The following is a 72,089-nucleotide window of genomic DNA, read 5'->3' as shown; positions in this document are numbered from 1 at the left end:
ATAAAAAATTTGCCAATACAAATTCACAAATGTCAAATACATAAATTTCATAAGTAAAAATTAAATTAGGCTTATGAATTGAGTAACACAATCAACTGAACAAGGCTTGTGAACAAGCTTCAGCTTAGCAAATTTACATATGGATGCCTTCAGTTTTCTACCTCTATACTACCCCTAATTGAGTGTATGCTACGAGTTACTATGTTACCGTCGAATAAGACATAAAATGCATATTAACAATTTTCATGAGTTATTTCTATGGTTATCATTCCCTCTTGATGATTTGGGTAGCTAATTAGCTCGATAACTGGTGCTAATTGAGATGCTTGACCGTTTGGACTAAGATCGCCATACTCTCTAGGAGGCATTTCAAAAGCTCCCAAGCAATCACAGGAGGGTTCAATGTGGGTTGAATAGCTTGATGGACTTGGTGTGTACTTACTGTTTGGTGAGGCTTCACTTGCACCTATAACTTGAACACTATCAACGCCAGATCCGTCTTGCAGTGCTATGTTTCTAAAAGTATGTGTAATGCCCCAATTTAATTGATTGCGTGATGCGTGTGAGTGTGCGATGAGTCCTACATCAGGTATTTACTAGGTAGATCTGGGTTTTATTAACAACTACAAGAAACCTCAATTGTGACTAGTCCTTTTGAGATATAGGGCAGATGTGACTAGCATTTTTCTTTGGGTCGCTACATATGGTATTAGAGCTGGCCCGGTAACCCCGTGTGGGCTCAGAAACACTACCGACAAAGTGGGCCCTAACGAGGACGTTAGGGATTTAAGTGAGGGAGATTGTGATGCCCCAATTTAATTGATTGTGTGATGTGTGTAGGTGTGTGATTAGTCCTACATCAGGTATTTACTGGGTAGATCTGGGCTTTATTAACAATTATAAGGAGTCTCAATTGTAACTAGTCAACCCAAGGAAAAACGCTAGCCACATCTGCGTCATCTCTCAAAAGGACTAGTCACAATTGAGGCTCTTTGTAGTTGTTAATAAAGCTCATATCTACCTAGTAAATACTCGATGTGGGACTCATCACACACCGACACACATCACACAATCAATCAAATTGGGGCATCACAATCTCTCAAACTTAAATCCCTAATGTCCTCGTTAGGGCCCACTTTGTGGGGTAGTGTCTCTGAGCCCACACTGGGTTACTAGGCCAGCTCTGATACCATATGTAACGATTTAAGGAATAGCGCTAGCCACATTTGCGCTATACCTCAAAAGGACTAGTCACAATTGAGGTTCCTTGTAGTTGTTAATAAAACCCAGATCTACCAAGTAAATACCCGATGTGGGACTCATCACACAACCGCACACATCACACAATCAATCAAATTAAGGCATCACAGTATGAGATTTAAGCACTGTTTTTAGAATCGGACTGGATCGGACCGGGAGGTCAGACCATGAAAACCAAAAACCAAGATAAAAACCGGTTTTTTAAGCATAAAGAACTATATTTTTAGTTAATTTCGTGAATCCCTAAAACCGGGGTTGGACCGCACGAACCGGTCAAGAACTGTGCGATCCAACCCCTTAGCTTTTTTTTTTTTTTGAAAATCATTAAATTTCCCTCACATATATAGATATATTAGTCAATTTTGCTAGTTTTATAAATTTAATATCTATATTTAGGCTTTAATTAATTATTAAATTAATTATGACATCATCATGATTCGACCCCCGTTCAACCTCAGTTCGACCTCAAAAACCTTAAACCTCTCCCTTTTACGGTTCAATAAATGGTCTGGGTTTCAAAACCTTGGATTTGAGGTCTTTTTGTCAAAGATTCGTAAGGTGTGATGAATTCTTCTCTTGAGCCTTTTGAATGAAAGTGGATCAAGATTTGTTGTCTTTCCTCGTAAAGGAACATTCTTCTGGAGTATCATATATTATAAGTTTATTTTCATCAAACTTCATTTCTTTTAAGATTCCCAAAACAAAGGCCAAAATAGGCAAATGCCTTTTTCACACAAAAAATCCAACATTTTGCTCATTTTCCCAAACTAATTAGGAAAATGTCCCTATTTTAAAACTTGATTTTATAAAAATCGAGTTATAGCAAACTGAAAAATTAAAATTTTTTTTTGGAACTCGAGTTCATGGAACTTGAGTACTTCACATGGTACTCAAGTTCATGGAACTCGAGTTCCACAAAAAAAAAAAAAAAAAAAAGATTCCCAGGAGACGCGTTTTGATTAATAGGCTAGCTTAGGGCCATTAATGTGATAGGGGCACGTGGCATGTTTTTAGTTGTTAATCACTCGGACCAAAGCATCCCTATATATACGTTGCTCGCCCTTTCATTTTTTTACCTTTCGTAACCAATTTTCTAATCAAAGAGCTACCGCCCTCTTCAGCAAACTGTTGTACCGTCTAACTGTTGTGATCGTTTGCTGCAATTTATTTGTCTCCTTACTTTACATCGTTCACTTGTAAGTATCCTTCACCTTACGCTTGATTTCCTTTTTTTTTTTTTTTTAAATGTCGCATGCTTGTCGCCTGTATAGACTTGTGGAGTCTTAGGGTTTTACCCGTCACGTGTAGGTGACAGATGTCTAGTGAGGCGTTGAGTGAACAATCGTGTGTCCGTGAAGAAGCGGGCTACGATGAGGTGTTTCTGTCAGGTTAGGGTGACCTTGGCACCTCTTATGATGAGAGGGATCCATCGGCTAACTCATCTTCCACAGAGGATGACTTGGATGTGGATGGGTGGGAGGTAAACTCAAATATGATGATGTAGACCTTCGTGATCCACCCATTCAATCTGTCATAGGTCCTGATGGTTTTAGGGAGTTCATTATGCTTCCGTTGCGGACGATAAATGATTTCAACTCTTCCGTCAAACAACAACACTTTCACACTTTTAGAAAGAAGTACCAGATTCCCGTCAACATCCCAATGCGTCTACCCCTTAAGCATGAAAAGTGTTATTACAAGGGTGCTGAAGACATAGGGGTGTATGAGCAGATGCTGAAAGCGGGACTTAGATTCCCATTAAGCGCTCTTCACTATTGTCTTCTCCAATATCTTGGATTGGCCGTCACTCAAGTCTCTCTGAACGCCTAGAAAGTCTTCCTAGGTGTGGAAGTTTTGTATGGGGTGATGTCCAACGGGGCATGTAGAATGATGGTGAAAGAGTTTTTCCATTGTTACCATCCATCCGAGATCACCCAATCAAGGGTCATGTACAGTTTCATGCCAAGGAGTCCGTTGCTTAGGCTAGTATGCGACACTCTTGACTCAAATAGAAATTGGAAGAGTCGTTACTTTTTTATCCAAGGGGACGATTGGATGTGTCACCCTGGTGACTAGGAGTATATACCTGTGGACCAAACTTGGGGTATAATACCCCCGTCTGGTATGTATCCGTCTGTCTTAGGTCTTTATTTCCTTCTGCTCATTCTAACCGTCTCTTTTTTTCAACTTGGGATCGCCCAGAAGTCACCCTTGAAGAGTAGAGCTTCTTGGAAAGGATCTTCACGACCACCAAGCTTTCAGAAAGGTCATGGACAAAGTTGGTTACCTTAGACACCCTTCATTGGTACTGTGACGGTCTTGAACCAACTAAGGCTACTCGGCGTTACGACAGACGAGTCCGCCAACATAAGTCCGTTGCCCAATACTTCTTTTTAGCGTTTTAGTCACTTATCTTTTATCCATCCATCTTTACACAGAAATGGAAAAGGAAAAAAAAGGGCCTTTATCAAGTAGCAGGCTACTGCTAAGAAGAAGCTGAAGGGGAGCCTTCCTCCTAAGTCGGGCCAGGCTAACCTGTCCATCAAAAGGAAGCCGTCCTAAAAGGTGGATTGTCCTCCCAAAAAGCCCAAGGTGGTGATAAGGTCAACCGTTGGTAAGACCCCTCCCATTAGCAAGTTGCCCTTTAAGCCTGGTCTGGGGAAGGGGAAAGGCTTGTTGAAGGGCCAGGTTCTTGTCATCGAGGAGCGTCCCATCCTTCTTCGAGAAGATCCAAGTTATGCCCTTAAGCAGCTCTCATCCATTATCAAGGACGATAACTATTAAGATTTGGGCAATCACACTACAAAGGCCATGGGGGAGATGGGCCTCTTCTGCTTGGCACAGGTACGCCTATCCGTCACTTGTATTTTTTTTTGTCCTGATGTCGTCTTGTTCTAAACTTCGTCCTTGATTCTTGTAGGGGTCCTTATGATGAAAAGTCTGATGGACCGCTGTGTATCCCAAAGACGGTGATGGGTCGTCTGAGAGAAAAGTTGGGTACTAAGGATACGGAGGTACAAGAGCTACTGGCTTGGAAGAATGTCCAAGTTAGGAAGCTTAACTTGACCAAATAGCTCTTAAAGGAGTCGGAAGCACAAGTTGAAGCACTGAATAAAACTTTGAAGGACAAAGAGGGTGAGATTGCGGAGGTAAAGGGTCAGCTCCGTTAGGCTAAGAAGGACGCAATAAGAAAATATCATGACTCCGACAACCTCCTAAGGGAGCTCGATGGCTCCTTTGCTGATGGTTTTGACAATTGCTTTCGTTAAGTCAAAATCTATTTTCCAAATCTAGACCTTTCCCACATCTCTATTAACGCCCAAGCCTAGACTCCAGCCCAGCCCGTCTTCTCCGAAGGAACTGATGAACTTTTTGCTGGCGAAACTAACCCTGATCTTCAAGGTGACAGAGATGCTACCCCTGCTGACCTAGAAAAATTCGTTGGGGATTGTACCTGTAAACTTGAAGGGGACCAAATGGTGGAGAAGAATGAAGAACCTCCTACCAGCTAGCAACATAAATATATATATATATATATATATATATATATATATATATATATATATATATATATATATATATATTAGCTTCTTGAGAAAACGGTATCTATTCCTTTCATTACCCATTGGCTCTAGGTTTGATGTAAACATTTGCCTTTCATTGGCTTTTTATCTATTGTTCCTTGTTTTGTTTATTGTTGAATATACTTTGCATATATTTATTTGTTAATCGTGATTTTTTCGTCCTTTATTAATGGACCCGTTTACTTGTGGACCTGATATTGGATCCGTCCACTATGAGGTTTTATATTGTCCTATGGGATACGCCATCCTTTTAGTTGGACTTGACATTATTAGCTCAACTTTTGGGATGAGCCCATTCAGTATTGAACCTGTCCACCTTTGGGCTTTACACTTAAATGGATTCGCCATTCTTGAATCACCCCCATTGGGGTGAACCCGTCCTCACAGGGACCTAATCAGCTCACCCCTTAGGATGAGGCTGTCTACCTGTAGACTTACTATTTTTGATCACCCCTTAGGATGGAGCTGTCTACTTGTGGAAGTACAATTTTTGATCACCCCTTAGGATGAAATCGTCCACTTATGGACAATTTTTTAATCACCCCTTAGGATGAAGTCATCCACTTATGGACATAATTCTGGTTCACCCTTTAGGATGAAGCTGTCCACTTATGGACGTACAATTTTTGATCACCCCTTAGGATGAAGCTGTCCACTTATGGACAACTTTTGATCTCCCCTAGGATGAGTCCGTCCACTTTGGACTTGGTAATTTCAAGTCACCCCTTTGGGATGAGTTCTTCCACTTTGAACTTAATAATTTTAGGTCACCCTTTTAAGATGTGTTCGTCTTCTTTGGACTTTATAATATCAGGCCATCCCTTTTGGGATGAGTCCATCCACTTTGGACTTAATAATGATTATGTAGAAATGTAGATAGCATACACACAACGTTTTGAATAACTCCTATTATTGTGATAAATACGTGTATAGAAATTGTTCTTTGGAAAATGAAAAAACTGCCCTTCAGGCTTAAAAGAAACTGTAGATAATAAAAATTTAACTAAAAAGCAATAAACTGGAAATGAGGGGTATTGTTGTCCATGTTGTTGTCTATTGGTAGTACTTCTTCAGGTGCTCTGCGTTCCAAGGGTGGTGCAACTTTTTCCCGTCCAGTGTCTTCAGGTGGTAAGTTCCTTTCCTATGCCATGATGCGATCCTATACGGTCCTTCCCAATTTGGCTCTAGCTTCCCTTGGGAGGTGTCTTTTGTGGCGCCTGTTACCCTTCTTAGGACAAGATTTCCAACTTGGAAGTCCCTATGCCTGACCTTAGAGTTGTAGTGCTTGGCCATGAGGTCCTAGTACCGCGCTAACCTTTGCTCAGTTGTTGCTTTGACCTCGTCCACCAGACTAAGCTGTAGGCACATAACTTCATCATTCCTATCCTCGTCATAGTTTCTCACTCTGTAACTTGTGAGCCGTACCTCCGCCGGGATGACTGCTTCACTTCTATATGCTAGTCGAAATGGCGTCTCTCCTATAGGCATCCTTGCCATGGTCCTGTATGCCTATAAGACGCTTGGCAATTCTTCTAGCCATATACCCTTTGCCCACTCGAGCCGAGTCTTGATGATTTTAAGCAAAGATCGGTTCGTGACCTCAACTTGCCCATTGGCCTGAGGGTGGATGGGTGAGGAGTAGTGGTTCTTGATCCCCAATTGTGAGTAAAAGTCCTTGAACAAGTCATTGTCGAACTGCTTCCCTTTATCTGAGATCAAAACTCTAGGGATTTCATATCTGCAGATGATGTTCCTCTAGACAAAGCTTCGTACGTTGTTCTATGTGATGGTGGCCAAGGTTTCAACTTTTACCCATTTGGTGAAGTAGTCTATGCCTACTATTAAGAACTTCAACTGTCTTATTGCTATTGGGAACGAGCCCATGATATCCAATCCCCATTGAGCAAAAGGCCATTATTGGGATGAGCTCTTCTGTTGGTTTTCTGATGATGTTGCTGAACCTTTGACATTTGTTGTAGGCTCTTACATAAACTTGGGCATTCTTCTGCATAGTGGGCCAGTAGTATCCAGCTCGAATTAGTTTGTGTACCAACAACCGTGACCCTAAGTGGTTCCCGCAGATCCCTTCATGGACTTCTCTTATGACATAGTTTGCTTCTTCAGGGCTTAAGTACCCTCAAAATTAAGTGTTAGACATTACTTAAGATTGTTCAAGTCAAGATCCAAGAACTGTCAAGTTGCAGAAAGAAGAAGCAAGCTACTTTGAAGCTCAACTGGTCAAAAGATAGGTTCGACCGATCAAAAGTTATGTTCAGCAGATTTTAAATCAGGTCCAAGTCCGCGAAAACGTTTAGAGTTTCAATCCAACATTACTAAGTATAAAAGAAAATTCCTAAATACATTTTAGAAGTTCTTGAAAGTTTTGTGAGTTACTCCTGTGAGATCTGTGAGGTTTTTGTAACCTTCTAACTCTACAAGTATCTACTTGAACGTGATCTACAATTAAGAATTGGTGGAAACAAGTTGCTGCATAAAGATCTACTACTAATGGTGAACTGAAACCTTTGAATGGGATCACAAAGTCACAAACGTGAGAGTTTGTGTTCAACAAATTCAAGATTAAAGAGTTCATGGAATTGAAGCTGCATGTGATCGTGTTAGTAAGTTCTACAAGAGGTAGTTTTAGATTTTAGAGAGAAAATCTATTATAAACTTTTATTTTGTCATAGTGAATTTGTTTACCCTAAGGATAGTTAGGTTAAATCATTTTCAGGTTTTTTACCTTAAAACAGTTTGTTTCATTGGTTTTTCTGAACCATCATATTACTATCTTCTTTACTTTTCCGCACTAAATAATATTATTGCATGAATTTAACCTAAATCTGAAAAATCAACCTAAGTAACTACTTGGATAATTCATGTGATTAAAAAAAATCTGATTTATAGGTGTCTAAACTATAAACTGAACAAAAAAAAAATCTAAAATATATATTTAATTATTTATTTCTAAATATATACCAATCAAATCGTAAACCAAATGCCAAATCGACCTTGCCGGTCTCACAAATTTTCATCTGACCTCTGAACCTTACTTCATCGATCGACCACGTACACAACCACTACCGATTAGTTAGGGCTGATTTCGGGCCATTCATTGGTCAGCATTTTGAACACTAAAAAATATGATAACTACGATTCAGAAGTCCAATTCTGGCAATTTCATTTGCTCCTCCACACACTTTAATTCACATAGGGACAATAAGATTTTAAATTCCCAATTTAATGTTTGTCTTGAAGAATCAACATGACCGTGGTTGTTGCCTAGCTAGTACCGGTAGCACGTGTTGCTATCGGTAGGTCAAACGTCCGAAATTTCTAGACGGAAGATCACTAGATAAGCACGACTTATAATTGTCAATGTCCACTTACAACTGACATTGTAAAATGTAAATTCATCAGATTCATAAAAATAATAATGAACACCAACGTGTTTATTTCACTTACAATAACAATATATATAGCTGGTGAAAATGTAATAAATTTCAAGTTGATTATGTCCTTCATCAATCTTGTTACTTTAGGTTGTTTATTGAATTCCCCCCACAATTTCAAAAGAAAGGGTCATCGGTCAGCTCTCCCTCCTCCTGAACCTGCTTATTAAATTGGCATTTCAATTATTCCATAATTTGTAAACACAAACATGAAACATGTCTAATTAACCCGTAGATTGGGAAGGTAACTCTGATGAAAGAAAAATAATAATAGCTGATTCAAAGTTTGAAACTAAAATTCAATTGATTTCATTGAAAACTTTACGTTATTATAGTTTTCTATATTTCCTTGTATTTTGGTAACATTAGAAAATATAGGTCAAAAGAAACCAGTTTTAGTCAGTGTAAAACCTATTAAAACTATAACTTGTTTTAGAAGTTGTTTTCAGCTTTTTTTTTTTTTTTTTTTTTTTCAAAACGCAAGTATATCTCACAAGTTTCAACTTACTTTTAAGGTTATTACCAAATATAAGAAAATAAAATAGTTTCTTCAAAAAATATTTTTTGAAAAATAACTTTTTTTTTTCCAGATAACTTCAATCGTGAAACAAATGGTAAGCCTAAGAATTTATTTCGTTAGGATGAAAGGGGAAGTAAGGAAATTGACGAAATAAAATAGTAGTATGATTATCATTTTTCGCCATTCGGTAGGTAAGAACTCAGAGCAAATAAAGGGGGGTCTCCAAACATACAGAGAAGAAAACTAGTTTTTGCACACAAAAAGGAAAAAGAAAAATAGCAAAGAATTTTACAATCCCATAAAAGAGCATGGTTGAAGTGATGATGATGAAAGAGTCAAGGTCATTGCAGCTCGGCTCAGATTTGAACTATTTTATTATGCAGCTCGACTCCATGATAAAATAGAATAAAAAGGATGAGATGAAAATTATTCCCCATACTATCTAAGGAAGGTAGCTCTCTCTCTCTCTCTCTCTCTTTGGGAAGTAGGGAAGAGAGTCATGAAAGAATAGAATAAGATATGAAATGAGAAACCGAGTATATAGTCTCCACCATGTATAAAATACCTAGCGTTAAAAACTGAAAATTTTATAGTAAACCTTTGAAGTTTGAAGTTAATTTTTTTAGATGAGGTTGCTTGCCAACTGCAACGTGAAATCTTGTGGTCATCCTCTCAGCGAGCATTGACCATAATCCACACTTTTACGAGAAAGAAATGAAAAATAAAATAAAATAACAAGTCTTTGATCAAATGGCATTTGCTATATCTTAGTATTTTGGACTGTATTTTTTTTTTTAAATGATTTTATAGATTGGTAATAGTGGGGGATAGGTGGGGAATCCAAGTACTCCTTTTTAAAGTAAAAAATAATATTAGTATGCAAATTAAAAATTACGTTTAGAGTCCTACCTGGTTTAGCCAATTGGCTAAACCACCAATTGGCTTAACCACCAATTTTAATGAATTGATGCGCAATTCAATACGGGTAGTTAATTAGTCAATATTCTGTAACAATGTTTGCATGGATAAATACATTCGAAAAAACAGCACACAAAAAGCCAAAAAAAAGCACACAAAGACAACATACGTTCACCATCATGGAGTGAAAACTCTACAAAGTAAAAAACTCCAAGGGTAACCTCAAACTCGCACATGACATCAAGCACATGTATTCAAACCATGTACTCTTTCTAGCACCTGCATGCTCTCAACTTAGGAAGTATGAACATTTCATTCAAGGTGCAAGTACATATGTCGTATTCGTGTCATACTCATGTTATACTAGTATTATATACCAACCGTCTCATATTACAATTTTTTAGAAATCACTTATATTGCCATTTTGCACCCATGTCCATGCTTCCTAGCTCTCATCTAGGGGCTTCTAACTTATCTGCTATCTGCACAAGGTGATACACCACTTGCAAATCGACCTCTTGACTATTCCAAGACTCCTTGAAGATATGATGTAGTAAATGTGGTTTCAACAGCAACATCCAACACGCATATAATGATCAAGTATTTGGAACATGTTAAGGTCAAATATTTGTGGGTTGGCAAATCCATGTCAAAACTCATTTTTGATGTATTTATAATTTTTTTCTATCTAGTCATCCGGTTTTTCAGCTTGACTCTTGCTGGTACCTAGTCGTATGTCACGGGAAATTCATCATATATAGGAGGATTTGGGCCTTTTTTTGGTATCTTGGTCTTCTAGATGGAATTTCATCTAGCTTCTGAGGTTTACTTGAATTTGTGCGATTGGCTTAATCAGTAAGCTAATGTGACTGAAATTCTCCCATTTCGGCCTCCTGTCCAAATTAGCGTACCTCTTTAATAAAGGAATAAAGGAATTTGGATAATTTAGCTTCTACTGATCCTGCATCAAACAACATTTTTAAGATTTTGGTCATCCGCCCAGGCATTGTGGTTTGCATTGATTAGCTCCCTCACATCAGACTCATCAGTACATAGCCTATTTGTTGAGGTAGTATTACTTGTACCGGATACGTGATAGATTTTCTCCTATTTGTTAAGTTATTAATATTTGGTGTAGCTTGAATCTTTTCCACTCACGGGTTGGACCAAATTTCAATTTAATTGTCATCACAACAAAATTCTTTTTGGCCACCTCTCAGGACAATCACTATTTCAAGTTTTTCTACGCACACAAAAAAAAAACTAAGAGCTAAAAACTAAAACCAAAAACAAAACAAAAACAAACAAACAAATAAGATATGTGATGGCATTATCTCTCATGCCTCTCTGATTTTGGCACTATATATATATATATATATATATATATAAACTGAGAGAAAATTTAATTAATTAAATTCCAAATTAGATTTTAATTGTAGGTTGATTTTGTGTCATCATATATCCACTTAAGTTGTTTAATCTTTATGTTTAATGGGGGCAAAATTTTGAAAGTTCAATATTAATGAACTATAAAATAAATAAATAAAACAATCGTATATCTACTCAACAAAAATCAGCGCACATTCTATTTTATTAAAAATTAGAATAAAAATAATAATAAATAGTATTAAATTTAGGCAAAACTTTTAATATATATGCATCTAATTGCATTTATTTTTTTAATAATTTGGTTAATTATATATATTTTTGTGATAAAAAATGTACTTATTACAGGCTAGTTGCCTATTTATGCATGTAACACACGCAATAATTTCTAACTTTGAGTATCACATGAACCACTGCAATAAGCAAAACTTTAACGATGTATTAGTTTGGGCTTTTTCAATGAGTACATACCGAGCTACTAATATTGCACAAAAAACGCTTTTTCTTTGGTTCTGTATTAAAGCGTTTCTATGTTTTGTTACCACAAAACCATTGTCCAGATGTTTGTAAATTAAGCTATTACATCAATTTTAGGTCATTTTCTAAGATTATTGACGTACGGTTCCCCAACATAATATTAAGCTGAGTCTCTTATATATGTATCTTGGGATGCTCATTTGATATTTTCTTCTATTTTATATTGCACAAATGTGTGGAGCCCAACGTAATGATGCTCGAATTAAATCTGAAGCCATATTGATCGTAAAGGCCAAAACGTCAACTAGTGTTGTCAGGATGCAACTTGAATTATATTTTAGTGAAGTTTCTCGGTAACCATTGTCATCGCAGCAATATTAGTTTTGAATATGATATTAATCAATTATTCGTTGCTCATCAAAGTCTCCTTTTCACACTTTCATCAAACAAAAAATCTCCTTTCTTATGCTATATTCCTAAGTACAATGCCCTATAAATAACACTACTTCTGACTTAAGATGACCATGCATCTTAAAGGTACGAAGATATTCAAACATAATCATGAAGATGCCTACCAGAATTGCTTTTACTCTTTTTATCTTCATTATTCTTTCTGAAAGAAATTTGTTGGCCAAGGCACAAAACACGTCGACTATCCCAGTTAATGTGGGTGTCATTCTTAACTTCGATACATGGAATGGGAAGATGGGGTTCAGTTGCATAAACATGGCCCTTTCAGACTTCTATGCCTCCAATCCTCACTACAGAACTAGGGTGGTTCTTAACTCCAGGGACTCCAAAAGTGATGTTGTTGGAGCAGCTGCTGCAGGTTCTCTCTCTCTCTCTCTCTCTCTCTCTCTCTCTCTCATAGATTTAGTTTCCTTTTTTCTTTTTGGTCTCTTCACTCGGTCTTTAATATTTTTTTCTTGGGAAATGCTTGTTACATACAAATTAAAGTACACACTTTTTTAAACAAAAATTATGATTTAAAGTTACAATTTTCAAGTTACTTCAAGACATGATTTTTGTGCAAAAGTATTATGTCTAAGGGGCTGTATAACTTTTATTTTTATAATTTTAACTTATTAAAGTATTGTAGGAATGGGATAAAGTTTACTAAAAATAAATAAAGGTGAAAGTTAGTTGAAATAATACAGTAAGAACCATAAATAGTACCAAAAAGTGTAATAAAGCCTAAGAATAGCAGCAAAAATAAACTAAATAATAAAATAAACTATTCAAATAGAACTATAACTATGAATTAATGGGATTAATGTTTATGAATATAATATAAATCCTTAAGACTTATTCACCAAAAACTCATAACAATAGGCATAGAGACTTTCTTAATTGGATAAAGTTTTAAAATATATATATATATATATATATATATATATATATATATATATATTCCTATTACAATAGAAATACTATCTTTTTTCTTTTCTTTTTTTTTCCTTTTATGATGAAGTACTGCTTGAAAGTATGATATTGAAGTTGACCTGAATATTGACTTGGTGTCAACTACGCTATGACCTCCAGGCTGTGACAACAACTAAAAAAATAACTATTATATTACAACAGTACAATTTAGTTTTATAATGGACTTAGAATCAAATGACATAAAAAAGAAAGATTTATCTAGGGAGAGAAGTTAAAAACTAAATGAGATAGGGACAAGTTGGACAAATACATATTGTGAATTTGTGACACCCATCTCCTTCTCTTATTCAAAAAATAAAACAAAATAAAAGCTTCACAGCCAAATTTTAATATATTTACCATTGTTACCGTGCCTTTTGAGCGGAGCTAATAGTATGTTTTTGTATTATAATCTTATTCACTCTCTTTTGTATGTGTATGCTTGTTAAAAAATAAATAAAATAAAAATCAATTCAGTTGCATGTTGCTGAATTTTAAAAGATGAAACAAAATCAGGAGCGCTACTTGCTTCTGCTATTTTTCTTCTCTTTTTTTTCTTTTTTCTTTTTTTGAATTATACCATTTTTATTTTGTTTCCTTGGAATTTGAATTCAGTTTTTCAAAACATAAATTAGATGTAGCATGAAGCTAGGGTTCACAATTAAAATCATAGCCTTTCAGTTTTTCAAAAAAAAAAAAGAATGAGAGAGAAGAAGAAGAAGATCAAAGCATTTATAGCTATTTTCTTTCCATAGTTAATATTAGGTTAAATTACAAATTATACCTACAATCTTTAACTTGTTTTCAATTTGGTCTTTCAAGTTTTTTTTTTTCATTTCAGATTTTTAAATCAATATGTTTCTAATTTGGTATATCCGTCTAATTCAGTTCAATGTCATTAGCTTTAATATTATCACTTACCAAAATTTTAAAATATCTGAAAATAATTGTTTTTATTTTTATTCCAAAATTTATAACATAATATATAGAAGAAAACAATAGAATAAAATAGTCAAATCATACAAGTCCCAAATAGAACTAAGGTACGCTAGTTCAAATTAGGATCAGGTGAAGTATCTAGAGTGGTGTACATAATGCAATTACTGACATCCCTACTTACAAATTTGTTTTTACCACTCTCATTTTTTTACTTTTCCTCACTTTTTTTCTTCATGGTTGAGATTAAAAGTTGTTTTTTTCTACAGTTAATCTTAGTCATTGAGAGCTATTATATTTTGTGCAATACCCTAAGTGTTGGACCTAATTAATCCTAATTTTCTCTCAATTAATTTCTTTTCCTTTTATTTTCTTTCTTGTATTGTTTATGTTAAGGAATGATCGTAGAGGATATGATTAAAGTTTATCCACATCAGTTTTTTTCTTTGTTGACTTTTTCAATAATTTGCAATAAAACCTATAAAATCAACTAAAATTTCCCTTTTTATTTTATTTAAGAAAATTGACTACTTGATCCACCTAGAAAATTATAACTTAGAGCATTTGCAGCAGCTCATGCAAAAATTCATAATTATTTTAGTATAAGAAACTTTTTTTCTATTTTATATACTCATTTTTCAAAACACACATCAAATTTTCTATTTTACTCCACATTTAATCAAAATATCAATTTTTCTTTTTTTTTATTTTCTTTTTCTTTTTTTCTTCACACATAACAACCATCTTCCACTCGCTTCTTTCATTATTATGATACATAAAGAAAGAATAAAAAACTAAATGCAAAATATATAGTATCAATGTAAATTTATACAATTATTATAACAACTATGTATTTTTACTCAATTTTGCATAACCTGATGTGGGTAAATTTTGAACTTACTTGGTTAAAATGTGGTCATTTTCTATTATACAAGAAACGATGTGAGTGCTCTTATTGTAATTGCCACCACCCTTCAAGATGTTTTTTTTTAGTAAATATATTATCATTTTCTACTTACTAAAAAACTAGTCTTAAATATATTTAATGAAGGGTTTAACATATGAAAAAAAAGTGCTTAAGTTGACCATTGACGCAATAGTTAAACCGTGTTCATGAGTGTGCGTTGTGCTCTGGTGACATCGTTTACAAAATTCATAATGTGTTGGTATCATTTGTCATAATCCGGGTATATTAATAATATATTCATGCTTGGAGTTTCTATTTCTGTTTGTTTTGATATTGATGTTATCTAGAAAATGAGTAATTTTTCAAAGAGAGATACTACGTCCACAATATTTTTACAATATTTTCACAACAAATCATAGGTGGTTAGTTGTTATTGGTTCAAATTTGAACCTAACACTAAGATTACTTTTTTGCCCCAACAATAACAACCATTAACAACCTACCACATAGGATTTGTTGTAAAAATGTTGTGAAAATGTTGTGGACATATCATTTCTCTTTTTGAAAAAGTATAATCTATAAAACTATCTCATTTTTATATGTTTGGTAACAACCTTAAACAAGTTAGAAAACTATCTTCTAATTTCCCATATATAACGTGACATGAGAAAAAAAGTTTTTTTTTTTTTTCAAAACTATTTAGTAGAAAATAATTTCTAAAAATAAATCATAATTTTTTGTTTGACTAAAGATAGTTTTTTTTTTTTATAATTTTTTCTGATGCTATCTAACACTAAAAAACATGAAAAACTACCTTCACACAAAATTTTCCATCGAAATGGAGTTGTTTATATACGTCTTGGATTGACCTAGAATTTTGTATGATATTGTTGGATCAACACAAGACTACAAAAATCAAAATCATACAATATATTATCCTTTTTCTACTTATTCTTTTTAAATATATTTAACTGAGGGTTTCATATTTAAAACTTAAAAATTAAAATAAATTTTTTTTTTTTAAATGAGTAAGTTGACCATTGACACAATGGTTAATTAACAAGATTCCGTGTGCGTTGTACTTCCGTGTCGTCGTTCACAAGATTCATAATGTGTTGATATCATTTATCATAATCCGAGTATATATTAACAATATTAGTACGTACTATACTCACGTTTGGAGTATCTCTTAATTGTTTATATACGTCTTAGATTGACCCAGTGCTTTGTATGATATTAGAGTCAACAGACTCGATCCACACATGACTAAAAAAATCATCACACAATTTATAATGTTTTAGAAGGTCACGTTAATCATATTATCTCCTTTTAATTGCTAAAACTTTCCATTGTTTAATACTAAATTTTACCTTCATTTTACAATTTAATTGCTAAAACTTTCCATTGTTTATTACTAAATTTTACCTTCATTTTTTAAACTTCTGATAATTTTGAGTGTATATGTAAATGGATAATAAATCAATTTCTCTGTTTTTGGAACACAGCTCTAGACCTCCCTAAAAATATAGAAGTGCAAGCCATCATAGGGCCACAAAACTCGATGCAAGCCAACTTTGTGATTGATCGCGGTGATAAAGCTCGGGTGCCCATTATATCATTCTCAGCAACAAGCCCTTCTCTTTCTTCCCCTGGGAGTTCATACTTTTTTCGAGTCACTCAAAATGATTCATCGCAAGTGAATGCTATAAGTGCAATTGATCAAAAATATAAATGGAGAGAGGCCGTGCCAATCTATGTAGACAATGCATATGGGAAAGGAATCATACCCTTCTTGGTTGATGCCTTGCAAAATGTTGATGCCCGTGTCCCCTATCGGAGTGTCATTTCACCATTAGCCACAGATGACCAAATTGGTGAAGAACTTTACAAGTTGATGACAATGCAAACTAGAGTCTTCATAGTGCACATGTCATCCAAGCTCAGTTATCGGTTTTTCAACAAAGCAAAAGAGATTGGAATGATGAGTGAAGGTTATGTTTGGATAACAACCAATGGGATAACTGACTCTCTATGTTCATTAAAACGATCCGTCCTTAACTCAATGCACGGGGTTTTGGGTGTAAAAACTTATTTTCAAGAAACAAAAGAACTTGAAAATTTTACAATTCGATGGGAAAGGAAGTTCCAAGAAGACAACCGAGCCATTTCAAATGCTGAACTGACTGTTATAGGACTATGGGCATACGATGCTGCTTCAGCACTAGCCATGGCAATCGAGAAGGTTGGGACTACAAATTTTTACTTTCAGAAGACAAATGCTTCAAGCAACTTGACTGAACTTGAAGCTATTGGGATCTCTCAAAATGGTCCAAAACTTCATGAAGCATTAATGGGTATCAAATTTAAAGGCCTAGCAGGTGATTTCAATTTTGTTAACGGGCAATCACAATCTTCAACTTTTAAGATAATTAATGTGAATGGTAATGGGGAAAGATTGGTTGCATTTTGGACTCCAGAAAATGGGCTCTCAAGGAAATTGAATTCTGGGAACACAAGCACATATTTTTCTTCCAAGGAAAATGTAGGACCTATTATATGGCCAGGTGATTCAAGTTCCGTTCCAAAAGGTTGGGTGATTCCAACAAATGGGAAAAAGTTGAAAATAGGAGTTCCAGTGAAGAATGGATTTACTGAATTTGTTAAGGTGACATATGATCCTAGTTGCAACAGAACACAGGTAACAGGCTACTGCGTAGACGTCTTCAACGCTGTCATGAAAACATTACCATATGCTGTTAGCTATGAGTTCATTCCCTTTGCAAATTCAAGTGGTGGAAGCGCTGGGAGTTATAATGATTTGGTCTACCAAGTTTTCCTTAGGGTCGGTAAAAACCTTCACCTTACTAATTTTTAACAACTAAGATTACATATGGTATTTAACTATTTATAGGAATGTTTAATTGCTTATACTATATATTCAATAAGAATTAAACTGAAACTCTCTTACTTTGTAACCAAAAAAGGGAGTGTGTATTCCATGCTATACATAATATACAACAACCTCCTATATAGATTTCTTTCTTTCTTTTGTACCTCCTAATTTCAATTTTCACATTCTCTATCTAACCAAAGCATTCCTAACATTGAAAATGATATTTGTAACATTTTACTTGGACAGAATTTCGATGCTGTGGTAGGAGATATAACAATCACAGCAAACAGGTCTAATTTTGTCGACTTTTCATTGCCATACACTGAATCTGGAGTATCATTGGTAGTGCCAATCATGGACAATGGGACTAGAAATGCATGGGTTTTCCTGAAGCCTTTAAGCAGGGACCTTTGGATAACAAGTGGATGTTTCTTTGTGTTCATTGGCTTTGTAGTTTGGGTTCTTGAACACCGAATAAATGACGATTTCCGTGGGCCTCTCGCACATCAAATTGGAACAAGCTTGTGGTACTCTTTCTCAACCATGGTTTTTGCACAACGTAAGTTCCTACCCTTCACAATTGTCTCATCATACATACCTCTAGAATCTTATTTCACAAAAACAATCACCACCATAACAATACACAAAAATAAATGTATAACTTAGTCCTAGTGCTCTCAGGACTTATTTATAGTCTTGTCTTCTATCTTACACACACACACAACTAGCTATGCCATCACTTTGGATAATAATTATTATTATTATACACTCAGTATTACACACTTAACTTGCATACACTATCAAAACAAGATTTCAATTAAAATTGTGAAATCTTGTATATTGTTTTTTCAAAACAAGATTTCACCGTTCACAATTTTAACAGAATTTATGTTTTTTTTTTTAAACAAAATTTCTAATGAAGTATGTACAAAGTGCACTATAGCATATGCATAATTAGCTTTTCCTTATTTAATTATAGGTACTAGTTGACTATGCTTTCTTAATACTCTTCGTACACTAACACTCTTAATCAAGGAAGTCAATACCGTACCGGAGGCTGTACCGGTTTGGCCACCGGTACGATATATTTCGGATACCGGTCAATACCGGTGTACCGTTTCGGGTTTACCGCTATTTTATATATATATATATATATATATATATATATATATATATATATATATATATATATATATACATACATACATACACACACCAAAATCTCTAGAACCATGTTTATAAACATATAATATTTCACTTATATTATAGTAAATATAAAAGTTTATTATAAAACATTACCTCAATTCAGAACAAATTATTTATAGTTTTAGACTTTAGTATCAAATAAAAGAAAAAAAAACACAATATAAAAAATAGAAAGCTTAGTTGTTCATTGCATACTAAGAAAACAAATAATACTAAGAAGTTAATATAAATAAGTTACCATTATGCCTTTACAAAAATTCAAAAATTACAAAACTAAAAAATTTATAAAAAAAAAAAGTTTTTTTTTTTGTACCGGCCGGTACGCCCGGTACCGGCCGGTATTGCCCGAAATTGACCGGTATGGCCGGTACGCGGCCGGTACAGCCGGTATTTTTTCCGGTACAATATAGAAGTGTACCGGTACCGGTGCACTGGCCGGTACGGTATGTACCGGCCGGTACGGCCGGTACCGGTACGGTATCGGCCACACTGCTCTTAATAGGATTAATGCAACCCTTTGTTATTCTTCTAATTGATATGTTTCCCAAACCAATAAAAAAAAACTCTTAAAATTATCAAAACATGGAATGGACTTAACAATTTGTAACCAATATTTACTACAAGCATAATTTTCTTCCACCTATCCTATTCTTCTTAACAATGTGGGGTTCCAAAATAAATAAGAAAACACTCAAAATGATTGCATCATGGACTGGAGTTCACCATTTGTGACCTATTTAGTACAAATAGGATTTTCGCCAAAAAAAAGAGAAAGGTTCCTCTAACTTACTTCGAGATTCAAATGAGTATTCACGAATACATTTAATTACATAAATTATTTATAATCTTGTGACATGTGTAGATAATTTATTAAATTAACTACAAAAGTACATGTGTACAATGTATGGTCATTTAAATTAGTCTCCTTTAACTCATGTGTGTTTGACATTTGATTATAAGCTAACTTATTGCTTCTTTTGTGTATTGCTTGTAGGTCTCTCACTACTTTTTATCTCAGATTTATTTCAAATAATTTAATTTTCAGTTTTTTGATGATAAACTAGCTTTTAACTTTTGTTTCACATTATGCAAATAAATTACCAGAAATAAGTAATTCTCAAACGGATGCTCAAAACTTAAATTTGGAGAAAACTAGAGAAAAACTTTTGTCCTTGTAATTACTAAAGATTCATTATTCTCCATTATTATGAGTCAAAAAAGTGATAATATACTTAGAGTTGCATATCTTAAACATTAATTACTTTGTTATTTATGATGCAATTAGGTTCTTCTTCTTTTTTTTAAATCTTTCGATTTATATTACAGGGGAAATAGTGGTAAGCAATTTGGCAAGGTTTGTAGTGATCATATGGGTTTTTGTGGTGCTCATACTCACTCAAAGTTACACTGCAAGTTTGACATCACTCTTAACAGTTCAACAGTTGCAACCAACTGTTACTGATATCAATCAGCTTATTAGGAATGGGGAGTATGTCGGCTACCAAGGAGGATCTTTTGTTTTGGCAATTTTAAAGAAAATGAATTTTGATGAAACTAAACTTAAGGTCTATGATACTCCTGAAGAATGTGATATACTATTGTCAAAAGGAAGTGCAAATGGTGGTATAGCTGGTGCTATTTTTGAAATTCCTTACATGAAGCTTTTTTTAGGACAATATTGCTCCAAGTATACCATGGTTGAATCAATATACAAAATTGATGGATTTGGCTTTGTAAGCTCTCTCTCTCTCTCTCTCTCTCTCTCTCTCGTATGTGTGCACTTAAGTAAGTGTATAGTTTCTCATTTTTTTTTTTTTAATGACTTGCAGGTCTTTCCAGTAGGTTCCCCTCTAGTATCTGATGTGTCAAGGGCAGTTTTAAATGTGACAGAAGGAGAGAAAATGAAAAATATTGAGAATGCATGGCTAGGGAAACAAAACAATTGTATAGACTCCAAGAACAAGGTTTCTTCTGCGAGTCTTAGCCTAGCTAGCTTTTGGGGCCTATTTCTCATTGCCGGGGTTACTTCCTTATCGGCTCTCATAATTTCCATGTCTATGTTCCTTTACAAGGAAAGGGAACAAATCTGGATCTCCTATCATTCAGAAGGCTCGATATGGAGAAGAATTCATGACACCTTAAGAATCTTTGATAGAAAAAACATCAATTTCCATATTTTTAGAAAGAGAGCACTGCAAGACGAAAGTCGTATTGATAGTAATCATGTTATAGGCGCAAGTGAAGCCTCACAAAACACTAAGTACCTGCAAAGTCCTTCAAGCTATACTACCCACACGGAACCCCCCTTTGCTTGCCTGGGAACTTCAGGAACGTCTCCTGGAGAATATGGAGATTTCAATCCAAATGGTCTAGCATCTCAATTTGAACCAGCTATGGAGCTAATTAGTTGCCCAAATCTAGACGGAACAATAACCTTAGAAATAGCTCATGAAAACTATTAATATGCATTTTCTGTCTTATTCGACCGTCGAATAGTCAGCACTATCGTACATTCATCTATAAATTTGCTAAGCTAGAGCTTGTTGTGCCTTGTTCTGTTGATTAAGTAACTCGATTTAAAAGCTTAATTCAATTTTTACTTATGAAACTTATGTTTTGACATTTGTTAATGTGTATTGGCCACCAAACTATCTCTCGATCTAGTAATGAATTATTTTACACCTTAATAGTAATAACTTTAACAAAAGTTAAAGCAAAGTACATCTTGTTGGCAAATTTTTTATTCAAATGACAAGATATTAGTGTTCGCGAACATATCAAACCAAGCTAGGATTTGTTCAAGCATGGTTCGTTAAATAATTGAGCTTTAAATTTTAGCTCAAGTTGGATTTTTTAATGAAAGGAAATGTTAAAGAATACCTTAAGGATATTTGTTAATGAACCATTCTAGGAAATGTTTTATTAGAAAAAAAAATTTTAATATTTTGACAATTTTTTTTATTTCCCATAAAAATTATGTTAAAACTTTTTTAAAATGGTTTGTTAACAATTGTCATAAGGGCACCCGTTAACATGACTTTTTAATGAAACAGCTCATTGGAGCATCTAGATGAGTTAAACTTGAGCTAAACTTGATTCATTTTACAATCCTAATTATAAGAAACTAGCCGCCAACCCGTGCATTACGCGCGATAATTATTTTTATGGTGGTTTTATTAAAAAAAATTTACAATTTAAACTAATTTAATAATGAGTAATGTATTTCATAATCATATTTTTATTCATTATAGGAACAATCATAAATATAAATATAAATTTTATCATACCAAAATAAAAATAATATAATTTTTCTCAAAAATTCAAAAGGCAAGTTAACGAAAATATTCAACATTTTGTGAATCATTAAAAAGAATATAAAATTTGAAAATTGTTCTTTTTGTTTTAAATAAACTTTCTCAAACCTTATTTTTTCTGCCTACAATTCAAAACACCAAAAAATGTAAACTAAAAAAAACTATAAGTGCACAATTTGTACTCGGTCCAATCACTAGATGGACTCAGACCCAAAGAGCCTTATACAATGAAATTTATAGAGTATGGGCTTGAAACCTAGGTTTATAGATACTGGACAAATGGTAAACTGGCTAGATTGCCGCTATCTACACAATCGATGGATGAATATAACCAAAAAACTCTCCTCGAATGTAAGCCAAGGACCACTTGTATTACTTTTCTTTCTTTAAGCAAGAGATTACAAATGAAGTTATTTCTCAGTCCCCCTTTCTCTCTTCCTCTCTCGTCCTCTTATATCCATCTCTTTCTTCTCTTTCTCATCCACGTGTACCACAGATCTTCCAAATAGATACTTGTCCCATCCATCACATTCTTGAAGTCTTCAAATAATAGCTGGAAGGCTGAATATTACTGTTCAGATGTCATTTCTCCATTAATGCGGCCAGGGAGGTAGGTGCAGGGTCTTTAATGCGGTGGTAGCAGCTTTTCCCTTGATCACCCTCGTATATTCTTCATTCTTGTAACCATATGGTACATATCTTTAGCCACCAAACCTTCCAGAATTCTCTCACCAAACACCATGACGTGTCATACAATTTTTACTAGACTCCGCCGAGGAGATGCCCTCCTCGGACAACACCACCAACTTTTCCAGCAAAAGCTAGCTTGTGGCTCCCAAAGGCTCTTCTTGGACAGGCTTACACCACCAAATCAGGTCCAAGACCCAAATGCATATTTTGACCATTTTACCCCCACAATAGCCTCTCAAAACTTCATTTTTCTCCCAATCCGAGGAGAGAAATGGAGTTTTGAACCAACCCCACAACCTCCATATGCTTTGCGAATCGCCGCACATGAAAAGGTCACTTCGCTTCTTCTAAACCGCCCCTGACGCTTCGAAATCCGTAACACCCACATTAATGGTTGTAAGTTACACCTTGTCCTCCACATTCAACGGTGAGATACGCATCTAACGGTCCAGATTCTTCCTCAAATTTAGGCGCAATAACTCCCATTCAATGCCGCCTCCCACACACCAAAACACCTAGGAAACCAAAATTCGACCTCTCACTTCAGAAATCAATCAAATCTCAAAATTTCCTAACCTCTTTCCTCTTAAGAAGCTCGCGAAGAAATATCCGCCTTTTTACCGTAAGTTCTCAATTATTTTAACTCGTTTCTCCTCGGCCACTGTCCTCGGCCATTAATTATATCCTTCCCTTCACTAAATTTTCGATCCTGCCTTCAACAAATGGGTAGATTCAAGTGTTTGGTAGATGCTGATGCTGGGATGGAGGGTTTTAGGGCCAAATACCGTATTCCCCAAGATGTAGGTTTGAGATATTGTTCCTCTGAAGCCATAGCCAACGATTGGAAAGAAAAAGAAGTCGTCATTCCCATCATCGCCTTTTTGGAGGGTGGGATGACACTTCCCATGAAAAACGTAACTAGTGAATACCTCTGTAACCATAGGATATGCCCAGATCAATGCACACCCAATGTATTTAGGGTCTTAGGCTATGTTGATGCTCTAAACGAGCAAATGGGCTTAGATCTCACATGGCACGACGTCGTCTACATGTACGAATGTCATAAACTTAACGATGTAGGATAATACCTGAAATCTAGGTCTAGCATTGTGAGACTCATATCTTGCCTTCCCAAATCCAATAAAGGCATGAAGGACGACTACCTTATTGCTTCTGGAATGTGGTACGACAGTCCTCATTGCCCAATTGAATAGGGAAACCCAGGTGTGACTCCATAGGAGTTAGATTCCCTAACCTGTGACTTGGTTCTATTAACTTTAATCGTTTCTAGTTATATAGTCTGTTATTGCTACTTTATTTGGTATTCTTTGCTGATCTAACCATGCTGGCATTCTCGAATATTTTTGCAGACAAACAACACGTACGGCCCCGTCTTAGCCTTTGTAGCATCGCGGACCTCAATCGCGTTCTTCAATCCGAGGTGTTCGTGAGTGAAGACCTGCAAGTGAGGGCAGCTCGCCTCATACTGGGATACGACCTTTATCAGAAGACTTCCAAGACATTGGCAACGCAATCACAACGGGCGACCGGAGGTGCAGAAGGATAAACATTTCGAGATCGGGCTTCCTCGATAAACACGAGCTACCGGACGATCCTTCTATTATCTTATACTCACGCCCCTATCCTAGCAATCCCTCTTTCGGTGCTCTCTCAAGCATCAGCCATCCGAGAAGAATTAACATCCTCGCAAAAATCACTCGAAGAGGAAATAGATTAGTTTCGACTTGAGGAAGCTGAGAGACCTCTAGAGAGCCACATCGTCACCATCTCGGACGAAGAAAACAAATCCTCGAAAGATTCCGGTATAAAAGGCTTAGTAACAGTACGAGTTGATACTAGCGACGAAGAAGAAGATATGGCCAGTTTGAGGACACTGATGTCCAATAGGGGTACACAAGCTCCCAAAAAGGGCGCAGTTGGATCTCAACCTCCTCCCAAGCTGCCACCACCTCCCCCTCTTTCTGACCCCAAAATTCCAGCCTCCGACCCCAAAAAGAAAAGGAAGAACAAGGCCGAGGAGGCAGAGATGGTGAAACAAAAGAAACTTAAGCAACAACAACAAATGTTGCCAAGGGTAGAACGCGTGCCCCTTCTGTTGAGAGTGGGGAGAGCCATGACGTGGCCGAGATGCGCCGAACGCAAGCCAATTGGTCTCCTACGCTGGAACTAGATGGGGCTCCCATTTCTGGCCAGTCCAGTATCAAAGCATTCCAGCAAGGACATGCTCACCACCTCGCGAATGCCCTGGAACAACCTCTTCTTCTACTAAGGGATATGGAGGCTTTGGACAAGATGAGCCAACCACACCTTTTCCTCTCCCTAAAAAGAGATTTAGCTCTGGGAAGTGCCCTTCAACTACTTCTATCTCACTACTTCATTATCTTTCTGTATAATATCTTTCATATATGTTTCTATATTGTTTCTGTCATTATGTGCTTGTTTACTATTTCAACGCAAGCTATCCAAGAAGTCTTTGCTGCAGAGAAATGGGTGGAAGACTCCCGAAAAAAGGCTACAGCCGAACTCCAGGTTAGAGTCGAGACTGAGAAGGCTTTAGGCCACGCCATGGCAAACAACGAGGATCTGACCAAGAAGTTGGCAAATGAGAACAGAGAAAGAAGTGGCGCCGAGGCCAACCTCAAAACAACCAAGACTCAAGTGGAGGGGCAACGTAAGCTGCTGCACCAAAAGGACGAAGACCTATCCAAAGCTCAGCAAGAAAATTCAGGGTTAACGGAAGAGTTTGCTAGAGCGAAAGAAGAGGTTCGCACCATCAAGGAGACCATGGAGGCTGTCAAGAAGGCTTCTTACAATGAAAGGGTCGAGGCGACAGAAACCCGACTAACAGAGGAGTTGGTAGAGTTATATAGGGAGTATTGACAACAAGTGTGGGCAGAAGCCCTAAACGTGGCAAGAATTCCCACAACTTCTGAATTGAGGAAACCTGAGAACATTTAGATTCCCCAGGACATCCAAGTGTTTAAAGAACTTCCTCCTGTCACACCTACCCCCAAGACAGTGTCTTCAACATAGCCATCCACCATTCAAGAACCCATTCTAACTCTTAAAGAACCTGCTGGTTCCGACAAAGAGAAGGGACAAGGTGACGAAGCCGAGAAGCGTCTAAGCAAGGATGCCGAGCCAAATGTTCCTCCACCAGTGGCAAAAGAAAAAGGAAAACAAGTCCAAACCTCGTTCGAAGCGAAGCTTAAGCAAACTGAGGAGGAGGACAAAATAAAAGAAGTTGCCAGCAAGTCCAAGCAGGACCCCCCACCAAAACTTAAGGCATAGGCCAGTTAGGGCCCTTTTCTTTATGTAATAATTTTTTGTACTTGGACTTTTATCTTGATCTTTTTATTTCAGAGTTTGATTTCCAATGTACCCCTTGATAAAATTAATGAGAAATTTGAAAGATTGCTCTTTAACTCATTGCCAATCTCCGATAGTGAAATACTAATTTCCTTCACCTTAATGTAAATTACATGCATGAAACAATTAACTTAATATTCCAATGTACGGTGAAGCCTTTACAACGCCTCATCATCAATAACCCACATAAAAGTACATTTACTTTATCAATTTTAATCATCAGCAGATAAATTATGTATCGAAACTGTAATATATGAAGTACAACAACATACAGTCAAGTATGAATGAATATTTCTACATTTAAACAAGAGAAATACAGTCTAAGACTTAATTTGGTATTTAGTTTGGGGCATAAAATAGACCGTCAAACTTACCATGGTTGATCAATACGTCAATTTTCACGAGGCATGTAATCTGAGGAGCCACCCATAACCAAGTTTTTATTTGATACTTAGAATTATGAATCGAAATGTTAATTTTCCCAAAGTAGAAGGCCCAAGGACCCGACGTAACTAAGGTTTTGTTTAACATTCATAAGATATCAATTTCCACGAGGTATGTGGTCCGAGGACCATGCATGACCAAGTTTCTGTTTGATACTTAGAATAATGAATCGAAATGTTAATTTTTCCAAAGTAGAAGACCCAAGGACCCGACGTAACTAAGGTTCTGTTTAACATTCAATAAGATATCAATTTTCACAAGGTATGTGGTCCAAGGACCATGCATGACCAAGTTTCTGTTTGATACTTGGAATAATGAATCGAAATGTTAATTTCCCCAAAGTAGAAAGGTCGAGGACTCGACGTAACTAAGGTTCTGTTTAACATTTAATAAGATATCAATTTCCATGAGGTATGTGGTCCGAGGACCATGCATGACCAAGTTTTTGTTTGATACTTAGAATAATGAATCGAAATGTTAATTTTTCCAAAGTAGAAGGCCCGAGGACCCGACGTAACTAAGGTTTTGTTTAACATTCAATAAGATATCAATTTCCACGAGGTATGTGGTCCGAGGAACATGCATGACCAAGTTTTTGTTTGATACTTAGAATAATGAATCGAAATGTTAATTTCCCCAAAGTAGAAGGTCTGAGGACCCGACGTAACTAAGGTTCTGTTTAACATTCAATAAGATATCAATTTCCACGAGGTATGTGGTCCGAGGACCATACATGACCAAGTTTCTATTTGATGCTTAGAATAATGAATCGAAATGTTAATTTCCCCAAAGTAGAAGGCCCGAGGACCTGACGTAACTAAAGTTCTGTTTAACATTCAATAAGATATCAATTTCCACAAGGTATGTGGTCTAAGGACCATGAATGACCAAGTTTCTGTTTGATACTTAGAATAATGAATCGAAATGTTAATTTTTCCAAAGTAGAAGGGCCGAGGACTCAACGTAACTAAGGTTCTGTTTAACATTCAATAAGATATCAATTTCCACGAGGTATGTGGTCCGAGGACCATGCATGACCAAGTTTCTGTTTGATACTTAGAACAATGAATCGAAATACAACATAATGATACTTGAACAAAAATGACAAAAGTGCATTTCATTAATAGTAATACCTTCGTAGGTTATTTACATTCCATGGACGTTGTACAATTTTTTCATCTAAGTCTGCAAAGCGATATGACCCTATGGCCGCCACAGAAGTGATTCGGTACGGTCCTTCCCAAGTCGGTGCTAGCTTTCCCCATGCTGGATTCTTAAAGGTACCCATGACTTTCCTTAAGACCAAATCATCGGGCGCAAGTGGCCTTAGTTTCACATGAGCATCATATCCTCGTTTAAGCTTCTGCTGATAATAAGTCAGTTGAACCATGGCGGCCTCTTGTCGTTCCTCAACTAGATCCAAGCTTTTCTCTAACAAACCATCATTATTTTCTGGGCTAAAAGAGCTTGTCCTCAACGTCAGAAACTCAGTTTCCAAAGGGATCATGGCTTCGGCCCTATAGGTCATGGAGAAGGGCGTTTCTCCTGTGGACCTTCGTGGTGTAGTCCGATACGTCCACAGAACATGTGGTAATTCTTCCACCCACCTTCCTTTTGCATCATCCAGCCTCTTCTTCAGTCCATTTACTGTCACCTTGTTAACAGCCTCGGCCTGCCCATTTCCTTGAGGATAAGCTGGAATGGAGTATCTATTTGTGATACCCATATCACCACAGTATTTTCTAAAAACTTTGCTATCAAACTGCAAGCCATTATCTGAAATAAGTGTATGGGGTACTCCAAACCTTGTGACAATGTTAATCCAAACAAACTTCTTTGCATCCACATCCCTAATGTTTGACAAATGCTCTGTTTCAACCCATTTGGTAAAGTAATCGGTCCCTACGAGTAACCATCTTTTATTCCCCACAGCCTTTGGGAAGGGCCCCACTATATCCAATCCCCATTGCGCGAACGGCCACGGACTAGATAGAAGGTTAAGTACACCACCGGGTTGGTGGATGTTAGGAGCAAATCTCTGGCATTGGTCACATTTTCTGGCGTAATCCTGAGCTTCTCTCTGCATATTAGGCCACCAATATCCTTGGGTCAAAGCTCTATGAGTTAAAGACCTCCCTCATATATGACTTCCACAAATCTCTTCATGAAATTCCTCCAACAATGACTCCGTGGCTTAAGGGTGTACGCACAACAAGTATGGCCCAGAAAATGAGCGTTTATATAACTTCTGATCCTCGAACAACCAGAACCGAGGCGCCTTTCTACGAACTTTATCTGCATCAGATCTATCCTCGGGCAGGACATCGCTCTTGAGAAATGATGTTGGGGGTCCATCCAACTAGGGCCGAGCCTAACTTGATGAATATGGACAGCATCAACAGACGTCCGAACAGGTTTCAATAAGTCTTCCACAAGGATGACCCTAGGCAGACCTTGAGCCGAGGATGTTGCAAGCGTGGCTAATGAATCTGCATGCGTGTTAGCACTCCTAGAAACATGCGTTAGGATAAAAGAATCAAACTTGGATCGTAAGTATCTAACCTTGGCCAGATATTCTTGCATTATTGAATCTCTTGCCTCTAGTGTCCCTATCACTTGGCCCACGACTAACTGAGAGTCCGAGAACATTTGAACTGATTTTTCGCCCATATTCTGAACCATACCCAGCCCAACCAAAACAGCTTCATACTCAGCCTCATTATTAGTGGCCAGGAACCCTAATCTCAGCGATTTCTCAAAAGTAAGCCCCTCTAGAGACACGAGAACAAGTCCAACACCTGGCCCTCTCTGGTTCACCGCCCCATCAACGTACACTTTCCAAACAAGGAGCTCTTTGCACATGATCATGCCAACTGATTTTCCACCCATGTGCAACCCCTTTACACTTTCTTCTAATAAGGGCTCAACAAATTTTGCCACCAAATCAGCAAGGACCTAGCCCTTCACAGAGGTGCGAGGCATATACCTGATATCAAAAGCCCCTAGGATAGTTCCCCATTTTGCTATCCTACCTGAGTAATCAGCACTTCGCAACACCGACTTAAGAGGGAGCTAAGTCAAAACAACAACCGTGTGGGATTGAAAATAGTGAGGAAGCTTACGCGTAGCATGTACTATGGCCAAAATCGCCTTCTCCAATGGCAAATAATGCACCTCAGCTTCATGCAAATATTTGCTCACATAATAAACAGGTCTCTGTATACCATCATCCTCCCGTATCAAAACCAAACTAACAGCATGGATGGCCACAGCTATATACGCAAATAGGACTTCATCAACTTCTGGCCGAGACATGATGGGTGGTCGAGAAAGGTACTCTTTAAGTTGTTGAAAAGCCAAAGCACACTCCTCGGTCCATTCGAATCCCTTCCACCTATTCAGCAACTAGAAGAAAGGTTTGCACCTATCAGCGGATCGAGAGATGAACCTACTGAGAGCAGCAGTCATCCCAGTCAATTTCTGAACTTCCTTTGGATTCCGAGGTGGTTGTAGGCCGTGGATTGCCCTGACTTGCGCTGGATTTACTTCTATTCCTCTATGATCACCACGTAGCCTAGGAATTTACTAAAGCCCACCCCAAAAGAGCACTTAGAGGCATTAAGGCGTAACTTGTACTTCCTAAACGTTTGGAAGGTATCATCCAAATCTTTCATGTGCCTAGGTACCGTCTTGCTTTTCACTACCATGTCATCCATATATACCTCAATAGCCTTTTCGAGCTGAGACTCGAACATCCTAGTCATCATCCTTTGATAGGTAGCCCCCGCGTTTTTCAAACTAAACGGCATCACCTTATAGTGATAATTTCCCATAGGAGTAATGAAGGTTGTCTTCTCCTGGTCCTCCGGTGCCAAAGGTATTTGGTGATAGCCTTGGAAAGCATCCAGAAAACTCATTCGAGGATGTCCAACTGTAGCATCCACTAACTGATCTATGCAAGGCATTGGAAACGAGTCTTTGGGACAAGCTTTGTTCAGGTCTGTGAAGTCCACACATACTCTCCACTTCCCGTTCTTCTTTTTTACTACAACTGTATGTGCCAACCATTCTGGGTAGAAAACATTTTTGATAGCCCCAGCCCTTTTAAAGCTTGAGCACCTCTTCTTTGACAGCCTCTGCATGCTCCTTAGAGGAACGCCGAGGTGACTGCCTCCTCGGAACAATGGTAGGATTAACATTCAAATGATGGCAAATGAAGCTTGGATCAACCCCCAGGTCCTCATAAGGATCCCATGCAAATACTTCGATATTGTTTTTCAGAAACATGACTAATTCCATCTGCTCCTGATGTGGCAGCCGGACACCCACTTGAAAGAACATTTCAGGATCATCACCTATAAGAAATTTCTCCAGCTCTTCGCATGTTTCCTCCTCTGTTATCACCGCACTGGGCACATCCAGAGGCATTAATTGCTATAAGTCCTCGGTAGCCGAGGATCTAGATTCAGCCTGATGCAATATCGCAGTCGATATACATTGTCTAGCCACTGATTGACTTTCGAGAATTTCTTCAATCTGTTCCCCTGAAGGGAACTTCACTTTGACATGCAACATTGAAGACACAACACCCAAAGTATGCAGCCAAGGCCTTACTACAATGGTCGTGTATGGAGAATAAGCGTCAACTACAATAAAATCCACATCCACCGTTTCTGGGCCTGATTGCACAGGCAGACGAATTTGTCTTTTTGGTGTGACCGCCTTCCCTTCAAAACTTATCAGCGGCGAGTCATAAGGAGTGAGATCCTCCAGCTTTAGATTAAGCCCCTTAAACAAATCAGGGTATATAATATCCGCACCACTACCCTGATCAACCATGACTCTCCTTACATCATAACCCCCTATCCTTAGTGTAACCACCAGGGCATCGTCATGCGGTTGAATTGTCCCAACCTTATCTTCGTCCGAGAAGCCCAAAATAGGTGGAGCACTCCCTTTAATCCTCTTCGGCTTCGAGCCAGACTCCTCAGCGAGGACATGTGACACAGACATCACCCTGGTAGGACATGAGCCGGTCCTTCCAGGAACAGTGATGATGACATTAATCGTCTCCAAGGGAGACCGGGACTAATTGTTCCTTTGATTGTTTGAATTTGAATGGCTTCCTTATCCATTGGGTTGATACAAATATTGCTTCAATTTTCCTTTACTAACCAACTGCTCCAAATGGTTCCACAGTGTCCGGCAATTCTCGATTATATGACCTACATTCTGGTGGTATTGGCAAAGGAGGTTCTGATTCCGTTTTGTAGGATCTTTGGCCATCTTGGTTGGTCATTTGAAGTATGGTTCCTTCCGGATCTTCTCCAACAACTAATGTACCGGTTCTCAGAATACGATGTTGACTGCCTGAGGGATGGTTGAACTAGACTGCCCAGCGAAATCTCTCTTCGGCCTGTTGTTATTGTACCTATCCGACCTGAAATCCCTCATCTCCTGAGAGATAACCTTCGTATTTCCCTTACCCTGTTGTCGATCTTCCTCGACCCATTTGTACTTGTCAATACGATCCATAAGCCAAGGTACGCTCCGTACAGGCTATTTAGTCAAAGATTTCCTTAAGTCGTGATTAGTTGGGAGGTCCACTTTGAAAGTGTTAATCGCCACTTCATCAAAATCGCCATCAATTTTATTAAACATCTCCCAGTATCTATCAGAATACGTTTTCAAGGTCTCTCCCTCCCTCATAGCCATGGACAGCAACGAGTCTAAAGGCCGAGGAACTCTACTGCATGTAATGAATCGAGACCCAAATGCCCTGGTGAGCTACATGAAGGAATCGATAGAACCTATCTTGAGGCCATTAAACCATCTCATCGCAACGGGTCCCAAGCTATAGGGGAAGATCTTGCACATTGAGATTTCGTTCTTAGAGTGTACCTCCATTCTCTGATTGAAATGACTCACGTGTTCCACTGGATTTGTTCTGCCATTATATATGGTGAACGTAGGCTGAGCGAACCGTCGTGGAAGCTCTCCTCTTTTGATCCTACGTGTGAAAGGAGACTTGGAGATCTAGTGCAACGCCCTACTCACAGTCTAATTTCCCAAGCCCCTAGAGGAAGACTTCTTATCCCCACGATCATGAAGTTCGTCCTCCTCATACGAGAAGGTTTCACTAGGAGGAGTTCTAGACCTTGGCCTGTAACTACTGCCTTGGGAGCCCTCAGAAGAAGAATCAGAATGGGAAGGTGTCCTCCTCCGTTTCGCGCAGCGTAACTTCTTCCTAAGGCGGTCAATCTCCTTCTGCATGGCCTTGGTATCATTTTCATGGAGGACCCTACTTCCACCACGTGAACGACTCCCTCTGGTGCACACCGTGTGTACACTACCCTCTCGTTCCCCTTCTCGCTCGAGACGTTGGAACTGATCCTCACGCTAGGATCCCTGAGACTCTGCACGATGCGGACCTGAGCCGGCCATCGTGTTCCAGTCCCTTTAACACAAGGTTTCCCACAGACGGCGCCAATTGTAAGTACAAATTTGTACCCGGTCCAATCACTAGATGGACTCAGGCCCAAAGAGCCTTATACAATGAAATTTATAAGGTATGGGCTTGAAACCTAGGTTTATGGATACTGGACAAATGGTAAACTGGCTAGATTGCCGCTATCTACGCAGTCGATGGATGAATATAACCAAAAAACTCTCCTCGGACGTAAGCTGAGGACCACTTGTATTACTTTTCTTTCTTTAAGCAAGAGATTACAAATGAAGTTATTTCTCAGTCCCCCATTCTCTCTTCCTCTCTCGTCCTCTTATATCCATCTTCTTCTTCCCTTTCTCATCCACGTGTAGCACAGATCTTCCAAATAGATACTTGTCCCATCCATCACATTCTTGAAATCTTCAAACAATAGCTGGAAGGCTGAACATTACTGTTCAGAGGTCATTTCTCCATTAATGCGGCTAGGGAGGTAGGTGTAGGGTCTTTAATGCGGTGGTAGCAACTTTTCCCTTGATCAGCCTCGTATATTCTTCTTTCCTGTAACCATATGGTACATATCTTTACCCACCAAACCTTCCAGAATTCTCTCACCAAACACCATGACGTATCATACAATTTTTACTGGACTCTGCCGAGGAGATGCCCTCCTCGAATAACACCACCAACTTTTCTAGCAAAAGCTAGCTTGTGGCCCCCAAAGGCTCTTCTCGGATAGGCTTACACCACCAAATCAGGCCCAAGGCCCAAATGCATATTTTGACCATTTTACCCCACAAAAACAATAAAACTTAACAATGATTAATTGGACCAATTAGGATAAAAATTTGTTGTTGATAATCTATTAAGGTTTTTTCTTTGTAGAAATTATAATTTCGTCCACCCAAAACATATTATCAAATAAACAATTATTAGCAAAATCTAAAAATTAAATTTTCATACATGCATTGTTATAAATTAATAATAATAATTAAAATAAAATTGCAAAAGTTAAAATTTGTCACCCGTCCGATTATTTTCATTTGGCTAACTTTTACTTTTCTCTAAATAAATGGCATTATAGAGTACTTCTAATATAACTATTAAGAGTACTTCGTCTATCACATAGGATTAAAAAATAAACAAAAATAGTGAAGTCTTATAGTTTAACATCTAAATAGAGCACTACAAAAAATTAGTTACCCTAGGGTACAAAAAGTGTCCACACACATGCTATGTAATAGAAATATAGAATAAATACCAATTACAATAAATACCAAATTATCCAAATCATGCTTTGTAATAGAATAATATTATATTTTTATATGTTATACGTAATTCTTTAGAATGCAATAGGATAATATTTAACAATCAAAGAGAATAAAAAAAAAAAAACACAACAACAATTTAAAAAACAAAACTAAAGTAGAGCTTTAAAGAATATAAAAAATTATCAACCTAAAGCAGAGATGCACGAAAAAAAAAATCCACCAAAAAATTGAGAGAGTGAGAGAGAGCGAGAGAACCTTTTTTTTTTTTTGTGAGAAAAAACTATGCATAGAATAGAAGAGATAGTGACAAATTTATAGTAAGAAGGTGTAAATAAGAAGAGATAAAAATAAAGAAGATGAAGGGAAAGAAGAAGAATGATATTAATGTAAAGGGTAGTGGAGGGATGAAAATATAAAGAAGGGAGAATGGTTGAAGAAGCAGTAGAGAGATGAAAAGGTAAGAAAGGGAAAAAGGTTGAAGAAGTAGTGGGAAAATAAAAAGGTAAGTGAGAGAGAAAGGTTAGAGAAGTGTAAATATTAAAAAAATAAATGTTAAAAACAATTATAGAAAAATTGGAAAGAAAAAAAAATAACGATATGGATGCTGATGTGGCTCAACTAGAGCGTAGTAACAATAAATGCTATACTTTAACTTTTAGATATATATAGATATAAATTAATTTAAGGTCCCTTATAACCTTATTGGTAAAAATTAATTACCCATATAGATAATAACGTAAATTTAAGGTCCCTTATAATGTTATGTCATTTTGCTTCATAGTGTTGATATCATAATGATGGAAATATGCATGTGCGCAGCGGAAAAATAACGGATCTACTTCATTCATGTAAGTTAACATGTACTATATAAGTTTCAGAATTTAAGAATAAGAAAGTGTACCTTGGAGCTTTGAATTTCAAAAACTAAGATCAAAATCACTTGGGAACACTTTCAATCTTCACTCCAATTCCACTAACGCCCAAGATGTATGGTCTCTCAATCAGTTCCAAAGGGAGAATGTCAAAGTATCTAATACTTACATACACCACTTCACAACGGTGTTCTTCTAAAATTCTCTACAGAAAATTCTATATATCTTTCCCTTTGTGTCTAACCGATTATCTAATTGGGTTGACCTTTTAGGCCTTTCCAATTGGGCTTAAGTGTGTGGCTTGGAGTGGGACCAAAAGGGACCAATAAGACACTAGCTCTAACGGGCCTTGGACTTTTCTGTCAACTCTTGACAAGTTTAAAGTTACCATTAACTTTATTTAATACCACTATATAAACATAGTTGCACTCTAGGCCTTATCTATAAATTATATCCCAAGACTTTATTATACATTCAACTCCTTCATAAAATATTCGTAGTAACACAAAATCATGAATGTAAACTGCCACTTTGTAAATTACTACATCTTATCCTTGAGTACCCAGTTTAACCCTTTAAGTTATTCATCATATATTTATGAAATCTAATTTCATAAATATATACTTTAATAACTATTTACTAAAGTAGTTAGGCCGAATATTCTGAATAACAAACCCATTAAACTTATCTCAAGAGAATATTTGTATCTCCGTTAAGAGACTATGAATTCCATCTTGAGAATATATGTTCCATCAACATTAAATGTGGTTGCCCAACATACTGAGGTTTTGACCGTTACTCTAGATCTCACTCCTAATATATCAAAGCAACTTACACCTCATGATCAAGTCCATTATTCTCTTAGGATCAAAAGTTCATGCAAATATAAGTTGTGAGTTTATTATTCATTTGACAATCGTTAGGAGAATAATAAATCTCACACCAATCCTATTCAATATGTTTTAACTCTTAAAACATAACAACTAGAAATCTCCATTTCCATGATCAAGACAAATCATCTTAGTTGATATATTATAGTCTTCGCAGATGAAATGCCCAATTTTCATCACCGACTACGAACTACATTTTAAGTTTACAAAGAACTTGTGATTTATATCTTCTGTGACTTTTCACATAAATCACATACTATGCATCTCATGGACTATATGATAATGTCTCAATATTGATGTTACCATTATTTTTAGATAATAATAAAACAATTTTATTAAACACAACATTAAGTCATACATAATGTCATACATAATAAAATACATAGCATTGTACAATAGGATTTAAGGGCACTAATTCTAACACATAATGCATTGAAAAATATTTGAGTTAAAAATTTAAGGTCCCTTATAGGAACATGTGAATGTCACTTAAATATTTGAGTTAAGTATTTCTAAAAAATTATCTTATTTTTCTATGTTTGGTAGTAATCTTAAATGAGTTGAAGAATAGTTTCTCAACTTCTTTTATTTAGCTTTGTTAGGACATATATGGAAATTGTTATGTACATATGTCATTTAGAATTTGCTAATCCTTTGACGACAAAACATACTTTACTTGTAATTGGGTAAATTTAGGATGATTTAAGTCTTCAAGCAACTTTGTGTTCAAGTTAAGAGTTAAAGTCATGCAAATCTATTCAAGAAACAAGTGAAGAATTACTGTATTTTAAAACTCAACAGATTGTATTTATCGAGATATAAAGAAGCTTTTTCCCCGAAACTCGACAGCGGCTCAACAGATAGTCTATCTATCTATCAAAAATTACAAAAATCAGATTTTCAGATCTGTTTTTCACGCATATCCAAGCTATTTGTGTAAGGTTTCTTTTTTCACAACCCTAGACATATATAAGGATTATTTTAAGGACCGTAAAAGGGGTTGTTGCACTTGTTGTTACATGCATATTGTAACTGGAGACAATTTGCCCTAGCTTCTTAATCTTCATCGTGTGGATGAACTGAATAATTTTGCAGCCAACATCTTTCTCAAGTTGGTGTGTAAGCTACGTACTAGAATCCGCACATCGATTGGTTAGTCACGTACTGGGAGCCGTGTGTTAAAATGAGAGATTGTCACTACATTACAAGTCCAATTGTGTATTGGGTAAGGGTTCAACTATAGGTTGGTATAAGGTATTGGAATTCATTTACTTATAACCATTTGTTTTGATAATAGTGGATTCTCAGGAGTGGTGACCTTAAATTCACCCGGTGGGATTTTGCCTCGGTAGTTTTCCCCATTCGTAAACAAATCACTTATGTCAAATTTATTTGCTACTGCATTAACCTAGTTGGTGATTTATTTGTGCTACCACGCATATTGCATGTTAAATTGACTTAATTAATTTATTTGGCTAATTAATTGGTTAATTTACTCAATGAATCAATACATTTTTAACCTATCAAGCTTGTTGTGAGATAGAATTATTTTCCAAAAATATTTAATTGAAAACAATCTCTAAAAATAAGCTGTACTTTTCTGTTGATCAAAAATAGATTTTTTTTAATTCATTTTTTTAACACTACCAAATACTGAAAAATACGAAAAATTATCTTAGATGAGATTTTTCATCCATCGAAACAAACAGAGCGTTGACCAAGAAGATTTCACAAAACACTATTAAGTCTATTTGTCTGTAATTTCAACGAGTCTGATCTGGTACGAGTATTAGTAATGAGAATATAATAGAAATTCCTTTTACTGTCAAGAATACCGAGCATCTTTCTGCCAGAAGATTACACAAAACACTTTTCTGCATTTGCTTTCACTTTTAACTCCTAGTTAAAATTCACAGATGACTCCAATCCTTAGAAGACAATGGTAGATGCTCTTGGACGGAGACCAAAGAAAGAAAAATACGTATATCTATACAACTTCTAAATAGATGCTAATGGCAGAGAAGAACACGATATATTGATTACAAAACTTTCCTAGCACGCCGTCATTTTTATACACAATCATAAATTTACAGGAGACATCATGGTAAATATTTTTCGAGACATTCTTTCAATCTTTGTAAATTTACTGGCTTTGACACAAATGAGTCCATACCATTTGCCAAACACTCATCTGCACTCTCTGCCAATGCATTTGCTGTCATCTGCATTTGTATCACCTTGTTTAGTTAGTGGATAGATCATTGTAAACCGGCACACACGCAGGCATGCACATATATGTATGTATGTATAATATAAATTATGATAACACTGATAATGATTGTTATTAATAATTATCATAAATAGAATTAAACCTCTATATTTAAAGTTGCAAAAAGTGGAGATCAACAAAGAGAAGAAAATCATTGTGAAAATTGAGAAGTCAAGCTATCTGTCAAACCTCAAAAGGTTAATTAATCAATTGTCATACAATTATGACTGCTTAGAAAGGGTCACATATTGAAATTGCTTTACTGCAACAGATTAATTTTTAATTAGGAAAATCATCGAATTAAACCCTAAAGTTGATCAATCTAGCTGATCTATGCCACTATAGAGCAGTGGCAAAGAGGATAACATCCTCAACTAGTATAAGAGTCCGTGTAAGTAAATATGTTATTGAAAAAATATATACGTAATATAGTTACACACACACACACACACACATATATATATATATATATGCAAAGATGAGAAGGCCTAGAAATGATAAAATAATATAGCATCAATTTTGTGGGTGAATAAGATTAGAGGGACTCACCGCTATGATGGGCATCCTCTTTGCAGATGGCATAGAACCCAAACCATTTTGTAATGAATCTGAAGGCACAGCTTGTTCAATTCCAGCTGCCACTGCAGCATCCCAATTGCCAGTTTCCTCAAAAGAACGAATTATTCTCGTAGCTTTAAGGCCATCCATAACTGGCATGCAGACATCCTGCACAATTTATATGGTATACAATTACCAAAACTAAAAAATTATTTTGCTTAGTACAAAATAACAAGGTCTTAAGCAAACTAATTTTCAGTTTTCCTGCACTTTTTTCTTTGGTCCTGACTCCAGAAGGTAATCTATAGAAATAAAATAAAAACAGAATAGTGAACTCAAGATTATTCTCAAGCTCTGATTGATGAGCTGTGTTGTCTATGTTTGTGAGGATACTTAGTTGTCCCTTCTATGGTATAACAGCAAATATGTTTGTCTTCTATAAAAAGCCCCTCTTCTAGCATAGCCTGAAAAAAGTTCATGGCTGCTTGAGGAACTCACAAAATAAACAAAGAAATCTATCCCATGTGATTTAGAAATAGCTTTGGAAGTTCCATCATTTGTGCTATAATGCTATGCCAAGGTTAAAATTAGATACAGAGAGGTGCAGGTTTCAGTAGATTCTAAAATAGGTGGTAACTAAGGCATTTTGCATGATCACTGCACTTGGCCATTATTTAAATATATCACTTGATTCTTGCCATACTGGGATAAGGACCTTCCCGTTCAAATGTTTATGGTTCACAATGTACCTTTTAGAGTCAAGAGTTATAGAATCGAAAGCCTTGAAGGAAAAATATACTCATTTTGTTGTCAACAAGGCAGATAGTCATTACGACCGTTCCATTTGATTCCATACTAAGGATTAAGTTCTAGAATCAGGATAAAGAGGGAAAGCAAGCAATTGTTAGTGCCATAGATCATATTTGACAAAGAGTGAGTGTGCATGATATCTGTTTCCCAAAACATGAATGACACCAACTCAACTAAAAGCAACAGTGACAAAACATAAAATTTGGCATTCTAGAAATTACCATCAGAATGAGATCATAAGTATGACGTTGAACTGCACGCACTGCTTCAACTCCATTATTCACAATATCTATGCTATGGCCTAAATGCTTCATCATTGACTGTGTCACCATTACAATGGTCTTGTTATCTTCAACAAGAAGGATTTTAGGTTTTAATGTTGATTTGGGTGCTTCCATACTGCTACTGGAAATGCACTGGGAACTTGTGTCAGACTTCTCCTGCCTCTGACATGTTCCTTGAGGTTCTCTTGTCTTTACCTCTACAGCCACTTCTCTGCTTACTTCAGAGTGACCAGTGGAATTTGTAATAGGATTTTGGAATGGATTGCTTGTGTCACCTTGAGTATGTTTGTCTCTACAAACTGCATGTCTATTACCAGGGTCTGAGGTATGGCTGGATGAACTCTCTGGTTCACATAGTGTCTTTGCATCATCAACCATTGAACAGGCATCCTCAACTGAAGATGGCTCTTTTGATCCAACATTAATAGAGGGAAATGCATAAGAATTCTCTGAGAACCCATTGAGTTTATTTGGCCTAGGATACCCCATACTATGTGGTAGAAACTTTTGGGTCCTGCTGGACCCATTCGAAGAGAATAGTGAACCTAAAGTGCGAGGCTGAAATTGGAAAAAGCTCTCAGTTGAATCATCAGTCATCGCATCATGATCAGCCATATCGGAGAGCTCATCAGGATCATCAGAATCATCAGATGTGGTTGAAACTTTGTAAGGTAATACAAACGTAAATGTAGACCCACAGTGTTCCTGGCTAGACACAGTGAGACGACCTCCCATCAGCTCAACCTATTTCAAATACTTGAAATGGTTAGGAAAATGGTGTTTCATTAAGAAGTCAAATTGTTTCAATACAGTACAATACTGGAAAATTTTGCACCACAGAAAAAGGAATGAAACATGAATATCATACACAATGATCTTTCCAAGTAAATGCTTTTTCTAGCATTAACATAAACATGCTCTTAGAATAAAATTTTAAAATACTAAAATTTTGGTTGCCTCACAGTGAAATGCATTTGGAAGGGTTGCAAAACATGAGCCTTCGACCTGGATAATTCCATGTTTACCAACCATTAGCATGCTATTCTTACTGTACACAGTCCACTATCCATAACTAATAGTCCCTTTAAATCCTTCATTTTTTTTTTTAATCAAGAGGTTCTTCTCCTTGGGATCTCTCAGCAATTTTGAGAGCATCATTCAGTCAGTCCTGTCTTTTGTGTATTTTAGAGCAATACTCATAAATTCACCACAGCATATTTGACCTTCATACTATGCAATTGAACCAAAAACCTAAGATACAAGATTGAGTTGCACAATAATGAACAAGAAATTTGTCTTGACCAAAAATGAACAATAAATTGTCACTTGCTGAAAGATACATAAAAAAATTCCTTTTTTTAAAAAGGAACTTAATCTTGATCTCTAATACCTTTTACACTACCACAGTAACAGCTGCATGTTTGAGTGATCTTTAAGATTTAGCATGGTTCATGTATAAACTATCTATTCTACTATTCAAACCTTTTTTCTGATTCGATTCTTCTCAGCATAAAACTTGTATTGAGAAGAAAATTTGACAAGGGCTACATGCTTGAAAAATAATTCAATAACATGATATACTGATAAATAGATTATTTAGAATAATATACGTAAATTTTTTTAAAAAAATGTCATAGTCACAAGCAAAGCACAAATGCTTCAGATGTCAACTTCCTTGTACTGTCCCAGAGACTACTTTTTTTGGGGGGAGGGGGGTAAGGGGGGGAAGTTCTAATAATAGAATTACTGATGGGAGGAAAAATTTACCAATTGTTTGCAGATTGCTAGTCCTAATCCAGTCCCACCATACTTTCGAGCATGATCCGCACTTACTTGCATGTACTTCTTGAAAAGTGTAGGTAAAGCTTTTTCTGTTATATAATAATGAAAAATGTAGTTACTACTCTCAATAACAGGAATCAACTACAAGATGTAAGGAAGAGATGGATCATAAAAGAAACAGGTCCAAAAAAAATACAAATACAAATTCTTGATTCTCTGCTTCAATTTATCAACAGAGAGGTGCATTACCTGGTATTCCAATTCCTGTGTCATATACATCACAGCGTATCCATACTGTCATTTCAGGAGAATGAGATTGCTTCTCATTATCTCCATCCACTGAGTCCTTACTCTTAACTGGGGTTCCAGGTTCATCATTTAATGGATGATGACCTTCACCATGTCTTCGATCATGAGTACCTTTCCAATCAAACCTACTTTGAAATGTTGGCAGGTTTTTCTTTTCTTTTGGTCTATTTGCTGAAACTGTTGGATCATCTGCAGTTGAGTTTTGATTACATCCTTCTCCTTTTCTAGAAGATGGATCTGGTACCACAAAAAGGTTTATCCCAACTTTTCCTTCATGAGTAAACTTGATAGCATTGCTGCAACAAGCAAAAACTAATGTATTTAAAGGTACAGCGAGATAAGTTGTTGATCATAATACAAACATGATTAATGGGGTCCAGGAAAATATATTCCAAGCTCAAAGCTCGATGCAAGACACCTTTTATTTCATATAATATAGCTACATCATCTAAGGAATCCTTGACGAATAAACATCCCTCCTATGAAGTTTAGTACCTGATTAAGTTTGTGAGAATTTGTCGAATCCTTAGAACATCCCCAATAACCTGAGAATCAACATATAATGCTTAAAATAACTTGCAAAAGAAATATTAACACTGTTAAAATAAACAGTGTATCTCACCATTTACAGTGGTATGACATACAAAAGCTACGATTTTTGTATCACAATATTCTTTAAATATCTTACTTTCTCAAGTCATTCCTTTTGAAAAATTCAATGGCCCTAATTAAATTTTTTGGAGACACATGCTGTGTATGTAATTCAAAATAATTGATTATCTTGTTTCTAACTTTCAGTCACCTAGCTTCTTTGGAATATTTATTCCCTGCATAATGAATGAGTTCAGACAATGACATGTAAAGTGCCAGTCAGTGTTGGGATACTCACTTCTATGACATTTTCTTTTTCTAATCTTCAGTAAGAATAGAGAGGGAAAAAAGCACGTGCATCTGATTAGTAATATAGTTTAGTGACAACATTGCATTACAGGAAATCTATAGTTTCTAGAAAATAGTAGCTTTAAAAATTATTTGAAACTCTCAGGCAAAGAGGCAGGCAAGTTCATCTAAATTCTCACCTCTACTGGAACATCATCTGCAACATGTCCTTCCAAGGTCAAAATTTTCTGTAATGATGCTGCAGCAGTCTGAAGCACATGCTTCACTACCTGTCTAGGCCTAAATTTTGTAGCTTCCAACTTCATAACACCTAAAGGAAGGGGAAAAAAAATAAATAGTTAAAAGAAAAATCAGCATGAAGAGGGCAAAGTTGAATGTGACAAAAAATAGACAACAAACAATTTGAAGAAATTGTCTAACTAATCCTACCATCAACAACAAAAGTGGCAATGGTAGTATAGTATAGGAGAATCTTCCATCAGTTACAGAGAAGAGAACTCCTACGCATAGAATGCACAAATATGTGAGTGTCTGAATCTCTCTGACCCCATGTGTGTGCCTTTTTATGTATACAAACATCTTCACATATATACATTGTATATATAATTTTTTTTTTTTTTTTTTGAGAGAGAGAGAGTTTCAACATATGGCGTCCGCTCTTGGTAATAGCTCTTTATTATTAGACCAAATCTCTTATTCAACCATTAGATACTTTACCAGTTGAGCTAACTGGAACCCACTTATATAATGTATATATAGAGAAAAAGGTGAAGATTGGTGTATAACCAAAATATAAATATAATAAATTAAGGAGAAAGTTTAGCTACAAAATTGGTTGTAGTTTAAGGCTATAAACTCACTCAATAAAATAAACATTACAACATATTTTGAAAATCTAACCGTTAAATTGCATCTTCTTTACGCCTTTAATACACATGTTAAATTTTGTTTCAATCGAATATCATTCACTATATGATGTATAAACTTATATTTTGTGCATAATTTTAAATTACAAAAACTTGCAATTTAAAAAATTCATTGATGGCATAGCTATTAATATTTAATTTTCTTGAAATTTTGCAAGCATGGAGAATATAAGAAGAAAATGTAATCCAATAGTGGATTTTTCAAAATTCACCTCCAATAAAAAGATATTGAGTAAATTTATAACTTTAAATTACAACCAATTTTGTAGCTAAACTTATTAAAAGGGAAAAAAAATAAAAGAATTTTATAAACTTACACGTCCTTAAACGATTGAACCTATATTACCTCCCAGAGACTCATCAGACAACCAAAAATCGCTCAAAATCAAGATTACATTTTTATTTTTTTCTTTCGAGTTCTTTGCCCAAAACCATTGCTGCCCAAACTTGGGACAGCGAGCCATCACTGGATTCCAGCCAAATATCGTCGGCAAGTTTGGGGTTTTTGTTTGATCATGACCCATCTGGGCTCTCTTGATTTTTGACTCAATTGAACCACCCCTAGTATGTAGTTCAGGCCATTATTTCAATCTTTGGTGTCGATTTCACTAATTCTAGATGTTTTGGTTGGAATTTGAGAAATTTCTTCGTTAGGGTTAGGTTTTTAGCTTAATTTAGGGATTTTAAATTTCGGGTATAAATTCTTCAAATTGACTGCCCAAACATGTTATAAGACCCCTAACAATGATTTAAATCCCAAGTCGATGAGAATAATATTTTTAAATTACTTAATTAGAATTTTAGGGTTAGGATTTTATAAACAATTTGGGGATTTATGTGCTCTGACCGTTAACCCATGAAATTGAATTGTTCATAAACGAATAAAGTAAATACAGAACTTCCAATTTGATTAGATTATAGCCTGGCTAAAGTGACCTAACAACGAATTCCTTTAGGGATTAGATTTATTACGTTTAATTAGGACCTTTTTTTTTTCAATTACGTTTAGTATACACCCTTTGAAACATCCTTGTGCATTGTTTTGTGCAGTGAACTAAATTTGTTGTTCTTTATCTTGAATAAAATATTCTTTCTTTTATTTATTTTTATGGAGAAATAATTATTGCATGTTGCTAATTTCACAATTCGAATATTTTTCTCTCTAAACCTCCAAGCATTTTGTTCATAAACAATTATTCAGCTACAAGGCCCTTAACAAATAATATTCTTGCTTAATTGTACCCAATGAATGATTTCGGTGACATGATCCATGGGGCTAACGTGGGCCATAGTGCAAATATATTGTTATTTTATGTAATGTTGTGAAGGATATACAGGTGGTAGTTGTGGATGTTCTACATGACCCTCTCCCATAGGACCAGTACATGGGACTCTAGCCTGCCTATGGAGCCCAGTACACAGGATATGATGCTATTAGTCTTGTGATAAGGGCTTGTGATACCGCGGATTATGTGGATTGGATTTGATGAGTGTGTATTATACAAGCATGTGTTAAATCCCACATAGAGCATGTACAAGTCAATTTGGGCTATGTAAGTAATTACATGAATCCTAATTATAACTTGACTAATCCTTTTGGAATATAACGCAAATGTTAAAAAAAATGAGAAGCCTTTTTACAGTATCTATTTCAATAGGAAGCACCAAAATAAAGAAGAGCAGAGATGAATTTCAAACCTGACTCAACCTTGGAAAGGTCAAGGATGTCATTTATAAGTTGAAGGACCAAATCCCCAGAAGATATCATGACACCCAACAGTTGTCGTTGCTCTCGATCAAGTTTTGTTGTGGAAAGAATCTCAGCCATGCTAACCACTCCAGTTAGAGGAGATCTTATCTCATGAGACATTGTAGCTAGCATTTGTTTTGCTCTCATTGTCTCCTCTGCAAAGGGTACAAAAAAAAAAAAGTAAAATCAGAATAAACTTTGCAGCTCTAGAACCACGAGTTGAAATTCAAAACTTCATAGATTTCACCAAGTAACCTGTTATATGAATTGTTTTGTTCAGTTCTGATTCCTTGGCCTTTTGTACTGCTATCTCCTCTCTAACCCTTGCCATCCTCTCTCGTTTTCTCACCTATTGTGCAGTCAAGAACATAAAAAAGCATTATGTATGTATGTGTGTAACAAATGTGTCTGTATGCCACTGAAGCTTTTTCTTTTAGCTTTTTTGTGTATTTGTTTATATACGGCTTTTTAAAGCCTTAATTGTTATAAGTAGAATTATACTTTTAACTTTCACAAAATCAACAAATAAGTAAAGTGCTCATCCAAGTGTGACCACTAAAAGCAGAATGAAATTACCTGATCGGTTACATCCATTCCCATATAATTTATACCAATTGTCTCCCCTGCCTTGCTAAAGACAGGTTCTACGTATATCAGAAATGTCTTTGCTCCAAATAATTCTGTCTCAAATGTAATTTCCCTCTTTGCTGGTAACCCTTTTTCCAATACTTCTCTTTTGAACTCTTGAGATTCTTTAACACCAGATCCAGTGAAGATTTCAACATCTGTTCTTCCTATAATGTCCTGGGAAAAAATTAAGGGTGGAAAAAAAAAAATACTTCATTGGCATTTGACAAACCCAAAGATTTTTTTTTTAAAGGATATGGCAGGGAAGCAAGAGAAATTATAATAAGGAAAAAAAAAAACTCTACTCAAAAAGTAACTATGTGCTTAGGTTTCAGGCCAACACTTAAATAAAGGGTTTAACTTGCAAAAAGGAACAAAACTATACATCAATCTCATCAAACCTTTGACAAGAACTTCAGTAGCATATAATTACCTCCTCATGTAAACTTGGAAAGTGATTATAGATAAAGCGATAGCGCAACTCTTTATCCTGAAAGAAATGATCAAAGAATTATTCCATTAATGCCAAAAGATGGAAAGAAAACCATTGTAGTGGAAATAAAAGCACAAAATGACTTACATACACACAGATATAGTGAATAAGTTTTTTTAAAAAAAATATGACAAGTTATACGGCTATGAGTTACAACAGGAAAAGGTATTTGTTGTAAATTCATAATTGTAATATGGCCAAGTGAAAATTCATTGTTCAACAACTGCAAATTACTGAAGGCTGAAGTAATATTTCCATCTACACTGGCATTGTCACACGCAAGTCAATGAAGGGATTTATTTATAATAAACTCTCAAAAGCTTAAGGTGTTACGAAATGATGAATTTAATCACTAAACCATTATGCTAACACTCCCCCTCACATGTGTGCTTTGTCCCAAAAGTTTAATTTGTTAGGAAATTGTGAATTTAATCACTTAACCATTATTCTAACAATTTAGAATCAAAATGCTTGTTTCTCTCAATCTTATAGAAGTTCCACTCCCTAAATCTCTTATAGGGTATTGAATACATCTATGTAGTATAGAAGTATACCTGTAATCTATTAATAATATGGTTTAAATTGGGAAGGATTGAAGCAACATAAAAAGGAAAGTGTTTAAGAGTCTTTGAGAGACAGACTGTTTAAACAGATGACACAGGCACAGCCCTATATAGGGTACATAGACTACAAAGGATTCAGTTGACCCCAAATAAGACCTTAGCATGATGGTTTGAGTATTGTCATAGCATTTTACCAGTAATTAATATATTTGAGTATCTTTTTCTGTGGAATTTTTTAATGAGGTTCCCTCTTGTTCCCCTTAGAAGAAAAAGTTAAAGAAGGGATAAGATGGCAACAAAATATCTGATGTGTGTCTTGCTTCTTCTTCTTTTTTCCTAATAAGAAAATATCTGCATGTCTGTCATAGGAGAGCTAAATTTGTTAAGGACAGGATAAAACTGTTCCATAAAATTATCTTAACTTTTCAAAAGTAACATTTTCTACTTGATTTTTGCAATCTGCTGGCATAGAAGCTTCTGATTGTAGCCATAACAATGTATATCTACTATTTCAGCAGTTAGAGATATAAAACCCCATGAAAGCAATCACAAATGACTGAAATGAGTATGAAAGTACAACTAGCTGAGGTATCTTGAAACATAATTATAAACATAGCATTTACATTATCTATATCAAAATTACCTGATGGCCAATAACAACGGGTGCATTCTGAAGTACAAAATGTAAGAAATTATCTGCTCGTTTCAAAATCTGCGACAATTCTTCCACTGGTGAGGACTGCCTTTCAAGACTCTGTATACTTTCTTGTAGCTTCTCCTTGAGCATTTGCTCTCTCTGAATGCTTGCCTCCAACAATTTCTCTAAATGCATGGCGCGCTGTTTCCAGTATACAACAGTATCATACTCAGCCTCGACTTCAACTCTCTTATTTTGGACAACAACATCATTTTTTCTCCTGGGAACATCTGGCCATATATCATAAATTTCATCCAGTATAGAAATTGGACGTTTGTCACAGCCATATCTTTCTTCCTCAAACTGGTGCTCCTCCAATATCTCCAATTTTCTTAGCTCAGCTTCCTCCCTTTGTTTGCTAAGGATGTCGAGTTCTTCTCTGAGAAGGCGTACAGCATTTGCCTGCTTATATTCCCAGTGTTTTACAAGATAGGCCAACTGAGAAGAGCCCTTGTCAGTATAATTTGTTAGCTCTAAAAGACGCTTGAAGTCAACAATTGTTGGCTCCTCCACTATTGTAACCTCCTCCAACATATCTTGATCCCCTTTGGGCTTTTCTACATTGAATTGCTTTCCAGTATCAGTTCCAATATCTTCAGGCCACATTGAAGACAGGCCTTCGATATCCATTTCTTCAAAATGATCACTCTCCATCTCGGGAACAATGAAAATCACTTAAAATTACATCCAATTCAGGTGACTAAAACATAGATGAACATCCTGACACTACCACACAATTGTTTAGTGATTCAGAATATGCATCAGCTATCTCAAAATATATCTTGAGCAGCACTTCACAACCAGAAGATAGCCTTAGAGAACACTAGGAGAAAATCCAATGCTGAAGGCACACTGCAGTTTCGTTTCAAACTAAATTACACAAGTTAATGGAAAAATGACTGAGTTGGGGACAATAATTGGCTTAATTTTTTGAACAAATAAAAGTCAAGATAACTGCATAAGTTAAATAAGAAATTAGAAAGAGATTACTACAATTCATTCTCTCTATATGCCATTGGTATATATATGACAAGTCCAACCCTATTCAAAATCTAATTTTACTAAAAAATTCTTTTGCTTCAGATACTTCACTTTCTTACCTAAAATTCAAGCACCTTGAAGTAAAATTTCAACTTTTCTTTCTTCCATCCTTTCTTTTTTTTTTAATGAAAAAGATAGAAGTTTGGAACTTTCAGATAAAGGCAGCAAATTAAGAACTGGAAGTAAGAAACTGAGGGGATAGAGTCAGAAAATTTGCATTATTTTCCTGCTCTTCCTCTGGTACCCGATCCTGGTGAAGGACACTAAGGATTTTGTGGATTTGAATTGTGAGAGAATTACATGGGTGCATAAAGACCAGTCACAGGGAGGCTCATTGTTTGTGACTAGTCCATTTAAGGTATCAAGCAATTGTGGCTAGCACATCCCAAGGTCTGAAAAGGGACACAATATCATACATAACCTAAGCTCTAAAAAGTAGAAACTCAAAGTAGGCTTTTTAAAGTTAAAACAAAGAAAAATGAAAAGAAATGTCAGAAGATTGGTTGGCAATATCAAAGGCATTGCATAGAAGTAATTCCGTTTAGCTGTACTACTTCACCTTTGAATTAATATCAAAGTATTTCAGGTAACGAAATTTGACATATTGGTTACATGTAAAACGAATCAATGAAAATGCAGAGAAGTTCTTTATTTTTCAAAATTCTGTTAAAAATTAATGAATGTTGAAGAAGATAAAGAAATTGGCAGAATAAACAATTTTTCCAGATTCCTTATTTTCAAGGAAAAGTTAAAACTTTCTCATAATAGCCATAAAGTATCCAATATTCAACAGAAGAAATGAACTGGCAAAAAAGTATGCTTAGCAAACTCTCAAGGACTTTTTGAGAGAAAAAAAGAAATAATTAATTCTGTCATTTTCAAAATAAAAACAAAACCAAAACAATCGTATTCAACCAAAATGTATTCTAGTATCCATTATAGACAACAAAACAGAACAACCAAACCCCGTTCTATGATTAAACTGGAAAATTAAACAAAAAAACAAATTGTGCCAATTACAAACAAAAATCTTGGATGAAAATGATATAACATTCTACAGAAACAGTAAGATGGAAATTGAATTCAAGAGAATGAAACTGAGATCCATTAACAAAAGAACAAGCCGAAAACCAATGAAACCGTGCATTCGAAAACAAACACGTATCAAAATTTACAATTAAGCTCAAAGCATTAGAAGTTCAATTAGCTAACCTTTTTTTCTTGTTTGTGATTGAACCAAAGAAGAAGAAGAATGGAGTATTGAGGCTTTGAAGAGCTTATGGGCATTCACTGTAGATCTGAGGAATCTCTGTAACTGTACAGTTAACCAGACTTCCAATATGGTATTGAAAAAAGAATGGGATTGCTAACTACTGAGGAGAGAGAAAGTGAAAGTTTATTAAAGAGAGAGGAGAGCATGTGGGAGAGAAGAAAAACCAAAAACAAAAAAAGAAATGTGGGAGAGAAGAGTAAACCAAGAACCCATGTGCATTTGGAGCTCACATATATTAGACAATTCTTTGAACTTCCCTTTGATACCAAATTGTTTATTACATCTCTGTCTCTCTCTCTCTTTCTTTTTATATGTTTGTTTTTTTTGAAGTTACATTAATTCAGAGCTCTCTCTACCTCTGCACACACATAGACTTTTAGATCACACAAATCATCTTAGTACTTATGTTCTCTCTTCTCTCTTCTCTCTCTCTCTCTCTGTCTGTCTACAATGATTCAACGTATCACAAAAATGGGCCACATATAATAGAGAAATGCTAAAGGGTTTGGCTTTTTTAAATGGGGGAGACAGTTTTTTATGTCCCCCGCCATTTCCTAGGTGAGCGGCGCGTGATGGGACGCGCTATGTGAGTGTTTGAGTTTGACATTGACATGTCAAGTGGTAATTGTTACTTGTGTGTGTGTGTATATATATATATATATATATATAGTCTCTCATAGTTTACTCTTGTATTTCTTATTATTGTGCATGCATGTATACTTATTAGACAGTCTATATACTTGAAGGAAGCGGAGGCGAAGAATCTTTTTAACTTATATTATATAATATAAGACAAGATTGTTCATAAGTTCTAAGCTTAGAGTAATTTATTTGGTTAACTATAATTAGTGGTTAATATGTTCTTGAGGTCCGGACCCTCAATTAAGTTCAACATCAAGTAATTATTCAAAAATTGTTTAAATTTTGGTTTTCTAAATCCTCATTAATGAAATTGATCTTTTGGAAAAAGACTTCAACATTTCAATGCAATGGAGGGAAGAAAGAAAAAAAGAAGGTTAGGTTCTGCTATGTAATGTAATAATGAGTCAAATAGCAAATCTTTTTTCTAATATTTTATATCAAAAAAATTGCAAGTCTTTTTTTCCTGGTAATTTATTTTTCAAGAGCGGTGCTATAATATTTTTATTCCTTTTATAACAAAACAGATAATGTTGTTTAATTTTGTACAACTTTTAAAAGAACTAATATTATATTGGTGAGATGTATGGTTTAGTCACGAATTATATATAAACTATTGACATTATATAATAAAAACCAAATATTATAATAGATTATAAAATAATTTAAAATAAATGATAAATCTTCTTTTAAATATCATGTGATTTAGACATGAGTTTCTTTAATACTAATTTTAATGTAAATGTTTTGGTGAGAATGGTTAAATGATTGATTGTTGGAAATTTTCACAATCCTCATAGTGTACTGGTAGTATTATAATTTCATATGGAATGACTTTTTGTTAGAATTTAGATAGGTTTTAGCCATAACTTATATGAATTTATGTTACTTTTAATTAATAATAACTTATTGAGAGCGTGAATTTTAACAATTTAATAAGTTTGTGATTCTAGTTGATAGGGGTGTCCACGGGTCGGTCCGGGTCGAGTTTGTGCCCAACCCGGAACCGACCCGCTCACATCGGGTGGGAGGTTGAATGACCCACAGCCGACCGCCGGCAACTTCGGGTCGAGTCGGATCGGGCTTCGGTGGACAACGGTCGGGTCGGTCGAAGTCGGAGTGAGTTTCAACCTCCAATCTTCGCCAAATCTTCGTCAGAAATCGCCAAATCTTCGCCGGATCTCGCCCAATCTTCACTGAATCTTCACTGGATCTTGCTGAATCTTCGCCCAATTTGTGCGACAACCACGGGATTGAAGCAAGAAAGACCAACACAAGCCCAGATTTGAACGAGAATTTCCATCTCATCGCCGGATCTTCGTCGAATCATCACCGTCTTCGCCGGATCTGTGTGACAACCACGAGATCGAAGCAAAAAACACCACCTCAAGCCCAGATTTAAGAGAAAACTTACATCTCATCGCCGGATCTAACCAAAATCTACCAAATCTTCACCGGATCTTAGTGGATCTAGGTAGATCCGGTCTTCTTTCACGAGTTTCGTCGGTCGGATCTGGTTCATCGGGTTTTGAAGAAGAAAACCCGCCATCCGACCCGCCTAGATCGGTTTTTCGTGCAGAAGACCCGCCGCCGACCGTCACCGGCGTCGGGTCGGCCGGTTTTCGGGCCGGGTCGGACAGGCTGGCCGGGTGAATCGGGTCTCGGTTGCTGTTGGACACCCCTACTAGTTGAACCAATTTAAAATTTAGGATGTAATTTAAAACAATCTAAATAATATGACAATTATGTAATTTACCAAATCTCTATAATAAAGGATAATCATTGTATGCAAGAAGAGAATAGCCGCTTAACATAGACAAAAAAGGGTCACTTAGCGCAACTACAACTTTGAGTGTTTTTTGTAGGCTGAGTTTTACTAGAGCCTATGCCCTGCTTTGTGTGATGTTTGTTTTGAGCAAGGTTTTGAGTTTCCTGGTGGGAACTCTTTTCCTTGTTTCCGATGTTTTGTGGTAATAAAGTTTTCTAAATTTTCAACAAAAAAAAAAAACCACAATTTTTAAGACTCCGCTTTTATTTTATAGTGTATGATTTTTTGCTCGTTTAATTTTTTTTGTTTTGAAAGTTAGAAATTTTGTTTGAAGCTAAGCAATTAAATCACGATTGTCCTAGTTACAATCTAACAAATGAGATTACAAGAAAATAATCACTAGGCACCAAATTTAAGTTTGAAGACTAAGTTGTAGAGTAATAAGAAAGTGTTAGGCATATCTACCTTATCTGTTCCAAAGACAGGCATTTCAAGGTACAATGACAAATATAAATGATTTGCTCATCCTTTCAACAAATTAATGACATGAACTGACAATAATAAATTATACTTATGAGTTAATTCGCAGTACATAATAATGCTTAAGTTTGGCTCATTTAAAAGTTAAGATTATAAGTTCAGCTCATTAACTGAATAAACGAACGTAAACAAGCTTTTACTTGATTCAAGTTTACAGCTCTAATTATACGTGTATCAATCATTTCTCTCATCCCGCGGCTTAATTTTTAAATTAGCTAACACTTTATAGCAATAAGGCAAGGGAAAAAAAGGTTTGCGCATGACACGATGTAAGAATGGATTCCTTTTGCTTACGTCCAGTCATGCTATTTATACGGTTTTAAACACATCGATCGCCGGTGTGTTGAGATTGAGATATCTTACAGCTCCAATTAAAATTAAAAACATGATGATTCTCAAAAACATAAATAAATAAATAAGAACATGATCTCCCATCAAAAAAAAAAAAATAAATAAGAACATGATCATCATTCATTAATGGGGGACCACTTTTGCTTCTTAAATATTTGTGTATGTTTCTTAAATAATTTCTTAATCACTTATCACTAGCTAACTGCAAGTCTCTGCAATGCAACGAAAACCTTCTTATTTTAACACCGAAGAAAGAAAGACAAGTCTAGTGTTGTTATTAAAAATGACCTGGTTGATCAAATTTAATGCATAAAGATAGTGGGAGTTTGAAGTGAGTGATAAATACAGCTTCTCACATCCCTAATTCCCGGATTAGGCAATTAAAAACGTTTTGGTTAGTGTTATATGGTCCCTTTCACTTGGCTGATGAAAGCTACGGAATTCTAATGTTACTATAGGGATAACTTTTATTATTATTATTATTATTATTATTATTATTATTATTATTATTATTATTATCAATGTTATTATTATCTTTATTATAGAGAAGCAAGATTTGAACTCTGATTAAATTTGCTAAGTTACAAGACTCTTGTTTTATAGACCTAAATTTGTTTGTTCCTCTTGTTTTTTTTTTTTTTATTTACATTCATATGTTATACTCTGCATTAAATTAATATAAATACACTATGGCAAAGCACAATAGCAAAAATGCAGAGTTATCTTTTGTGCGAGACTGTAGTATAATATTGATAAATCAATCAAAATAAATTCAAAACACATACATACACAATTAATGCGTGTGTGTCTGTGCGCACGCTTGTGTGTGAGAGTTTCCAATGTTGCCACATGAATTTTTGGAAGTCCACATTTCCACATCATTATTCTAATATGTTTTTTCAAATTGAGTTTAAATACTTTTAGGTTCCCTACAAACAATCTCACACTTACACATTCCATTAGAATCTTGCTGCTTAATATTTTTCTTTAAATAATAATTGTTGAAAAATTTAAATCCCAATTGATTTTAGTCAGTAGCCAAATTGATTAATTAAGCCAATTACGTGAAGATCCAAATTAGCATGTAATGGGTACTACCATATCTCAAAATCTAAGTACAACAAAAAATAAATTCTAGACACAAGCAATATGGGCACTGGCGGAGCCAGAGGGGGGCGAGGGGGGGCACCTGCCCCCCCTGACTTCTTTTTTTTTTTTTTTTTTTATTAGCAGACATGAAAAAAAAAAAAAAAATTCTACTTATTGAAACTTGAAGGGACCAAACCACCTATTTCACTATTTTTATTTTTATTTTATATCATTATTTACACCATTTTTATTATTTATGATACTTTTCACAACATTTTATCTTTGAATGATGCTAGAGATATTACAAATTTTACTATTTATGTCTTACAAATTGGCATGTCACCAATTACAAAAAATAATTTTAAACATTTATTCATTATATTTTTTAAGTAACACTAATCATATTTTTACTCCATTAGTTTGTAAATTTTTTAGTAGCTATGAATTGGTTGTTTTTGTTTATTTATTTTAATAATATGAAATATATTCATATTTGCTTACAATTATTTATTTATTTTGTTATTATTGTTGATTAATGTTTTTTAGATAAATTACACTTTTAATATCGTCTTTTAATTTTGCCCCCTCTAAACTAAAATCCTAGTTCCGCTTATATGGGTACAAAAAAAAAAAAAAAAACCTTACCGATGGTTTGTAACTTACCACCAAGCTAAAGAATTCATTAAGATAAAATGGAAGATTAAAATACAAAATATCAAAATCCTAGTATTGCTAAATTTAGTAGAACATACTCACACGTGCACACATAGTTCTAAACCAGTTGGACTCTTCTATCTCATGAATCTTTTGATAGTGCACAGATATCCAATTCATATGATCTAACTCAATGTATCAACAATTTGATTGCAATAGTTTTGTGTAGCAGCTTCACATAAAACACCAATAGGATCTTCAATGGTTGGTGTAGGAGAATTCGCTTGATACAAAATCCTAAGTGTACACAAGTCACAACACAATTTCCTTTTTCTTTTGTTTCTAAATTCACAGGTTGAATAAGTCGATGCTAAGGTTTTCTCTCTAAATATATTAGGGTTTTGGCATCTACAACATAATGAAAAGTTGTACGTAATGGGCCTTTATATTGGCTCTCTAATTAGGATTACAAAAACTCACTTCTACAATCGACTTAAAGCAAAACACAAAGTCCGAATCCACGATCCTCAATCAGTCAAAAAGGAATTGAGGTTGGTGTTGAGTTTAATTGAGGCTCAATTGGTTGACTGGAGTCAAGCTTGCAATCAAGACAACAAATTTGATGGGTATTGTGTCTTTAATGTAGTTCTACATTCAACCACTTATTCTAGAGACACTAGAAGCTTAAAACTCGATTACACTTGAGCAAGGTTTTGGATATGGTATGGGTTTGCTGACAATAAATACATTTTTTTTTTTATTGAGAATCCAGACCCGAAGGTCAATTTCATTGAAAAAAGAGATAAAAACTACAAAGAGATAGTTCAATACAAATACATTCATAATTCATACCTATTAAGATCTACTGTAATTATCAAAAAATAAAAATAAAAATAAAAATAAAACAAAAATACATACAGACATACATACATATATATATATATATCAAAAAATTTCCTTTATTTTTAGGGTTGTAGGCCAGTTATATATAAAATTAAAAAAAAAATGGAAAGAAAAATCAAAAATTTTGGGGGGCCACTGGCAGAGCAACTGGGCTTAATTGATCTCCAATGGCACTCTTTTCCTTCCCTTCTTTCTCGACTTTCACTTGCAGTAGTGGATTCGATCCATCCTCCCTATAAAATTGGAAAGAAGTACAAATATTGTAGAGTGGATTTCAGGTAATAATCTGGGATGCACGGACGCGGCACCGGAGGTGCCGCACCCGCGTCCGACGCGGCGGGACTCGCCGACGTGCGAGGGACGCCGCTGCTCGCGCGTCGGTGCGGCGTCCGGCCGCGTCGGCCACGTGGCATCTTATTTTTCCCGCCGACTCGCGCGGACGCGGCGCCGACTCGCGCCGATTCGGGCCGATTCGGCCAGAATCGGCCAGAATCGGGCTGTTTCGGCCGTATCGGTCCGTATCGGCCGGCGACCGAAACGGCCGAAACGGGCCCGAAACAGGCCGAAACAGGCCGAGAATCAGGTTGCAACAGCCGAAATCAGCTCTAAATGAGATCCAAAAACCCTAAATCTATCCTTCCTTAATTTTATTTTAAATATTTGTTGCTTCTTTTGTGTTTTCTTTTTGGTTTTGTGTTGTGTTTTGTGTTTCTTGCTTTTTTCTTTCTTTGTTTTGTGAATCAAAGCATAGTAAATTAGTAGTATGTTTTTTAAGAATATTTTAATAGTAAAAATATATAGAAAATATAAATAAAAATATTTTTAATAATTTTTTAATTACCGAGTCCCACCGCACCCGCACCCACTTTTTTCAAAAATTGCCGAGTCCCGCACCCGTACCCGCACCCGTGCTTCATAGGTAATAATATATAAACAAGAATACGTATACTAGTTAAGTCAAGGCTTTGTTGCCTCGTGCAAAATTTTTAACACATACAATCTAGCTAGCTACCGTAAATCTTTGTTTTGAGATCTAACCAATGCTTCAAAACCAAAAAAAGGCAAAATAATATTTAACCAATGCTTTTTAGCTACTGCACATGCCCCTGAATTGGTCGGTTATATAAGAAACTTGAATAAAATAATTCTTTAAAAAACCCAAAAACACCATAAATTTTGGTTTTCAGGTTTTACCAATGCTTTATTGCACATGTCTGAAATCCCAAGTACACACAGGAATGCCCCAATTGTTTGGTTGCAGAGAGGAAAAAATTATATAAAAATCTCTGCTCAAAGGACAGGTTTCAAAACACTACTACTTCTCAGCCAAAAATAAAGGGCAGAGGATTTTGCTACTTGCTAATAATCTAAATTATAAAAAAAATTTAGTATTGATTAATTATTACTATACAATTTTTTTTTTTTTTTTTTGCTGAATAATGATTACTATACAATTTGAACCATGTGTGAGATGCCAACTGTTTCATCAAAAATTGTCAACGTGGCAGATGTGTAATGGAGTACTTAAAAATGTGGTGGCGGCTTCTGATTGGAGTAAGTGTACTCTAATCCATGTTAGGCTCCCAAGTTTATAGGGATTGTAGCCTTTTTTTTGTTGCACTGTATTTATTCTATAGAGAAAGAGATAAATAATACGGAGTAATCCTCACGAGGCATACTCGTTTAGCGTTGGTCGTGGCTTTCACATGCATGCTTCCAATCCAGGAATTCTAGCTTCACTACTACTTTTTTTTTTTTTTTTTTTTTTCCTTCGTTACAGCTAGCTAATCCATTGTTTTCCAATCATCAAAACAAGTAAACAACTGCTATAGTATTGTATTGTTGACGCAAAAATGCTTTTTTTTTTCTCCATTTCTTCCGTACTTTTATATAATTTTTTTTTCTGTACTAAACTAACGTAGAGTACTCTACGTTAGTTTGCCCAGGCTCCCAGGGGATGCTTGTGACTTGTGTGCCAAAAGCCAAAGGAATCAAGTTGGTAAGAAAAATTGAAAGTGGCTTCATACTTATGGACAGTGGCGGAGCCAAGATTTTAGTTTAAAGAGGGCAATATTAAAAGTGAAATTAATCTAAAAAATACTAATAAAAAATACTAACAGAATAAATAAAAAAATTATAAGCAAATATGAATATATTTCATATTATTAAAATAAATAAACAAAAATAACAAATTCATTGCTACTAAAAAATTTACAAATTGATGGAGTAAAAATGTGATTAGTATTACTTAAAAAAACATAATGAATAAATGTTTGAAATTATTTTTTTTGATTGGTGACATGCTAATTTGTAAGATACAAGTAGTAAAATATGTAGTATCCTAGCATCATTCAAGAATAAAATGCTATAAAAAGTATCATAAATAGTAAAAATTGTGTAAATAATGATATAAAATTAAAATTTTAAAAAAATAGTGAAATAGGTGACATAGGACAAGACAAATGTTTGGTGTTTGTGAACCTTTTTTTTCCTTTCTTTTTCTTGAGAGTCACGTTCAACCAAGAAGTCTTTTTTTTTTCTTTTTTTTTTCCTCCATATCAATAAGTACTTGAGTATTGATGCTAAAAAATTTTAGGAGTCAGGGGGGGCAGGTGCCCCCTTGCCCCCCCTGGCTCCGCCAGTGCTTACGGAGGTCAACAAATCAAGTCTCAAAGAGAGAGAGAGAGAGAGAGATACACATGCAAAAAAACAACTGAAATCCTAACTTGCAATCACGATGTAAGAATGGTGTAATAGTGTGTGTATAAGAGTGTTTTACTTTTTATGATCAAGGGTGGGTCACATATGGACTCTAACCCGGCCAAAAAAATGACTATATTCTCATATCCATTTATATAGCCTAGATCAATATGTACACAATCAATATAAGGCTCAACCCATTCCTATGTTACAATTTCATAGTTTAAATCCACATAATTTAAGGCATTATAACTTAAAATTCAACATGACAAATAGACAAATAAAATATTAACCTCTCCCACAAACAGTCAAACATACTTTTCCTAAACCTATAATTTGACGTAGAATAGAAATGTAGTAGGAGTTAGATATCGTTCTAGCTTAATAAAACTCTTCAATCTATAAAGAGTTCCTTGAATCTATGAGAAAACCTGGAATCCTTTTTTTTTTTTTTTTTTTTAAATCTGTACAAAATATTGTTGATATATTGAAGTCCAATTTTCGTTATTCATATTGCAAGTCTATTTAAAGTCTCCTAGAAAACTTATTTCTAAAAATATTACTTAACTTATCATAATTAATATATAGCCTACGGTAATAGAACTCTGCTTTGATTAAGAATGGCTTAAAAACACCTAAACTAAAAGAAACAAAATTCTCTCTTCTAAAATTTCAAAAATTAACAAATGATAAGACTTAAACACCATATTTATTTTAAATCAGACCCCTCTACTTGAATGGAAACTTCAAGTCGTTTTCATTCAATTGGAGGGACCATCTTCAAAACCTACTTGGAAATATTTTCCACAATTCACTCAACCCAAAATTTCTTCTCTTCACCCTTCAATTGATTTGTAATATGTACCAACAAAAGATTAAAGAAATCATTAAACTTTTCAACTCCAAGAAAATCAATAAGTTGTGTTGTAGTGATCATTAGTAAATCAATTGGATCTTGGGAATTTTGGGTTATATGGGCTCTCTGTCATATTTGACTTAAGTTGGATCTTCCACAATATTCTCAATTATCTCCATTTTATGATTTTTGACAATCTTCTTCTCTTTGAACTCTTGACCAATTTCTTGAAAAAATTTTATTTTTAGACTTCAAGTCACCAACTTGTTGCAAGTCTTGATGATTTTCAACTACTTCGAGGTTCTCTTCAAAAATTGGTTCTATATTGTTCATCCCCATTATTATATCTTTTCTTGATGATTGATGATAGAGTACATCAATAAAATTCCTAAAGTAAGGATTTTTTGGCCAATAATCTTTCTTTGTATATGTCAAAATTACATCATAATCCAAGGGGAAAAAATCAAATGCAAACATCTTTTTCATCTCTATCCATGAATGAATTTTGTGTTTACCTTGTTGGATTCTATGAAGTTGAATTAGTTCCCACCAATCTAAGACATACAATATATACAAAGCAAACTTAACCTTTCTCTCCTCTTAAATATTTTGTAAAGTCAAAGAAATCCTCTAGATCAAGCATTCAATCAAGAAAACCTTCCTTATAAAAACAACAATTAATTTTTTTATTCTTTCATAAAATTTATAATCCTTATGAATATCACAAACGGAATCATGCTTTACAATAAGTTGCCCATGAGTGATATTTCCACAACAACTATCCTTATTGTTAACACAGTCTATTTTGGTATTCAAACCCAAATTGATGAGCATGTTGTGAATCCCTGAGATACTCAACTAGAGTGCATCCCAAAGGGCATGTAGTCTTTGCTCTCCTCAACATAGTTGTTATGCTTGCCCTAGTTGTTTGCAATACTTGATTACGAAAAAGCTATGATACCAATTGACAGGTCTTAATTGATACCTAATCATGTTAGAACTCTAATTTAAGTATTAAAAACTTTAATTAAAAAAACCTAAAATTAAGGAAATAACATTTTCTCTCCTAATATTCCAAAAATTAAATACAAATTCATAAATTAATAAAGAATAAAAATTAAACCCTATATTATTTACTACATCATGGCCTCGATTTTTGTCTTCCTATCAAAAATCACAAAGGGAGATTCAACAATGGGATACATGCAGACGTAAAATGTGGGAGTTTTGTTTTAGGTGTGGCTTTGGCCACCAGTAGTGTGGAGTGGTCAAATAATTGGTGGATCATAAAGTTTAATTCGTTTGGGTTTCGATCGCAACTTAGTTCTCTCTCTCTAAAAGGCGTCTCTTTATTTGCTGATGTAACGAGGTTGTTTGTCTGGGTGCTAACCAAATCAATTTTTTATGTCAATTTAACAAAGGCGATACTTATGTATCAAAAAAAAAACAAAGGCGATACTTAAGGATGACATTTATTCCATTCACTCCCCCTTGTGTGTGCTTGTTCCTAAAAAAATATAAAGAATGATATATATTGATTTGATTTTAAAGTTCATGGATTCAATTAACATAATTACTAGTTAAAAGACTAAATTAAAACTTTACTTAATAGTTCAATAATAAAATCAGTAATTTAACTAATATTTTAATAATCAAGTTGTGAATTCCAATTAGCTCAACTAATAAAATCTTTTATTGTCGAATAAAAGATATAAGATTCGAATTTTGTCTACACCAAAAATTAATTGAAACCAATAGTTGAATTTAATTATCCTTGAGAAAAAAAAATATCACACTATTTGTGTTGGTGTTATAATGCTATAAATAAAAACTTTTTTACAAAAAATATTTACAAACTGCTAATATGGTGAGTGGTTATTAGTAATTAAAAAAGTGATGTTAATAGTGGACCTAGGTGAAAACCAATAAAAAATTATTCATATCAACAGTTTGTAAAAAAATTGTAAAATAATATATTTCAGTAACATTACTCTTTGTGTTGCATTTGGAGTTCCTACTAATTGATGCATCATTTATTAATATTTGGAAGGTTATTTTTAAAAGCAGAATCTTAAACCAAGCATTGGTCTTAATGAGAAAATAAATATAGAGGGCTTAATATCTTTTTTTTTTTTTTTAGAATAATGTCTTTGTAAATTTGAAGTACAAAGATTGTGCCTTCTCTTCTATATGATGAAGATCATACCATCAAGTCCCTTTTTTTTTTTTTTTAATTTTCTTTCTCGCCTTTTGAAATTCTAAAGAAAACTATAATAAATAAAAATCTAAAGGATAAATAAGCTATTAGAGACTTGGGGAAATTAAAGCATTATATACTCTCCATGACTGCTATACAAACTTGACTTTAATAAGTTTCTGTTATCTTAATCATTAAAATGATCTTCAATTATTGGAACAGTACTACCAAGTTAATCACTACATAGATATCTAGATCGTACTGCACTGAAGCAAACATAAGGAATGAGTGACGTAACATTTTTGATATAAAATATTACTCCTGAAAAGTTAAACCTTCTTTGTTAATGGTAATCACATCATGATGAGGGTAATAAGATTGATAACTGTGATACATACAAGGACAAAACCAAACCAAAAAACCAGAAAGGGAAAAATCGTGCCTCCTAGATATGGGACCTCGGTGAAACCACAAAAAGACCAGACATCAGCCTCAAACTGCGGAGCAACCTGGGATGTTTTATGATATGACAACTTTCTGACAAAATATATAGCTTATCCTAGCTAGGCCTACACTTCTAGGCTTTGCAATTTGCATGGCTTTCGTCTCATTACTATTCAGTAATGGATGACACGAATTGAAAGAGCAAATTTTATCATAATTAAGCTCTCTTTGCTTTCTGCTATTCACAGAATTTTGTTTTTTTCAATCTCATTACATTTTATGTATGGATTATGGATCGTATTAAAACTGTCAAAACTTGTTCTTTGATGCATATACATTGAATATATCATATACAAGAAATGATCATCAAATCCTGATAATAAAAAAAATGATATCAAATTTTTTTTGTTCAACTGGAGTTAGTGATCAGTTTATGGACAATACTTACCCTAAACCTTTATTATTGGGAGTATAAACTATAAACACTGTTGCAATCCTTTTTATTAGGAATGGATTATTTTGTATTTTTTAGATTAAATATTACAAATTTAAAAGTGCATTTAATGTAACTTAAAATGGACTCTCTTTAATTATTAGATATTGTTTGGTGATTAGCTATTACCTTTCTATTAGTAGATTATCAATTGGGTTGGTAACCATAAACAAATGAAGCTTAACTATTTTTAAAAAAAAAATCTCTAGTAATCGGATAATAAGAAATATAATGAAGCTTATTATAAGTATAAGCCTCAAACTCACTTAAAAAATTAATAGTCTATTAAGCCTTGAGTTTTTCTCCTGTACTTAGGCTTATAAAAACTCCTCTATAAGCCTTTGGAATCCTATGCTATAGTGGAGAGTGGGCTCCTTGGTGCCATTTTGTGATTGAAACTTTAAAATTGATGTTTTCTAGATGAATGAAAATATTATAGAGACAATATAGATACTAGAATTAAGTAGAAGGGCACCGTACTAGAGCGCCAAGACAGAAGCATACCAACAAACATAAGAGAACCATAGCTGAAAACCTTAGCAGAAAATAATTGTGTAACAATGATTGAGAATGTCAGATGGGTGCAAAGCACAAGTAATAAGAGAATCATATTGAATACATACATACATACATATATATATATATATATATATATATATATATATATATATATATTTTGTCTTCTCAGGAACTGATAATTAACCAATTTTCGATTTCATTATCCCAAGTATAGTAACTTTTTTCAATTCCTCTATGTACTCATTTCAATTTTACTGAAAATACATGGGTTCCTAGCTAGAATATTTTGAAAAATTATTTAAACCCATTTTATGCAACAACATATACTTAGTCCCTATTCATCACTGATATTAGTCTTATAGGCTCAATTTGCTAATGATATTATAAAGTACTTAGAAATACCCTTAGTTTTGTCATTAAAATATATATATGCCCGAGGCATATAGAGACGGCGAGATGGGTGGGGTTGCCTGAGAGATTCACTGTGGCCATTTGGTGCGCACGATATGGATTAGTGGAAAACACCACTCCGGCTTTTCTTGCTAAGCTTCTCCCATCCTAACGGATCTAACCTCTTTGTCTTTACAATGTTACTTATTATTTTCCCCATAAATGCAAGTTAATTTAACGAGTGAGATATGATGAATCATGCATGTCCCCACTATATGTCAACGTCATTTCATGTACAGAGCCTTCCCCCTTTTTTTTGTGGGTAAAACTGTGTTTGTTGTCCATATTTTTAGGTTGGCTAATTATAAACAATACTAATATTTAGAATGGAGTTTGTCTAGATAGATTGGCATCAGATTATATATGATCAAGACAAATCAATATATAAGTTCAAAACAGTGGAAGACTCAGGATTGCAGAAACTGAACTTCTGTTGTGCTGCATTTCAACTACACCTCGCAGGGGCGGCTTGATGAATTTGGGAGCCTAAGGCAAAAATTGGTTATCTTATTTCATATATAAAATTACCATTAATTAACATGAATCACGTAAAAAAATTTAAAAAAAAAAAAGTTTATAAACACAAAAAAATTTGACAAAACTTTTTACTTTATTGATGTGGCAGATTGATAATAGTGCGTAAAAAAATGATGTTAATGGTGAATTTAGTTGAAAACTAGTAAAAATTTGCTAACTCGACTATTGTAAAAAATGTAGTGAATTTTTTTGTGAACTGCTTTCTTTCTTTTCTTTTTTCTTTTAAAAGTGCTACATTCTGAATATTTTTCATAACAAATTTTAGGTGTTAAGTTGCTTCTTGTTTTCTAGTTGAACGTATCACTAAAATTATTTTTTTGTTGTCAATAACAACCTTTAACAATTTGCTATTTAGGATTTTTTGTAAAAATGTTGTGGACATAACATTTTTTTTTCTTTTTATTTGTTTTCATTTGATAAAAAAATATTATTTTATTTATTAGTTAATATTTTGGCTTAATTAATACTATTGGTTAAAATTTAGGGGCCTTTTTTTCACTTGGGGCCTTAGGCGGCCGCATCAATGGCTTATATCATTGAGCCAGCACTGACACCTCGACAAGTCAAAATCCACTTAACTCGACTGTTGAACTACATATCTCGACCAATCAAAATTCATACAAATTGGTTTTTCAGTAGTTCTTCTTAACCGTTGGATCTAGAGTTTTGTATATATACAAATCCTATAGCATGATTTTAAATATACTAGAGGTCAGTGTGTTTTGTACACAGATCTAGAATTTTCCAAGCCTTTTCAAGCATCAACCAAAGTCCTACATGCATACTAAAGATTTGGCATCAATAAGTACTACATGAGGTAGCATTAGATTTAAGGTTAACTCTTTTGTATAAAGTTTCATTCTATTCTCTAGTGGATTTGTTGCCTTAAGTATTGACGGTTAAATCCCCCCAAGATTTTACAATTGGTTTTCATGGGTCATCAATTTGGTGTTTTATGTGATTTATTCAATTCAGATCTAAAGCATAATTAATCTAATTAATTACTTAGCTATGAATTTGTTAATATAATGACAACCGAGGCATAAAACCCTAACATATAAAATTAACATTATATATTGTGCGCACCAAGTTTATCCCCAAAACTCTACTATAAAAAATAAAAATAAAAATAAAAAAAGTTGGCAAAAATCCAAAACTGGCCCTTTAAGTTTTAACTTTTGTCATTTCAGTCATCTAAGTTTCAGTTTTGTCATTTCAGTTCTCTAAGTTTCAAATTTTATCAATTAAGTCCTCCCTTACCCTTCAGTTAGTTTTTTCCGTTTACTAAGGCCTTTTTTATTTATTTTATTTCGTAATAAAAAAAAAAATTGTCATTACAAAAAATAAATAAATAAGGAGAACGATGTCGTTTCCATTGAAAACAAAACACAAAACCCAACCCCACCCACCCCACTAATCCTTTGCCTCACCGATTTCGGAGAAAATAATTAAGGGGCTGAGGGACTGCTTGAGGTAGAAAGAGAGAGAGGGAAAGTGAAAGAGTGAGAGATCCAGAGGGGGAAAGGGAGAGGGAGACGGTGAAAATGGCAAAGTTCTTCAGCAATTTGGCAGTGCAATACTTGGCAAGAGAGGCCGACGGCCGGATTCCGAGACGGGATTTAGAAATACCCACAACGAGGGTCGCCTCACCATGAGATTTCCCCAAACTAGAATTTTTCTTTTAAGCCCTTTATCAACTTCAACTTCAAATCAATCTAAACAAATAAAAGCAAGTCTGTTTGGTTACTAAGGAAAAACAAAAAAACAAAACAAAACTTGAATTGCAAGTCGAAACAGAGAAACTGGAAAGCACTTCTCTCAATTTGTAGACAATTTCATATACAAAAAACATGAAATTAAACTGGTTCGCAAGCAAGAGAAGCGTAGCCATGCTCTGTACAATCATAAATTTCACAAAGAAAAACCCATAAATTTCTTGTTAATTACAATCATATCCATTTCACAGAGAAAGAGAAAAATGCTAAAAGCACAAACCAGTGGGAGTGTCGATGACGTGAAGGGTAGTGACATGGTCATCGGACTGTGCGACATTGCAAAGTGCCTGTGTCAAGAATGTTCAGCTGGGTGAGTCTAACTCCACCCTTTGTCCTGGTCTCTCCCTCTCCCTCTCCCTATCCCTTTCCCTATCCCGATCTCTCGGTCTCTCCCTCTCCCTTCCATCCTCTTGATCTAACTTTTACTTTCCTCCTCTTTGTTTCTCCCTTAGTCAGTCCCTCAGCTCCTTAATTGTTTCCTCAAAAATCGGTAAGGCAGGGTATCGGTGGGGTGGGGTGGGGTTGTACTTTGTGTTTTGTTTTCAGCATGGGATGACATCATTCCCCTTTTTTTTTCTTTTTTGTAATAACAATTTTTCATTTTTTTAATTACGAAATAAAAAAAAATTTAAAAAAGCCCAAAACAGTGTTTTTTGAAGTAATAATTTTTCATTTTTTTAATTACAAAATAAAAAATAAAAAAACTATTAAAAAAAAAACCCAAAACAATGTCATTTTGGTTAGTAAACAGCAACAACTAACGGAAGGGTAATGGAGGACTTAATTGACAAAATCTAAAACTTAGAGAACTGAAATGACAAAACCAAAACTTAGAGGACTGAAATAACAAAAGTTGAAATCATTACCAAAACCTAAAGTTACAGCATTATGCATCTCATCGCGTATTCCACTAGACTTTTTTCAAGTCCAAATCTTCAGTCTCATTCTTCCTGCTCCACTCTGTGTTCCACCAATAAAAACATATCACATATTCACCTATTTAATTAAATGCTAAATTTATGGATTTTATTATTTCAATTACCAAAATAAATAAAAAGTAGAACCCATCATATTTTGTCTGCCACCACTACCAACCATCACCGGCCACCACTAGCAAGATTCCAGCGAAGCCAACAAAGCCTCCAGTCACTGCCAATCACCACCTCCGATAAAAACCATCACTCTTCCACTTCTTTCCTTACAAACCCATAAAAAAATCCACCCATCTCTACTCAAACACCAAAAGAATTCCAAAATTTTGTTATTATTAGTAGGTTGAATAGATTGTGATTTGTGAGAATGTTTTATATATCTTGAAATTTGAAGCCTAAGGGTTATTTTGGTTGATGAATGGAGAGAGGTGAAGGGAGGGGTGGTAGTGTGGTGGTATTGGGTGGGTTTTTCATAGGTTTGAGAGGGACAAAAGGGGAAGAGTGAAGAGTTTCGTCGGAAGCAATAGGCTTAATGGCTATGGTTGGCGGTGACCATAGGGACTGCAGGCAAAGGCAGTGGTGGGGCAATGAGAAGAGTAATAGAGATGAGTAGGTTCTTTTAATGGCTTTGACATGAATGAAGTGGAAGGGTGATGCATTCTTTGGAGGTGGTGGTTGGTAGTGACCGGAGGCATTGTTGGCTTTGCTAGAATCTTAATGGTGGTGGTGGCTGGTGGGGATGGTTTGAATTTTTTATTTTTTTATTTTTATTTTTTTAGTAACTGCCTAGCAGTGGTGGATGGCTAGCCAATGGTGGCTGTTGGCTGTTGATGGCACCGGCGAACTCCTCTTAGTGGCTCTGGGGAAAGTGATGGTGGTGATGGAGGACTGGTGGTGTGGCTAGTGGGACGTGGTTGAGGACCGGTGGGATGGTTTGGGTTATTTGAAGTTTTATTTATTTTAGGATGTTGAAGTAAAAAATGCTGAAAAATAGATATAAATTAAATACATCATCGTGTATGTGACAATTTTTTATTGGTAGAGCATAGAGTAGAGCAGAAAGAGTGAGAGAGAATATTTGGACTCGCTTTTTTCAATCTATAGAGAAAGGGTAGCCTTTTTTAACTACCTTTGTGCTAATCATCTCCTTTGATTCATTAAAAGAAAGAATCACTTCCTTTGTGCACATGTTGAATCAACCAGCTCAAAGCAATAAGTGTTGTTATGATCACGTTCAAATATAATCTTTCATTGACTAGAAGAAGTATTCTTAACTTTCTGTTTTAGGGCATATTTATTCTTTTGGGGTGAAATCAAAGGGAAAAGTTTGGCCCTAAAGCTTATGTGTTTTCGGGGCAACACGTGCCTTCATTGAGTTGGGCTGGGCTTTTTGAATAAACAATGACCAAAAGCTAGAAGAAAGGTTTTCTTTAGCTTTAATAATCATAATAATAATAAAGTTCAATAATGGGAGAGAAGATTCCAAAATTCAGGTTATATATATGGACATGATGCTCAATAAGGACCATGTCAAGTATTTGTATTTGGAAAAAGCACGAGAGAAGGAGCTTATTGGTTCCTTCCCCCTTTCATATGAAACAATGCTATAGTGAACAATATCAACAAATAACCTCAATTAAAAAAGCAGCAATACAAACTTTAAAGAAACCTTCCAAAGGATCTAGTGAAGTCACTGAATCCTCCATTATTGTACTAGTCAAACGCATTAGTTCCACCCACATGTGTATTTATATAGATGAATAGAAAAATTATTCAAATTAATCCATCACATTTCCCAAGTTCTGGAAGTACATGAGATTATAGCCTTTTTTTTATATGTAGATAGTGGGAAAGGAAGAGGATGGTTGGAATTATATACATGGAATATCACAAAGAATGTTATTACTTATCACTTGAACCCTGAAATAGAACTTGTGCTATTGGTTTAGGGGATACCCAAAAGGCAAAGTGGCTTTTTTTGCAAGAGGTAAATCAATAGAATTGACCCAACCAACGCAAAGAATAAAATTAGAGTGCACTTAATTGGGCCTCAATTCGTTGCAAACCACCTAAGTTTAATAAAATATGGTCATTGTTTTTAGGCACAATAGGCGTGGATTTTGTGACTTTTGTCTACTTGGGGAAGTTAAAGTCTATTGTTTTGGATCTAACGCTCTATAATTCTTGATTTTGGGTTTTGGTTGATTAGGTTACCTAAATCTTTTTTCTTTTCTTTTTTTTTGAGAAATTACTAAACCAAATTTATATGGTTTGCTGGTGAAGAAATTGTGCAAAAAGAATAAATGTTTGATCTGAGAAACTTTTTACTCTTAAAAGAGGAGTCACATCTCTCCTTTCACATGAAATGTGGACCTCAATGTGAAACTCATGGTAGAGCTCACACCTCTTGTGAAAGGAGGAAGGACTTCTCCTATAGAAGTGAATAATATCTTTAGTGTCCTAGAGCTAGCTATCTCATGGGATGAAAACAAAAATTTCCTCAAGCATTTGGTGGCCTTGCAAGCACATGCAGGCTACATGTTCATCAATATCATGATGCCCAAGACTTTAAACCATGAAAAATGGTAGGACTACAACAAAGTTCACAATTTTTGCCACAACTTACTACATGGTGAGTCGTGGCAAAAATTTTGTAAATATTTGTGATCCTAAAATTGTTCTTGTACCATATGTGGTAGCATATTTTGATGCACGGGTAAAATGTATATGCCTCAAGAAGGTGCTTGACTCTAGAGCTGGCAATGGCCCAATACAAATTTCACTCACAGAATTTGAGTCATCATGGGCTGGCCCGGAGACCGTTTTGCAGTTCATATCTTATCGGCCTTGTTAGGCCCGCCAATCCAACACTTGTTGATTTTCAAACAGCCCACACCCACCATCTGATCGATACAATCTTTCAAATGAATAAACTTAAAATTCACTTAATTTTTCTTTTTATGATTACATTTAAACATTTATGATGGACCATTTTGAGAAAAAACAATTAAACCTAAACAAAAGTGTCACTAAATGTTATGTTTTCAGAATGATTGATTTTGTAATTTAATATTTTTTATTATATTTTTTTTTTCTAAATACAAGATGTGAAAACTCACATAAATTTGTTTGTATATTTTTAACTATTATTAGTAACAAAATTATTATATATTTATTTTTAAAATTTTTAAATTATTAATTATTTATTTATAATATCACTAGTTTGACCATCAGCCCAACACTGGTCAAAGCATAAAACCAAGAACGACTTCTTTTTTCGGTTCTTTGACCAATCTGATTTTAAAACCATGCTTTCAAGTTAGGATTTAGGACCACCAAAAAAATGTGAGGGTTTACGACTTTAAACTTTTTTTTTTAGGAATCAGTAATACTTATTAAAATACATAAATAAAAAAGTAGTATATAAAATTTTTTTAAACAAACTTATAATATATTACATAATCAGAGTATTACTACAAAAAAGGTCTACCATTTGTAGTAGTATATTTTAAACTTTAAAGCTTAAGAGTAACACCCCTCCCCCACTTTGCCCCCCTCTCCTTAAAAGAATAAAAATAAATAAATGTTTGCAATGGTTAGAGCTTTTCTTTTTTTTTTCGTTTTTTTTTTTTGAGGTGGAAATGGTTAGAGCATTAGAGGAGATGAGAGAGGAGATTTCATTCCCCATGATTGGTTATTTTTGTAAGGAGAGGAGATGAAAGAATTAAGGGGGATGGCGGTTACAAAACTCCCCCAATTTAGGAGAATTTTAAGGGAAATGATTTATAATCAATGAATTTTTATGTACTTTACATTTTGCAATAAGTACTTTTTAAGGATAATTATTGAATACTTTCAGAGTATCATAAATGTGTACTCCTTTTCTCACATAACTGTAGGTCCAATTAATTAAATTTAGTGTGAGATCCACAATTTATGTGGGAGGAAAAAGTATCTACTTATGGTATTCTCAGAGTATTCAATAATTTTTAACTTTTTAAATATAGTATTTATTAGGGTAATTTGTGTGTGTGTGTGTCTATATATATAGAGAGAGTAATGTTACAGATACAAATTATTTTATAACATTTTTACAAACTGATGATATGGCTTTAGCATTTTTCAAATAGTTATTGTAAGTAAAAATGTGATATTAGTGATGGATCCATATTAAAACTAGTAATAATTTGCTATATCAGCAACTTGTAAAAATATTGTAAAATAGTTTATATATATAGAGAGAGAGAGAGAGAGAGAGAGAGAGAGAGAGAGTAATGTACATGGAATGACTAACAAACTTAAACAGATAATATCTCCTTCTTGCTTTCAAGTCCCATATCTCGTTTGAACCTGAAAATCCCTTGTCACATAAATCGTCTACCACAACATCCTTTTCCAACTGGATGGGAGTCACTAGTAGTCCTTGGCACCAAAGAGTCATAGCCTTGAATCTTCCTAACAGGGGTCTAACTGGCACCATTCCTCCTTTACATTGGAAACCTCTCATTCTTAGCTTCCATCAACTTCACTGTAAAACCAATTACATTTTTTAACTTTTCCAACTATGAATTTGGTCAAAACTAGGTTTCACCATCAAAATGAAATATTTTTTAATGGGCTATTGGGTTCCATACTTTAATCCCCCCAAAGATGAAATCTTGGTTGTCTTTGACTTGAATCGAC

General features: G+C 35.0%; 3 protein-coding genes across 3 annotated transcripts; 1 reads left to right on the top strand and 2 right to left on the bottom strand.

The window, feature by feature from the left end:
• The first annotated feature begins 12,158 nt into the window (after window positions 1-12,158).
• On the top strand, window positions 12,159-21,423 carry LOC142621709 (glutamate receptor 2.1-like). The gene is made up of 5 exons (XM_075795058.1): window positions 12,159-12,426; window positions 16,368-17,704; window positions 18,002-18,314; window positions 20,288-20,694; window positions 20,791-21,423. Exons 1-5 carry the CDS (start codon window positions 12,159-12,161, stop codon window positions 21,421-21,423), a joined length of 2,958 nt encoding a protein of 985 aa, XP_075651173.1.
• A 4,922-nt stretch (window positions 21,424-26,345) lies between these two features.
• LOC142621701 (uncharacterized) lies at window positions 26,346-29,688 on the bottom strand. Its single transcript, XM_075795046.1, has 2 exons — window positions 29,362-29,688; window positions 26,346-26,453 (listed from the first exon to the last, which is right to left on the bottom strand). The coding sequence occupies exons 1-2, from the start codon at window positions 29,686-29,688 to the stop codon at window positions 26,346-26,348; spliced, it is 435 nt and encodes a 144-aa protein (XP_075651161.1).
• Window positions 29,689-38,137: 8,449 nt separating this feature from the next.
• Window positions 38,138-50,712, bottom strand: LOC142622380 (histidine kinase 5). The gene is made up of 13 exons (XM_075795832.1): window positions 50,499-50,712; window positions 48,192-49,097; window positions 46,926-46,982; window positions 46,442-46,669; window positions 46,121-46,214; window positions 45,814-46,020; window positions 43,369-43,499; window positions 42,785-42,834; window positions 42,230-42,585; window positions 41,966-42,069; window positions 40,136-40,942; window positions 39,096-39,272; window positions 38,138-38,499 (listed from the first exon to the last, which is right to left on the bottom strand). The coding sequence occupies exons 2-13, from the start codon at window positions 48,897-48,899 to the stop codon at window positions 38,377-38,379; spliced, it is 3,042 nt and encodes a 1,013-aa protein (XP_075651947.1). The 5' UTR covers window positions 48,900-49,097; window positions 50,499-50,712; the 3' UTR covers window positions 38,138-38,376.
• Window positions 50,713-72,089: the final 21,377 nt, after the last annotated feature.

Source organism: Castanea sativa, chromosome 1 (genome assembly GCF_040712315.1).
Source record: "Castanea sativa cultivar Marrone di Chiusa Pesio chromosome 1, ASM4071231v1".
NCBI classification, from domain to species: Eukaryota; Viridiplantae; Streptophyta; class Magnoliopsida; order Fagales; family Fagaceae; genus Castanea; species Castanea sativa.
Note: the sequence above shows the minus strand (reverse complement) of the source record. Positions and strands in the feature narration are given on the sequence as shown.

Coding starts and splice junctions, on each gene's coding strand:
- LOC142621701 (XM_075795046.1), bottom strand. CDS start 29,688: ATGGGTGGAAAATCAGTTGGCATGATCATGTGCAAAGAGCTCCTTGTT. Junction 26,454..29,361: donor TGCAAGAATATCTGGCCAAG/GTTAGATACTTA, acceptor ATTTACATTAAG/GTGAAGGAAATTAGTATTTC.
- LOC142621709 (XM_075795058.1), top strand. CDS start 12,159: ATGAAGATGCCTACCAGAATTGCTTTTACTCTTTTTATCTTCATTATT. Junction 12,427..16,367: donor TGTTGGAGCAGCTGCTGCAG/GTTCTCTCTCTC, acceptor TTTGGAACACAG/CTCTAGACCTCCCTAAAAAT. Junction 20,695..20,790: donor AAATTGATGGATTTGGCTTT/GTAAGCTCTCTC, acceptor AATGACTTGCAG/GTCTTTCCAGTAGGTTCCCC.
- LOC142622380 (XM_075795832.1), bottom strand. CDS start 48,899: ATGGAGAGTGATCATTTTGAAGAAATGGATATCGAAGGCCTGTCTTCA. Junction 42,070..42,229: donor CACAGGAATTGGAATACCAG/GTAATGCACCTC, acceptor ATTATATAACAG/AAAAAGCTTTACCTACACTT. Junction 40,943..41,965: donor TAGCAATCTGCAAACAATTG/GTAAATTTTTCC, acceptor TATTTGAAATAG/GTTGAGCTGATGGGAGGTCG.